The sequence below is a fragment of the Brassica rapa genome, chromosome A02, assembly GCF_000309985.2.
Source record: "Brassica rapa cultivar Chiifu-401-42 chromosome A02, CAAS_Brap_v3.01, whole genome shotgun sequence".
In the NCBI taxonomy this organism is placed as follows: Eukaryota; Viridiplantae; Streptophyta; class Magnoliopsida; order Brassicales; family Brassicaceae; genus Brassica; species Brassica rapa.
Genome location: NC_024796.2, coordinates 5,995,403 through 6,055,339, shown reverse-complemented (window position 1 = coordinate 6,055,339; position 59,937 = coordinate 5,995,403). Strand labels below are relative to the sequence as shown.

At 32.6% G+C, this 59,937-nt stretch overlaps 7 protein-coding genes and 2 long non-coding RNA genes across 10 annotated transcripts; 4 read left to right on the top strand and 5 right to left on the bottom strand.

Moving 5' to 3' along the window:
- The first annotated feature begins 2,395 nt into the window (after positions 1–2,395).
- On the top strand, positions 2,396–6,918 carry LOC103851717 (myb-like protein D). The gene is made up of 3 exons (XM_009128596.3): positions 2,396–3,672; positions 5,579–5,826; positions 6,283–6,918. The coding sequence occupies exons 2-3, from the start codon at positions 5,581–5,583 to the stop codon at positions 6,727–6,729; spliced, it is 693 nt and encodes a 230-aa protein (XP_009126844.2). The 5' UTR covers positions 2,396–3,672; positions 5,579–5,580; the 3' UTR covers positions 6,730–6,918.
- Positions 6,919–7,017: 99 nt separating this feature from the next.
- On the bottom strand, positions 7,018–8,405 carry LOC103851718. Its single transcript, XM_009128597.3, has 3 exons — positions 8,147–8,405; positions 7,889–8,059; positions 7,018–7,456 (listed from the first exon to the last, which is right to left on the bottom strand). Exons 1-3 carry the CDS (start codon positions 8,305–8,307, stop codon positions 7,216–7,218), a joined length of 573 nt encoding a protein of 190 aa, XP_009126845.1. The 5' UTR covers positions 8,308–8,405; the 3' UTR covers positions 7,018–7,215.
- Positions 8,406–8,799: 394 nt separating this feature from the next.
- Positions 8,800–14,180, bottom strand: LOC103851779 (ATPase 3, plasma membrane-type). The gene is made up of 14 exons (XM_033286013.1): positions 14,067–14,180; positions 13,855–13,923; positions 12,617–12,736; positions 12,304–12,540; positions 11,342–12,226; positions 11,020–11,269; positions 10,775–10,939; positions 10,450–10,688; positions 10,330–10,362; positions 10,000–10,242; positions 9,743–9,916; positions 9,486–9,668; positions 9,207–9,388; positions 8,800–9,103 (listed from the first exon to the last, which is right to left on the bottom strand). Exons 2-14 carry the CDS (start codon positions 13,903–13,905, stop codon positions 9,010–9,012), a joined length of 2,856 nt encoding a protein of 951 aa, XP_033141904.1. The 5' UTR covers positions 13,906–13,923; positions 14,067–14,180; the 3' UTR covers positions 8,800–9,009.
- A 2,819-nt stretch (positions 14,181–16,999) lies between these two features.
- Positions 17,000–18,448, top strand: LOC117132192 (U4/U6.U5 small nuclear ribonucleoprotein 27 kDa protein). Its single transcript, XM_033286017.1, has 2 exons — positions 17,000–17,667; positions 18,185–18,448. The coding sequence occupies exon 1, from the start codon at positions 17,047–17,049 to the stop codon at positions 17,653–17,655; it is 609 nt and encodes a 202-aa protein (XP_033141908.1). The 5' UTR covers positions 17,000–17,046; the 3' UTR covers positions 17,656–17,667; positions 18,185–18,448.
- LOC117125640 (protein VERNALIZATION INSENSITIVE 3-like) lies at positions 18,435–21,330 on the bottom strand. Of its 2 annotated transcripts, none has more exons than XM_033286015.1 (5): positions 21,077–21,330; positions 20,604–20,670; positions 19,722–20,286; positions 19,334–19,641; positions 18,435–19,264 (listed from the first exon to the last, which is right to left on the bottom strand). In XM_033286015.1, the coding sequence occupies exons 1-5, from the start codon at positions 21,089–21,091 to the stop codon at positions 18,540–18,542; spliced, it is 1,680 nt and encodes a 559-aa protein (XP_033141906.1). In that variant the 5' UTR covers positions 21,092–21,330; the 3' UTR covers positions 18,435–18,539. The 2 variants fall into 2 exon arrangements, with proteins under 2 accessions (XP_033141906.1, XP_033141905.1); XM_033286014.1 differs by having other exon boundaries at positions 21,028–21,144.
- Positions 21,331–22,209: 879 nt separating this feature from the next.
- On the top strand, positions 22,210–23,245 carry LOC103851713. The gene is made up of 3 exons (XR_629822.2): positions 22,210–22,584; positions 22,697–22,746; positions 22,865–23,245. It is a non-coding gene; the product is annotated as an uncharacterized LOC103851713 (long non-coding RNA).
- Positions 23,246–30,682: 7,437 nt separating this feature from the next.
- On the bottom strand, positions 30,683–34,181 carry LOC103851711 (AP2-like ethylene-responsive transcription factor AIL5). Its single transcript, XM_009128590.3, has 9 exons — positions 33,725–34,181; positions 32,938–33,337; positions 32,713–32,795; positions 32,499–32,507; positions 32,264–32,352; positions 32,091–32,164; positions 31,949–31,999; positions 31,760–31,836; positions 30,683–31,684 (listed from the first exon to the last, which is right to left on the bottom strand). The coding sequence occupies exons 1-9, from the start codon at positions 33,954–33,956 to the stop codon at positions 31,020–31,022; spliced, it is 1,680 nt and encodes a 559-aa protein (XP_009126838.1). The 5' UTR covers positions 33,957–34,181; the 3' UTR covers positions 30,683–31,019.
- Positions 34,182–36,828: 2,647 nt separating this feature from the next.
- On the bottom strand, positions 36,829–54,205 carry LOC103851710. Its single transcript, XR_004455416.1, has 3 exons — positions 54,128–54,205; positions 53,897–54,020; positions 36,829–53,788 (listed from the first exon to the last, which is right to left on the bottom strand). It is a non-coding gene; the product is annotated as an uncharacterized LOC103851710 (long non-coding RNA).
- Positions 54,206–58,160: 3,955 nt separating this feature from the next.
- On the top strand, positions 58,161–59,583 carry LOC103851709 (auxin-responsive protein IAA33). Its single transcript, XM_009128589.3, is given in 3 exon segments — positions 58,161–58,543; positions 58,545–58,663; positions 59,142–59,583. Coding segments are annotated over 3 exon segments (528 nt in total). The 5' UTR covers positions 58,161–58,213; the 3' UTR covers positions 59,221–59,583.
- Positions 59,584–59,937: the final 354 nt, after the last annotated feature.

Genomic DNA, 59,937 nt, shown 5'->3' with positions numbered 1-59,937 from the left:
AAATAATTTTATTTTAATACATAATTTATAAAAAATATTATATGTAGTACGTGTTTTAACTAATATGGACAAAATAAAAAGTTATCAAATTATTATGTTTGTGAAACAAATAGAAATTGTAAAACTATTATTTTCGTGGAAATTAAAGAAGAGCCATAAAAATAATAGGAGAAATCTGTAAAATAGCACATTTCTAAGTTTATATCACAAAAATAGTACTCAAAAACTAAAATCACCGAAATAGCATTTTATCTTTTGAAAAATTTAATTTTTTTTTGTTTTTCAAAATTTGAAATTTTATCCCCAAAACTTCACTTCTCAACTCTAAACCCTAAAACTTAAACTCTAAACTCTAAACCCTAAATTCTAAACCCTAAACTCTACCTCTTGAATGTTATTTTGTGACTTTTGACCTTGAGTGCTAATTTGGAAACAAAAACTTGATTTAGTGCTATTTTAGTCTTTTTCTCAAAATAAATTTGGTCCCAAGTTTTTAATAAAAGAAATTATTTAACCCTAGACAATTCATATGTCTTGAACACGTGTCCTGATCCAATAAGTACGGCTTGATAAATCAATGAACTAACGATAACTTTGCAAAATTTGGCCCCAAAATATTAATTAACGCTGCTGGCCCCAAAACATATGCTTCATCTGTTTCTGTTAAGAACCGGTTCTGATTACGCTTTATTTTCTACCGTGTGTACTCCCAGTTCGGCCGTCACCGTTTATCTCTTACAAATATAATATATCCACATCAAAAAACATTGTAAATATTGGTCTCTATATATATATTACGAAATTTAGATGTTGACTTGCAGATTCAAACTTTGGGAACGCTAAACAAGTCCGATTTTATTTAAGCCAATAAAAGCAAAGATCGTGTCTCTAATTACTCTTAAGTATTGTACTTGAGATCATGTTTTGTTTGGGTTTAGATTTCTATATAGTACGAGTTTGTTTCCTCCTTGCTTCTCGTCTCACATGGTTCCGCGAATCCAGCCAGCTCTTTTTCTCTACAATAATCACATTATTGAAATTATATTAGTTTAATAACATACGCATGCATCCGCGGAAGGAATCATTTTATTTTTCTATTACAAAATCCTGGAATTAAATATTAAACGCAGACCAATATAGTTTTTTTATTTGTTGAATTTTATATTTATTGAGATACAGTACTTATTTTGGGATCTGGATTTAAGGATAGTAATAGCAAAATACTATGAGATGGGAAGAACCACTTAGTTTATCAATTATTATTTTTTTCCTAAGCTAATGCCTCTACCTATTTTTCCAAATCCTCTCGTATTGTAAACATTTTTTTCTTTTGTTGACAAATAAATTTAACATTTCAACAAAAAAAAAATACTATGAGATGTGTTTCTTAATGCACCAGCAATTAGTTGAAACTTAAAAGATCAGCTAGATCTATGAACTCTAGAATAACTCATATACAATAGTATTTCTAAGTAATTAATGAACTAATGAGCAATAATCATTATTATTATGATATTGACCTATATTAATTCAAAAATAATTACCATAAGTCGGTGCTAATCAAAGCCCATGTTAGCAGTAGATTTCTTTTCTTTTTCTTGAACCGGAAACAAAAACCATGTTAGCAGTAGATTTGTTTGAGAGGAGAAAATGAAACAAGTTTTTTTTGTTAAAATGAAACAAGTTAAGACAAGCCATATTAAAATAACCACAGTATATCATTTATATATTATATTATAAATAATAAATTCCATTACATCATGTGCTGATAATTTTTCTTTTCTATTCTTTGATGGGTTGTTTAATTTGGAGTCTTATGAAGAAGCTTAAGTTCTATTTTTATGGTTTTAATTGTTATGGTTCATCTTTTTCATTTGGCATATTTAAAACAAAACACAATGAATCATTTTGTACAAGTTTATATATCACTCATATGTATATTCATTTACGTATAATCAGTTTTGATAAATAATTGATAATCTAAGACTTCATCGATTATTAATTGACCGGTTGACATTTTGCCAAATCATTTCCAATAAATCAAGAAATAATGTAATTACACTATTCAAAACAATTTTTGGATAAAATGAAGATTAATACTTTCGTTTATAAAGATGTTGCTAGCAACTTATTACACTATTTATAACATGTTTTATAGACTTTTTTTTTTTTTTTTTTTTTTGTAACACTCATGTTTTATAGACTTTGAAGCAAAGTTATCATTAGTTCTTTACGAATTTTATCCGGGCGGTAGGTCGGTCAGCCTATATGCACTCGTCCCCGACAAATTTGTGTGAATCTAGGGTTTGATAGAAGCTCCTAGCTAATTCAAACATCAACTATATATTTTAATTTCCATTATATATGTACAAAACGTATTCATATGCATTCAAAAAAAAAAATTTATAAAATCATCACAGGGAAACGAAAATGGAAAAGTTATTATCCCATTTATAAACAAGTGATTTAGTATAAGGGATATCTCTAACTTAACTTGGTGTCAGATCAAAAATGACAATCATGGGGTTTTGTATGGTTGGATAATACCCCGTACGGATGATGATGGTGGAGAATATATACATCTTTATTTGCATTAGTAAAGAATATATAGAACGTGGAATCATTTTAGTTTGTAAAAATACTACAAAAACGAGACGGCAGTTTTTTTTTTTTTTTGACAAAAGGGTTTGCACGGCAGGATTTTGTTACAAAGAAGATAGAAGCTTTGTCTTCAATTGGTTGTTATAAAATAATATCTTGATCATGTCCAGTGAGAACTTGTCAGGAATATATTGGCTAGAAAATCATTTTCTAGTTCATCGTTTGTATAGTTATTTCATACCGCCGCTTGCAAGAAAATTACACATAATTTACAGAATATACTTTCATAAGAATTAGGATTCTATATTTTATCATTAATATTTAATATATATATATATATATATATATGTAAATTCTTGAACATAACAATTTATCATCTTTGAGGTAAAACTACAACATGGTGAACATTTTCTTCCAATATATTTTTATATATTCTAAAAAAATCATTTTTTATATTGTGACATGTAAATCAATCAAACCAAAATCATCTTCGTGAAGAGAAAAAATGACTCTCAAGTTAGAGACCTTTTTTTTATTAAGAAAGTAGTCATTGCCTTGTGTCTTCTCTATCTGTTGATGAAAGCCAAGCAAGTAAGCATATGAAAATTCTCAGCTTGCTATAAGATAACTCTCAGCCTTTTCCTTGCCTCCTTCACAAATACCACAGCCTGTCAAAAATTAGCCTTTCAGAACTATTTAACTTCCATCACAATATATATATTAGTATGTGTTTTTTTATCCTTATTTCATTTAAAGCATTGCCTTAGCTGCCGGTTCCCATTATTCCATCTTCTCTCTCTACCCTCCTCTTTCTATATCTCTATTCCTCCTTCCACACTGCTTTATATTGTTGTAGACAAAATCTTAAAGTGATCTCTCAGATTCTGGATTACTTATTATGTTATGTTTTGGAGGAAATTGGTAAAGAAACATTTTCTTTAAGGTAAGTGCAGTGGAGTGCGTCTTGAAGGGCTTCTTAAAGTGAGTTTTGGGGCATGAGCTAATTAGAACATGCATGTTATCAATGACCTTCTTTGGAGAGAATCACAGCTTGGCCACTCTTCTTTCCAGGTAATTTTTTTTTTTTTACTTTTTTTTTTGGTGCTTTCATTGTCCAGGTAATTTTTTGGTAACTTTTATAGAGTATATATATTCATTTCGGTGGGTATTTTACGGATCGATGCAAGTGATGAACTATTTATAGAAAGGGTTGCTATACATGTATATGTGTGTGCGTTTGTACAATGGAACAGATCTGTATACAAGTGGCACTTTCTGTGCAAATATATAATACAAATATATGTATATGAAGAGAAAAAAGAAAGTCACAATTGGCTTAAGTTTGTTTTAAATTTCAAGACCTCTGTGAATAGTATAGTTAATAATATGTTTGTATGTAGTATTCTCCTCTCCTTCTTCCCTAACTGTTACGTTTTTCATTTGTTCTTGGTCGTTGTTTAGTCTTTTATTTTTTTCTGCTACCCGTTTTCATCGTAACTTCTGTAAATAACCAAAATTGGTAATATATTTTAACATGTTTACAAAAAAAAAAGTATAGTTAATAATCAAATGTTGATAGCGAAGCAGATATATTTATAGAAATATACATATATATCACAAACGTTATCGTTGAACTTATTAAACGTTATCTTTCAACCAAATTATTGCCCTTGTCTTATCCTATTGAGGTAATTTGGTTCCCTACAAATATTAGATGCATAGACATGATTTTCTCATGTCTTTTATGTACATGCGCGCGTGTGGATAGATAGATCACAGATGTAAGTACATGAGTCATAGATAAGTTATTGATATGATTTATGTGTAGACAACTTTTTCAAACATTGAAGGAAACAAGTATCAGTGGAAACTTAGGCGACACAGTCCCCTTTGCATAAATGCAAGAGCATTATGGACGATGTGACAGATATATATATATATATATACATAATATATTCGTTTTTATATATATATATATGATCATCAAGTTATACTAATAAGAAAATCTTATTTGATTTTAAACCGACTGCTCGAATAGTGTTTTTTGTTGTTTTGTAATCTTTTTTTTAACAACAATGTTTTGTATAGTCTATCTTTTTTTTTGCCATCTACTGTTTTCTCTTAACAATTCTTAATTTCTCATATTCTATATAAATTATGCTTATCCAAAAAGCAACTGAAAAAAATCAACAACTTGCTCTTTTTTTATCGTCATTTGCCAAACTTCACCAAACATTTTATACTTATTGCAAGTGACGAGTCGAATAATTCTATTTTAAACTTTAGTAGTCAAACTACCAACAAAAGAATAGTAGTGAAAATGATATTATGGTACTATTTTGCATCATTACTAAACCCATTTAGTTATAGAATCATATTTTTGAATCGTTTACTACATAAGATTAAGATATCTTATTTTCATAGCAATGCTTTTTCATGGATAGTATATATATAGTACTAAGAGAAATAATCTAGATATTTTGCATTGGTTATAAAAGTAAATAATTCAGTTTCCGTTGAAAATTATTTTGTAATGTTACCTTATTAGTGGGAGCAGTCGTATAATGTTGTCCAGAAGAAAAAAAATCGTGGAAGATCATTTTTGTCAGAAAAATAGCTTAGTCATTTTATTTTGAAATTTCTAATCTTCCATTTCTCTGATTACTAACAACTTTTTTATTTTAATTATAACCCAGTAATTTGTGGCTAACTTGTGTATCCATCGATTTGGTGGTGATCAGAAAGACATTTTGATTCGGTTACTAAAAAGCTTGGCTTTGAGAGAAAAGACCATGAGATAGAATCTAATCAAATTCAAAATTGTGACCCACTAGTCAACCTTCTTTTGTCTATTAACCCATCACTTCAAACTAGTAGTGGCTTCTGACGATTGCTCCATCAACATCATAATCACATGTATACACACACATACAATTTAAGTGATCAAATGTTTCTGAAGTGTGTGAATACGTTTCAGGCATGGGAACAAAGATTGTTGAGCCAATTACGACAAACTCATTTGGGTTAAAGAGTGTTAATCGTGGTGGATTTATCAGATTTAGTGTTAATGGTCAACGAAAATCTTCAAAGGATACGTTGACATACAACAAAGAGGAGGAAGAAAGAGATTTTGTTATAAGGCCAATGGATAGGTCTCTTGAAAAGCAAAAAGCTGAATCGATCAGACATACAATGCAAACCCAAGAAGATGTTTTCAAGCAACAGGTACGTATATATATACTAACGCATGCATATGTTGCGCATATATAAGGATCTGATTATTCAATTTTAATTTGTTTCGTGTTCAGTTCTGGTTCAGAACATCAGATTTTTCATTTTTGTTGAAGTAACCAAACTAAAAATAAAAGAGTATATATATATGGATCTGCTTGGAGTGATTCAAACTCGATTACCTGGTTTATATACTCATATTTACTGGATATTAATCAACTTTATAGCTCTTTGGATATTAATAGTTATAGTCTTTAGATACAAACGAATTACATTTCTCTATTACCTAGTTTATATACTCATATTGGGTTGGACAAGTTCAGTATATTTACTTCATTTATATATGTATTTTATGCTCAAAACTTCTGTTTGGTTTGGATTGGATTGATTGTTCTAATTTGGTTTGAGATAAACCATATATACAAGTATATAACAAAATGATTATTGCAGGTACGAGAGCTGCATAGAGTATATAATATACAGAAAATGATGATGGACCAGCTCAAACATAGAAGCCAATATTGTACTATTAACAACAAAGACCAAACCGGTCCAAGAGAGAGAACCGGAAGCTGGTCAGGCATAGACCTCGAAAGTGAGGTTAGAGCGAGGAACAAAGCTACGGATCATATTGAAGAGAGCGAACTAGAACTGACATTGAGCATTGGAATGTCTTCTTCATCTACGAACAAGGACATGGACTACTCATCGACAACGTCGTTTAGATCATCATCAGATAACTGTAATAATCAGAGCAATAATAACAATAACAGTAATAATCAAGAAAGTAGTGGACCAAACACGCCTATGAGCAGCCCAAGTACGACGTCGTTGGATCGAGAGAAGAAGAGACCTCATTGGCTCTTTCAAGGATTGAGTATTAACCGAACTTCTTGATTTTTGTTAATTCACTGACTCTTTATTTTTCCTTCGTCTTCTTCTTGATTTTTTTTTTCCTTTTGTGTCTGATTTATTACTACTGTATTATTGTTTACCAGATTTGCTGACTTTAGTATTAGCTCTTATTATGTTTCTGAATCACCGATCAACCATTGACAAAATAAACCCTTGAAGTATTTTGTTTTCTGTATACATTTTTGCTTTAATTCTTCTTACGTGCTTTTAGAAGCTCAATGAGAAATGATTATAAGAAGGATAGAACTTAAAATATAAAGTATCAACAAAAACAGAAAATATGCTAAATTTGAAATTTTGAGAATGTTTCAATTTGAGTTTGCTATAAGTTTTTGGATTGGTCTTAATTAGTTACTAATCTCAAGGTTTACAAACCGTCTGTTGTTTCATCATAACTTTTAACACAAATCGTATATTTGACTATGTTTGTAATAACACATGCCTCTTTGATTTCATTCTTTACCAGCCCTAATAGTCATCATCGTCGTCTTCTTCATTTCTTGATCGAAAAAAGTTCCTGGCCACGGCTGAAGCGGCCCCAAAAAACATGAAGAGAACTAGGAGGTCCAGGCCACCACCGCCACCAACTGCCACCGCAGGACCAGGGGCAAAATACGAAAACGGTGACCATCCCCAACCGCCGTAGCCATATGATCCATAGCCACCGATTAAAGGTGGTGCAACCTGAGGATTCACGTAGATGTTGGTCCTGTAAAGAGAAATCTACGTTAAGGATATAATTGAACTACGCCAATTTTATATTTGTGTTTGCATTCACATTAGAAAAAATTAACAAATAATACAATCCTCAGTACAGCATTTTCTGTTTTTGTGTATAATTTACGTATACATGTTTGATACATAAAGCTAAAGTTTGTGAGTTTATTTGGAGAAAAACTACACAACCATCAACCAAGTGATTACTCTTGGTCGTTAGGCTGTAATTTTGGGTTCAAACTGTCAGTGTACAAAATACAAGTGCCTTAAAGTTTAGTTATAATGGGCTATAATGTGGACATGAGATCGATTAGGCCCATTTATGAAGCCTCCTTTATGGAGATTTTATTTATTGATTATTATGCTTAACATGTAACCACATAATTAAAATCAAAATAAGATCTTGGTAAAAAAAGATAATTACCTCGATCGGTTGTTTATCCTAGGAGGAGGCCGAGGAGCTGAAGACCGAAACGCTTGACCACCGATTCTTCCGCCGCTCTTAGCCGCAGACGCATCTCCAACTGATCCCAAAGCCAAAACGCCAACCGCTAACGTCGCGATTGCCAATTTAGCCAGCTGATTCTCATTTTTCCTAACAGATAATTAACAAAAATATTAATTGAATAAGAGAAATTATCAAAATCAGAACGAAAAAGTCTTAAAAGATAAATAAAAGTACCGGGAAGAATCTGTTTCTTCGTCGTTGTGGTGTGGAGATTTACAACAGATTGACTTAGGACGAGTGAGTTTATTACTGTGTTTGAATTTGAAACTGTCTTGGAAACTGAAAGTGTTTGATAGAAAGCTTTGTCGTGAAGAAGCTATAGCTGCGAAATACATTTTTGCTGTCTCTCTGTTCTGTTTCGAAAAGATCTTTCTCGTCTTCTCGGTTTCTTTTCTTTTCTAGCTTTTGGCTTTGTGATAAAGAGATTGCCACGTGGGTTATAACTAGTGGTCTACTCAAGAACACATGTATCCACTATCTACAACGGATTATGATATCCGGTTATGTATATCTAACCGGTCTGAAGAAGTAATCGAACCGGACCCCGATATTCTCTTGGACCAAGATAAATATGAGAATGTTATTCTTTTTTTTTTTGATAAATTTGAGAATGTTATTCTATTCGTTTATTTTTCATTGATGCTTGTTCACTTTAGAGATTCCACATACAATCGTATATTAGGTTTTTGTATTCGTGTAAAAATTCAGACTAATTAGACAAATGAGGATAATAAACTTATAAGAAAAAAATATGGTTATATAAAAGAAAACAAAATTGTATAAACCTAAGAAATTATTATATTATCTTATCTTTTGTCTCCAACACAGAGCAAACTGAAACCACAATTATAATTAAGTCTAAAATCAAGGAAGAAGAAAAGAAAAAAAAAAAGCCCCAGGAGTTTAGAGGAACTTAACACAAAACACCTAAAACAACACTTTATTGCCTCTCATCTTATGATATTATCATCATTATCATCCGTTAAACAAACGATCTTCTTCTTCCTTGATCATCTTCTCTTGAGTCCATCTTGTTATTAAACGGTGTAGTGACCAGCTGTCTCAATGTCAAGTCCCTTAAGCTTCACCACTGACTCTACATGCCCTTTAAGCGTATGAAGTTCCCTAAGCCTTCAACCAACAATAACAACACACAAACCCCTAATGTTAACTTGCCTTACAAGAAACCTTAGGTTTTTGTTAATCGGTGATAATAAACTTATATTATTTTTACCTTGCGATCTCAGCTCGTCTCTTAGCTTGCTCAGCGATCTCAGACAGTTCTCTGTAGCCACCTTTCTCAGGGAAAACATTAGCCGTTTCTTGATTCTGAAGACCATGTAAAGTCCTCTGTGCGAGAGCCCATTGTGCCTCTCTCTCCTCTATCCCATAGTTTTGCTTAGTCGTAAACGCAGTCTTAACACAAAAAAAAGAGAGACAAATAGATTGTGTTGGTCTTAAGAACAAGAATAACGTGGTAAACAAGTAACTAAGAAACAAAAGAAAAACATACCTTGTTGTCAATGAGATTGTTCCATGCAGTTCCAGATAGTATGTAACGGATTGCAAACTTGAGCATGTCTAACGGAATGTAAAAGACAATACTGTAAAGCCAGATAACTCCAGCCCATCCAAGCCCTATTCCTTTGATTCTAGCAAACTCCCAATCAGCCAAAACCGCAACACCAGTTGCAATCTACAAACATCAAAGTATATGAATCAGTGAGGAGATAAGTTTATGAATCAAGAACCATGTTTAAATGCTTTTACCGCTTGTGCAATCCAGAAGGCAATAAGCAAGAGCCATCCAGGCCGTTCAAGAAAAGACCAGCCTCTTGAACGTGTGACGAAGATAAGAGCTTGGCTCACTATACTGACTTGTAAGTACAAAGCAGACATCATCTCATGTTCATTGCCTCTCAAGTCTCTCACATGGAATGTTCTCTACAGAAAAACAAGACAGAGTTATGCTTATGTGATTTGAGTGAGAGACATAAAGAGTGTTTATATGTTTAAGATATATATACCGGGAAGAAGTCGGTTCTGTAAGCAGCCCAGAAGAAAACAACGGTCACTATAGCCATGTAGCCTCCAAGGACAATGCCGGTTGCGAATATCTCTTTGAGTTTCCAGCTGTCTGGTGTAGGAGAAGGCACCACTTTGTCCTTTGAGATGGTCATGATTGTTCCATCGTTTAAGATAGCAATGATCAAAACCATGAACGGCGAAAAATCGAACTTCCATATCAAAGCAATGAGCATGAACCCAAACTGTTAAAAAAGATACAAAGAGAGACCATAAACATAAAGATTATTTGATATAACATTCAAGAATATATACAAATTTTAATTACTTACCACTATACGAATGGTGATAGAAACAGCATAAATCTGTTAGAAAACACAAAGTGACATTGGTGATTAGAAAAATGTATTATAAAATAAAGTTATAGCTTAAAGAGAGGAGAGCACACTCACAGTGTAATTCTTCATTCTTTGGAAGATGGCTCTACTGGTTAACACCGCGCTGATGATAACACTAAGACCAGGCTCGGTGAGAACAATGTCTGAAGCGCCACGTGCAGCGTCAGTAGCATCAGCAACAGCTATACCAATATCAGCTCTCTTCAAGGCAGGAGCATCGTTCACTCCATCACCAGTCATTCCACATATATGCTTCAAATCTTGCAACTTCTTCACAATCTCATACTTGTGCTCTGCCAGATTCAAATAGAAACATAAACAAACAAACAAGGGACATGTAAGAAAGAGATAGAGAGAGAAAGCAAGCTTCTACACCAACCTGGGAAGACACCAGCAAAGCCATCAGCCTTCTCAATCAGCTCTTCAACGGGAATAGCAGCTAGGTTTGCATCTTTGTGATTACCAAGAAGAGAAGCTGATGGATACATGTTTGATCCCATCCCTAGCCTACGTCCAGTCTCTTTGGCAATAGCAAGTTGATCACCTATTAAAAAAACAATACAGCCATAAGAAAGCATTATAAGATTATTATATAAGAATATATATATATAAAAAGATATTAACCAGTGATCATCTTGACGTTGACACCAAGGTCTAAAGCTCTTCTAATGGTATCTGCACTATCATGTCTTGGAGGATCAAACAAAGGCAACACACCAACAAACTCCCATGGACCACCAGAGCTTTCTTTAGTCTTCTCAGGTACAGTCTGTCTCGCAACAGCTAATGACCTAAGTCCACGCTCAGCGTACTTATCAATCGCTGAGTGGACTCTCTTCCTCAGATCAGCTCTTGCATTGCACAGATCAAGAATCTGAATATATCATCAAAAAGGTTAGAGATATTACTTGACTCGCAAGTAACACTTAAATGAGATTCTAGTTACCTGCTCTGGAGCTCCTTTGCTTACACGGTGCCAGTCTCCATTACCATCAATGTACGTAAGCGCTGTTCTCTTGTCGACTGGATTGAATGGGAAGAAGTGAATCTCTCTAATACCAGCTCTCGCCTCTTTAGGATCAGCAAGCATACCAACCATAGCAGCGTCAATAGCATCTTGATTCTCTGTTCTTGAAGCCCTAGCAGCTAAGAGCAGGACCTCTTCCTTCTCAACGCCTCTTGCACAAACCTCAATCAGATTCTTGTCAACACTCAGCTTGTTTAGCGTCAGAGTACCAGTCTTATCACTGCACAGAACATCCATACCAGCCATCTCCTCAATAGCTGTCATTCTTTTAGTGATAGCTCCTTGTTCAGACAACTTGTGGGAACCAATGGCCATAGTCACAGACAAAACAGTAGGCATCGCAATGGGGATCCCACCGATCAAAAGCACCAGGAGGTTATCGATGCCGTCTCTGTACTTCCTGCGCTGGATAGGGTACATGACTATGATCTCAATGACTATACCGACCGCGATTGAGATGATGCAGAAGTTTCCTATTGCGGTGAGGACTTGCTGGAAGTGTCCCACTTGGTTTGTGCTGTCAACGAGGTGAGCTGCCTTGCCGAAGAAGGTGTGGACACCAGTGGCTATCACAACCGCTTCTATCTCGCCTTGCTTGCAAGTAGAGCCGGAGAAGACTTCTTCTCCTGGACCTTTTGTGGCAGGGAGGGACTCACCGGTTAGAGCAGATTGGTCAACTTTTAAAGCGTCGCCTTCGAGGAGACGTGCGTCAGCAGGGATGATGTCACCTAGCTTGATGCTCACGATATCTCCGGGGACAAGAATAGAAGCTTCTTGCTCACTCCATTTGCCATCTCTTAGAACCTACACAAATATTGTTACTTGCGGAACAAGAAATCTAGTGGAATAGTGAGAGGAAACATGAGAGATTGAAAGTGAACCTTTGTTTTGGGAGCAAGACCAGCCATGAGAGCAGCAGCAGCGTTTCCGGCATTGTTTTCTTCCCAAAAGCTGATGGTTGAGTTAATAACCAAAAGACAAACAATACCAACAAAGTCTTGCCAATCAGGTGGACGTCCATCGCCATTAGCCAAGGCAATGGCCATGATTGCAGCTGCTTCCATGACCCAAGAGAGAGGGTTCCACATAAACCCCAAGAACTTAAGTATCTTGCTTTCCTGTTTTTGTTTTGTGATTAGTCACTTCACTTAATATTTGCTAAGCCAGAAACTAGATATACAAAGTTAGGTTTACCTTCTTCTCCTCGAGTTTGTTGGGGCCAAAGAGCTGGAGTCTGCTCTCTCCTTCTGCTCCAGATAGTCCATCTCTGCTGCATTTCAACTGCTGGAACACTTCTTCAATTGGTATTTTCTCCTGCAGTTAATTAATATTAAAACATGAACATGATCCAATGTTTTTATCAAAAGTGAGTAATATTATTAAACCTGTTATGCAAATAAAAATAAGTGTCTAACTCTTTTTATTCATAGCAATGGTCAGGAAAATAATAATAATAATAATAATAATAATAATAATAATAATAATAATAATAATAATAATAATAATAATAATAATAATGTTTATTCATAGCAAGTCCAATGGACACGATGATATTATATTCTATGTTGAACTGAAAACGCTATAATATATGGTAAATTTTCTACTAACAGTCAAAGTTTTTTTTTGGTAAAAAACAGTCAAAGTTTACCTGTGAGAACAAAACAAACTAGCATACTAAACTATCATAATTAAAACAAAACCAAAGAAAAAAAAGTAAAACTCTGTATTCAAATAAATTAAATAAGGAAAACTAGTAGTATTTGCAATTTTTAAATTAAATACAAATTTATCCTTAATATTATTGAGAGCATATTTTATAATGATAGGGGCAAATCGGTCAATATAACATAGGATCATTAACCGAGTCCAGAAAATCAGGTGAATATCGAAGGTTAGGTTCATCTAGGGAAGTAGTTAAACCATTGATGATACTGATGATGCGATTTCCCGTGAGTATGAACAATCCAAAACGTACTAATTATTTCCAACAATTTGACTAATAACCATTCTAAGAAAACAGTTTTCAAATTAAGTAACAATAAAACGAATCATGTGAAAGTAAAAGAGTCCTACTTAATAATACTACTGCTCTATTTGGTAAGCACTTAACATAATTGATTAATTGACTAACTAAATTCTCGTGATTCTGTGATTTCAATTGACTAAACTTCCAAAATCTAGTAGGAAAAAATAAGAAATACGTGAAAGACGCCAATAAATCAGAAGTAATATGAATTTTTCATGGATTTTTATTGATCAAGATCGAATCGATGTATAAGTGGAGGAGCTCAAGCTTTAAAACATAATCAAACTCAAGCGACATATTGTTGACAAATTTACGTTTTGAAAAATTAACCAAAAGATTAAACAAACGCATGTAAAATATAAGAATTTAAATAGATAGTTGTTTAAATACAAGAAAGAGTTCATACCAAATCAACATTCTCGTTCTTGATATCCTCAAGAGAACCACCACCCACCATGCTTTCCTAGCTCTGTGCCTTCGTTAAACCCAAAACACAAAGGAAAAGTCGTTAAAATTATTCAGAAAAACTGCTGAAAAGTTAAGCAGAGGAAAGTAGCGATGATAAAGATATATTCGAGAATACCAAAAAAAAGGAGAGAAAATAAAATTGAAACGAACCAGATTCTTTGGAGAAAGAGAGCAAGTGAATGTGAACTACGTTGGCTATTTGGTGGCTCTATTTATATCCCTTGCGTAGTTATACGACACCGTTTAGGTCTCCGAGTCGTATATTTCGGAAAAGGTTATTATTCTTAAGAATTATCATCTCTTTTTAAAAAAAAGTTGACCTAATTATAAATAGATTCTTGAAAAGATAAATATCATCACTTTGACAAGAAAAATAAATAAATCATATTATTATCACTTTGACGTGTGTTAAGTATGTCATTAATTAATATTAACTCGGTCAGATTTTACTATTTGACTATTTGAGAGACCAGGTCTAGTAGACTAGTTCTGTTCCTGAATTTCATCGAGGAGGACGTTATTGTCTTGTCATGTTCCTACCTGACACATAGATATCTCTCTCAGTTCTTACGCTTTAATTTGATGGTACATACTAAAAAAATTTCTTTCAGGAATATATTAACTGATCAATATCCTCCTCAATCTGTATAATAACACAATTTATGAATACTTTATTTTATTGACAATTTTCAGATCTTAATCGTCTTTGATTAACTTGAGATTTTAAACACCCCCCCCCCCCCCCCCCCCCCCCACATACTAAAAAAATGTACTCATATATTCAATTTTGTTGAATTCAGTTGCTTGTGTAATAAAAAAGTGCGATGAGTAGATAAATATGATCAGAATAGTATCAATTTATCAACCATCTACAAAAATATACATTAACCAATATATTTTCATATATACCTAACCTGGCTAACCAGACTATCCTCACCTCATTAAGTTAAGAACGGTTGGTACAAAACTACCAATATTTTTAAATCATATCCGTATTTATGTGACAGCACTTAACTAATCTAAACCGTCTTAGAAACAATCAAACTCTTTAGAATCTTTCAATTGATGATATGTTGGTACGTATTAAATATGGAAACCGAAATTATGCAAACCAAATACTTAAAGTTGACGGCAATTTAATCTCTGTATATGTTTAGCTCAAGAAATCTAAACCATGCACAACCAAAAGTTGTGACCTTTGGATTGGTTATTTCGGATGAGTATGAATATTGAATTTTCTAGAGTGACCACCCAAATCATAATAGAAAATTGGGTATCTTTTGGAATAAAAGTCTATACAGTAACCCAATTTCTTACTAATTTGACATTAATCTACATGATTTCCGATGTAACCAAGTTAAGTACCATTATTAGGTACTGGCTGCGTTTTACTTCGAATAGTTTGAAGATTTAAATCATTTATTATATGACATGTGGGAATGCATGGGATTAGTGTGATGGATGTATGGTTCGCACAGTACTTAGTGAAATCAGTAAGATATAAATCTGTATTCAAAGTATTAAACGGTACATTCAAATGGTACAGAAGTTACATGGCTTAGCATTTTTTTCATTAACAAAATAAATTCGTTAGGAACAATCATGCAAGCATATTTTTATAAAGAAACAATCGTGCATTTTTTACGTGTTAATAAAAGTTATATTTTCTTCAACAAAAAGTTAATAAAATTTATATTATTGTGGGTGTTTCATTTTTTAAGATACAAACGAAATTATGAAAAAAAGAATTAGAAATAAGTTGGATTGTAGGATAGATCAAGCAGGCTCGCAACACATGTGGAATTATGGTTCGTACACCTTCACGTACACATTCCACTAACAATAACGTAATTACTTTGGACTTTGCCTTTGATGCATCTCATGTTCTTCGGGTCCCACGATTCTATTTCTACCTCAAGTTTAGCTCACAAGATCATCCTAATTAACTAACTAGTGAAGGCTACTTCTGAACAAAAAGACTAGCGAAGGTTACTAGGATTTGAGAACAGCCAACACTAGAAATGTTAAAAGGGCAAAACATAACGCATGATGGATAATGATATAACTAAACGAGAGAAGGAGAAAAAAAGAAACAAATGTGAGGTGGTGAATACATACATGATGAAATCGAATCGTGCATTGTGCTTTGTTGGAAGATCGTTGGACCAACGCTGATTGGGATTTTCTTGTTCTTATTCTCAATAGTAACTATATAATATAAAGTAATTTTTAGTAAATTAGAATACGTAAATATCTGAACTTCCATGATTTTTATGGATTTTCTTATAAAATTTTATATTAAAGAAAAGGAATTTATATAGTGGGGAATTTGAGCATCTCGTGGAAGGAGATATGGATGAATAGAGAATGTTGCATAAGTGTAAAGAAACGACCGACCAAACCCACTTGTTCTCTCACGTCCCTTTTATAAATTTGAAACATCTTAAAAATGTAGACATTGTAACACCAAAAAAATATTCATCAAAATTATCGTTTAAAACATATAATTTTAGTTTCTAATTTTAATAGGAAAAACGTATTTCAGTGATATATAAAGGATATTAATTATAATTATTGTTTCTGTGTGAAGCTAAACTGCATTTTGTTTTTGCTTAAAGCTAAACTGCTTACCTTTAAAAAGTATTTTTATATTCTCCATGTGGGATAGTCTGTACTATAATGAATCAATTTCTCAAAACGAATATCAAACTTTAGCAGAAAAAGTATAAGTAATTTTGGTTGTACTTGATTTTAGGATTCATTTGGGTTATTATGGCCGAGACGTGCATGGAATCTTTAAAAGATATTGAATATCGTTAAATCTTATATTATAAAGTTCCAAAAAGTGATATTTTTCGTCCGATTAGATATAATTTTACATTCTTATGAAATCATTGTAGTAAATATAAGTCTAAACCAACGTTAAAACTTAGCTCAACTGAATTGGTTTGATGTTAGTTTAACGGTCAACTAAACCAAGTACCATACCGAACACCTTGACCGCGTCGTATGGGCTTTTATTGTACTAAGACCCAAGCCCATTATTTATTTAATGGGCTTTTACTTGAGTTGAGTCTCTCCCAGTCAAAACCCCTGCGCGCAACCACCGTCCTCAGTCGGCATCGCCACCATGTCACAGCGCAACCGACGCGAACGTGATAGTGACAGACGCCGAGATAGAGACGACCGCGATCGACGCCGAGAGAGAGACGACCGTGATCGGGACCGTGAAGATAGAGACCGTGACCACCGAGGGATAAGGAGCAAGAAGTCCCGATCTCGTACTCCAGACCACCACGCTCGTCCTCCTCGCCACGCGCGCTCTCCGGAGAAGTACCGATCTCGCTCCCGCTCGATCGACCGCGACCGTAACCGACACCACAGGCGCAGGACTCCCTCCCCCTCTCCGTCGCGGAAACGGCCTCGCGAGAGCTCAGTGGAGGACGAGAAGGAGAGGAACCGGAAAAAAGCTGCGTCTGGCTCCGTCGACGAGACTGCGAAAGAGAAGAACGATAAGCAACCAAGCGAAGCTGCGGAGGAGGAGGAGGGGATGGATGTGAATGAGATAGAGATGATGAAGATGTTAGGGATTCCAACTGGATTTGACTCGACGAAAGGGAAGCATGTTGAAGGTGCTGACGTCAGCGGGATCAGGGCTGTTACCAAGCGGCAGCCAAGGCAGTACATGAACCGTCGCGGTGGCTTTAACCGTCCTTTGCCTGCTGAGCGTAACCGCTAAGCTTTCCTCAATGTTAGTGATAGTCTCTATGATGGAATAAGATCCAGTTAGAAGATATCTTTAGCTAACAACATCCTGGTGGTCTAATAGTTTACATCTTGGTGTGGTCTAGTGGTTTCCGCTCGACTAGGAGTAAACAGGGATTGATTCCCGTCCAGTGCGAAATTATTAGCTCTTTCTAGGTGGTGTGGGTCTCTAACTCCCACCTAGAGCGACCTGCTTAGCTGTCACCGGTGGTTAAGTCTCCAGGGGATTAGTCGGTTGGGTCTCGGTCCGTCTGGTCCAGCTGGACACCCTTGGCTAATCAAAAAATAATAATAGTTAGCTACTTTTTGTAGGTTTTTTACTAGTATGATTCAGCTAGCTAGGACTTTAGTATTAGCTACTTGTGTGGCTGCGTTGAAGATGAATCATCCACATTGTTTCATATGTTAGCTAAACCTATCTTGTTGTGACTCTTTGCACTCTATGTTATCGTGTTAATCACTTTGCCTCACCATTTTGATTATATTTTAAACCTATCTTGCAGGTTCTTTGTCATTATGGATTAAACAATACTCAGATGATGAGAGTTCGAGCTGCGTTTCCAAGGTAGTCTTTACCGCAATTCTACCCCCAGGCTCTGTTCTAATGTCCTTTAGAGATCAAACATGTACTCTCAGAGCTTAGAAACGTCTATTGAGTTCTTTTTTATTTGGGGGATTTTAGAATTGTTAATGTCATGAGTGTAATCTCCCCGGCTATATCTTCAGACTATGGTTTAGTTGAAATTATGCATGTTCGTTTTGAGTTTTGCGCTATACATTAGAAGGAAGCAAAGTTACATTAAGATATCGTTATGGTTTTTAGAATATTAAGAAAATTGAGAGAGATTTCAAGAGATTTTAATGCCAGAGCTTGAGGCAGATTCCAGCAGGTACAACACCACTTGCTGATGATCTCTTGTTGAGTGTGCAATCTGAGAATGTATGCATAAGCTGTTGTCCCAAAGAGGGCAGATCATCCATGAATGTCTCGATAAAAAGCTTCACAACTCTAACTTCACGATGAGTAGCTCTTAAGCTATACCATGTCAAGAACCTTTTCCGGAAACTCTTGTCTATATGCCCTTCTTGCTCTAAGCATCTGATGGTCTTGACGACGTGAACCAAGTCATTATCTCCTCCAAATCCATTTGCTACATTGGTCTCAGGTTTCTCGTTCACGGTTGCTGTTCTTGATTTGGATCTTTTGTTCCCTTCTTGCTTGCCCTTATAAGCATCTCTTCGGCAGGGTGTTACAACAAGCAACTCTCTTCCCTCTGGCTCGTTAACTTTCCTTTTTATGAGCCTCTCGTCTTCAAGCTCAGATTCTACTTCAATGTTGTCATTGTCCCCATTTTCTTTGCAGCAGCGTATAAGGGCATTGTTAAATTCATCTTCCGGTAAAGATGGATTACTGCAAAGACCACTGCTAGAGTTAATCAATAGGCTTTGCATGTTCCCAGCTTCATCTTCATCACCCTCCACCCCAGTGGTCTGGTTTTGTGAGGAAGACGGCTCCTCGGAGTCTAATATCACAGTGACTGATCTTGCTTGAACCTCTTCCACTCTCACGCTCAACTTGTCACCTAACGAGAACTAAAGTCAACATCTTCTTACTCCAAAACATAAGTACAATGTGTGAACAGAAAACTAACCTTGTCCTGAAACAGATTCTGATGGTGGTGAGACCATTTTGTCCAAAGCTTCCATTGCCAGAGAACACAGCTTTTGAACTTGAGTTCCCGAAGATAGACTTTGGACGATACCACGAGCCATCTTCATCGCGCAACCCGATAACGGACCCACATCACCCTCCAGCTTCTTCACCGCCTCGTCCATGAGTTCCAATAGATATCGATACTTCCTTGTACCTCTCAGCAGCTTCTGACCTAAAGAAACACGGTAGCAAAGAACATCCACACGTTGAGTCTCTTTCGCCACCTTCACTTGTTCCCTCCAGCATCTGTAAGTACACACACATAATATTACATTACACATCCTCCAAACGATCTACGTTCATTGTGTATATCCATCGATTCTTACCCGAGTAAGTCATTATCTTTGCCGCAAAACACGCAATAAAACCTACCATCAAGCGCTCTTCCTACTTCATCATCATCACACCCAATCCCATACCTCTCTTGCTCCAAAGCGCATTCTAAATGACAAGACACTCCACAAGCCTCACAAGTAATCCATAGACTCGGATCTTTATCTTCATCATAGTTCTGACAAACGCAGCAAGAACACTTCCTGCAAAAGGTATCCTCGGTTCCAAGCGCAGCTCTACAAGCTACATTCTCGCAGCAAATGATGTAACTGGTCGTCTTCCGTTTCTTTTTCGAGTTTTTACGGTCAGGACGAGAGGTTTCTCCGAGAGGACGAGACACAAGTTTGAGTAGGGTTTCTATGAGTTTTGGTTTGGCTAGACCAGTGTACTTCCTCTCTTTCCCCATCTCTGCACATATGATCTTCATTATCTCATCTCGGCTCCATGAGTTTAAAAGCTCTGAAGCTTCTTCTGGCTGCTTGGACAATGCGTGGATCAGTTCCCTCCTCTCGCTTACACTCAAACCTTTCTTTTTGGGAAAGTCAGCGCACGTAACACCTGCAAAAGCCAAAAGCACAATCCTCTAACCCTAAAATCTCTTCAACATAATCGTATTGCCAAGTATAAATGAATAAGAATAACAAAAAAAAAGTTATTATGACATGTTTGGGTAAAATTTATTCACAATTTGTCAAGAACAACCAATATATTCACAATGGCGATGAATCAATAAGCGTATACGATCATGTTTCAACAGTTCTGATGAATTAAAACGACGTCGCGTTAATGACCTAAAAGCATATAAACGCGTCGAACTAGAACAATGAGAAGACAAAAAGACATTCACGTCGACAAGAAGAAAGAAGATGACGTACCTTGAAATGAAGAAGGATCTATGTCTTCTGGACCCACAGTACTATCAAAACGCCAATTCTTTGAGAGCTGCAGATCAGATTTCAGACAAACACGAAGACAAAAGTTAAAAAGATTCTATGGAAAAGAAGCATGTAAAACATGTACTCACGCTCCGCAAGAACAAAAGAGATCGATAAAGCTCAGATTTTATTTTCCAATTTTTTTTTTTTCAAAATTAGAAGTTTAAACAACCAAAAGGAAAACCCCATGAAGCTCTATTTGTCTTAATGTGTATGTATAAGACAAGGGATTCGAGGAGGACACGGTCGTTAAGCTCTAGGAAGAACAAAACATTGAGAATTTTTGTGAATTAAAAAATAAATACCAGAAAACTAAAAAACTAAAATAAAAGTAAATAAAATGAGGATTGGTTCGTTGTTTCACCGAATGAAAAACTTCCAACAACAACATCGAACAAAGAGAAGCTATTTACCGAAGCAGCTTGCATTTTTTTTTTCCTTTGTGTTCTTCGTTTTTTCTTTCTTTCTTGGTTATTTTTTTTTTGTAGTTTTGTGAAAGAAAAAGGAGAAATATATTTCCTTTGCTGGTTCTCTTGACCAACTCCTTTTGTAGGTGTTATACTAACACAAAACCCTCTGATGAAGCTTGTGCTCTGAAAGGTTGTCTTTTTTTCTTTTCTTTAGAGTTTGGTTTTTCTTTATTTAAATATAAAACGAAAAAATGATGTAAATATCCAATATCTTCACGTGGTTTCGAAGATATTATATTTACACGCACATGCTTTGAATTGACTGGCAAGTGGCATGCTTCCGAGTGGATATATATGTTAGTTAGTATCCTAAGATATTATTGTAACATATTATAAGAATATTTCTATGCATTCGATGAACTAACTGTAGAACGATTTGAGGTCGAAATAACATTAACATTTAGTTAGTAGACATTTATATCAGAGAAATTCCGTATTGACCTAAAAATGTTTTTATCATAAATATAAACTTTAAAAATAAAAATGACCAAAATAAACTTAAATGTTTTATTAAAATAAATAAATATACATTTATATTCTTAAAATTAATTAATTTAGACATTAGGGTTTAGAGTTAAGAAGTGGGGTCTAGGTTTAAAGTTTAGGATTTAGGTTTAAAGTTAAAGGTTTAGGGTTTAGAGTTGAGGAGTGGGTTTTAGGGATAGGATTTCAAATTTTTAAAAATAAAATAAAATTAAAAATTTTAAAATAAAAAATTCAATTTTAGTCATTTTAGTTTTTGAAATCAATTTTTGTGACAAAAATTTAAAAATGACTATTCGAGAAAATTGTCATTTATAATATTCAGTCTATAGCACTTCGTAAATAATTAATGAGGATCTATGTTCGTCGAACATCTACCAATATATATGCTCATATAACTCAATAATACTAAAATTTTAATAGAATTTAATTATTTAACTAAATATATTTGGAAAATCTTAAACCATTTATATACAAACCCTCTCTCCTGCTTTTATGTTCGTTGAGTATCTACCAATATATATATGCTCATAGTTTGAAAATCTAGTCACTATATTTCACTCATTCTGCAAATACTTTAGAAGTTTAATATTTAGATATATGTAAGGAGAATTGCATCCAACATCAATCAAACAAATTATAATTCATCCACTAACTAAAAACCCTGTTTTTTCAATATACACTGTACACATTATAGATTATTGCCATATTACCCTTGCAATCAACCGGTGAAACCTACTAACAAAAATAATTAAAAAAAATATAAAAAACTTTTAGCCACATCTTCTAATCCATCACAACCACCTCCACGTCTCTACTCCACCACCTCTTTCCAGTGTTTCTCTTTCTTCTTCAGATTATCAAAAAAATCATACATTTTCTACTGTCACATAATTCTTCTCTTTCAATACTTCACCAAAAGAACAATCAATTGTTCTAAAGAAGAGACAACAATGAAGTCATAGACGGTGAGCACACACAACAACTCTTTCATTTTTTTTCTTTTTTTAAAAATCAATTGATTCTCACAATCATACTTTTGTTTTCATACTCTGTTTTTTTTCTGTTTTTGTTTTAAAGATCCAGTGGTGAAGAACAGACAAGAACAGACAGCGATGAAAGCATAGACGGTAAGCACACACAAAAAAAAATTCTTTTTTTTCCTCTTTTTTTTCCTTAAATCAATTGATTCTCACAATTATGATTTTGTTTACATACTCTGTTCTCGTTTCTGATTTTGTTTTACAGATCTAGAGGTGAAGAACAACGACGGCGAATCGGTTAAAGCATCATCGTGTCGGGAAAAAAAGAAGAGATGAAGATGATCTCTATATGGTGGTGAACGAAATGAATGTGTATCAGCCTGTCTAAAAAAAGAAGAATTGAAGAAGATGAATTCGTCGTCTATACTATATTTGGTGAAATGAATAGTATAGTATATATTTTTAAGTACAGCTACTTATGTACGGTTACCATACTATTTGAGACATATTTCTATACTACTCCTTAAAAAAGTAATAATATGTCATGTTTTTAATTTTGATAGGTCTCTTCTTTGTTAATTTGTGTGATTGATTGTAATATGAAATTCATTTTTCGAGTGTTGGAAAAATTTGATTATTTGGAACATTCGTACTATACTACTTAGACTATATGGAATATAAGATATGCAATATGCTAACCAAGTAAATGTGATTTCAAGTGTTAAATATTGGAAAACAATGTATAGATTGTATTTGGGTTTATAGGTTCCTGCCTAGGGTTTAGATTTACTAAGTAAAGGTTTGTGTATAGTAAACCATATTATATACATTCTATTTGGGTTTATACTTCCTTGATTAGGGTTTAGCTTAATCTATTTATTTAGGTTTAGGGTATATTTGGATTAGGGTTTAGTGACTAGAATGTAAGGTTTAGTATTTAGAAGGTGAGGGGGTATGGTTGGGGTGAGCATTAACTTCTTTCATGCAATCATAGATATTTTATAGTTTCACCAATATGTACTATGTTATTTATTTTGTTCCATTCTATTTGGATTTTGCGTTTATATTTGGGTTTAGGGTTTATATTTGAATTAGGGTTTAGTGATTAGAGTTTAGGGTTTAGATTTACTAAGTAAAGGCTTGGGTATAGTAAACCATATTATATATATTCTATTTGGGTTTATATTTTCTTGATTAGGGTTTAGCTTAATCTATTTATTTCAAGTAAATGTGCTTTCAAGTGTTTAATATTGGAAAACAATTTATAGATTGTATTTGGATTTATAGGTTCCTGGCTAAGGTTTAGATTTACTAAGTAAAGATTTGGGTATAGTAAACCATACTATATAAATCTTAAACTCAAATAACTAATTATCTTTTCTTTATTTATCAGTGGTGTGTCTTGTATAGTTTTCAATAGAGGTTTGAGTGAGATATAATAGTACATGCGTAACCAAGATAGAATAGTATACACGCAATCTGGTAAACATTAAATTCTTCATGCATTAATCTTCTTTTATTTCTGTTTATTAATGTGGTAAAAAATTAAAGTGACGTGGTTCATTTTTCTTTTGTAAGTTATGCAAATGTCACATAAATTGTGGGCCACATAAGTTGGTGTCAACATCACTCTTTATCATTTGTCACCGATAAATACACATATTTCACATGGACGACGTGGACTTAATTTTTTCCCTTCACCTGCTACTTGTAAGACAGAGGGTTATAACCAGATGAAAGAAAACACATTTGTTACTTCCCTAATTATGTCAAAATCATTGACCTGCACTTAATTAAACTACCAAAACTTAGATATCTCGCAAATTCTCCCTATATGTAATACTAATAACAATGTTGCTATATATTAACATTTTTGTTGCTATCAAAAAATATAAACATCTTAATCTGCCCATAAAGACGGTCAGTCCAAACATCAGGGATGTTTTTGTTTTGGCCATACGACCGTGTTTTCTTGTAAGCATAGCACAAGTGATTTCTTCGACAAATACTATAAATGGATTTTCTTAGATAAACAGAGTAAGAGAATACATTCAATTAGATAGTTTATGTAAGGATATGCGAAAGCTTGATTTGAAATAGAATTTTTACTGCTAGAAGTTTAAAGAAATGAAAACGACAAGTCCCTAATATAAAAACCGACATAAACAAACTAAGAATGGTGGTTTGATGGTTTATGAATTTCACATTTTAGTTGATAGGTTATGGTTAAGGTTAATGTAATTGTTTGTGCAGTAATGACTGAGTTTTAGAAGCCGGAAAATTCAACTATTTCAAGTGTTCAAATACTAGTCGTGTATGTAGTATAAGAAGTGATACACAAAACGAAGCTTAGTTGCTGATTTGGAGACTAGAGTTGAACTAGAAGTTATTTGGAGGCTAAGAATCCAAAGATGTATCCTGGAGAAGGAACGCATAGTTGTTTTTCTGTTTCATTACCTAGATAAAAACCCCTCTTTCCATTTGTGTAGATTAAGAAATTTGTGTATTCTTGGTGAGAAAAAAAATTCCAAAGAACTTTGTATAAGATTAGAGACTATTTCTTCCTTGAGAAATTGGTTAGAGCAAACTATGAAATGTACTGAGTAGAAGTAGGTTGTGGAGTGCTTTGTATTCAGCATCACTGTAAGAATAAAAAGAGATTTAGCATAAGTGTTTTTGGGTTCCTTGTATGGGAAAACAAAATATAAAGGAAAAAGGAACATGATGGGTTCTTGGATCTAATATTAGATCACTGAACGTATTTCTTCCGTTCCCAAAAATAAGATTTTCAAGAGTGTTCACACTTATTAAGAATATAATAAATATTTACCATTTCTACGCAGGAAGCTGAAATTTCTCAAAGATGATTAACAATTGATGTATCTGTATATTGTTATTCTATTTTATATGTATATTTTGGTTTAATGGGAAATCATAACTAAATGTCTAAAAACAATACACTTTTTCTTTGTAGAAAAAAATCTCATTGTTATGTGGTGTAGTACTTCTTCACGTAGTACTACTCCTCTATAAGACTCTTCTTACACTTTTAGACATTTAGTTATGATTTCCCATTCAACAAAAATATACATATAAAATAGAATAACAATATACAAATACATCAATTGTTAATCAGCTTTGAGAAAGAATTTCACAAACGCGTAGAGCCTAAGATCAATCCAAGTTTGTAAGCTGTATTGTCGATCAAAAGAAATATTAATTTAAGGGTTTATAGTATGAGCCGTTAATTTGATGAAACATTTTCAAATTTTATGTCGAAATTGTAATTTAGAATTTTAAAATGTGAATTAATGTACAAATGGGATAAGATATGTAGTAAATACAGAGGCATATGTATTAGATAATATGGGTAAGTAACTCGTAAAATCAAGAGTCTTTATCATGATTCTTTCCTAGCAAGATCAATATTCCCAACACAGCACTCGAATCCTTATATACGTAACTATTGAAACAACGCTATGATGACAGCCAATGACTCCTCCTCTCTCTATTTCCGGATCCGAGATTGCTTTGCTTTGTTTCTCCTTAGCTATGCTCTGCATACTGTCGGTGAGACTTCCTCAGTCGTTATTTCCATCTAACTGGAAGGTGTAATCTGGTATGGGTTAGGCTCATGTTTATGGGTCTCGGGGTCTATTGCTGGAGCACGTAGACGTGTGGTCCTCTCCCTCAATGTCGAGCTTTCTCGAAATCACTTTCGGATAGCTCAAGTCTCATCTTTTCGAATTTGGTGTTTCTTGTTGGTTTCTGAGTTTGAGTAGAAGATCTAGAAGTTTTGGTCAAGGAGTCTCTTCGTTTAATTCTGTTTCATGGCTCCTTGAATTTCAAGAGGAAGGAGTGAGGCCTCGAAGTGGTGATACTGGCAGTATCATACTGCCCCTTCCATTCAACCGACTTGGAGGGTGACTACGGTGTTGGAAGTCGAGCGCTATTAAGCTTTGGTGGTTACTGTTATTTTGTCTAGGACTGGATCGTGGCATCGAACGAGTGTCCCAGCTCAAACTTAGAGGACGGTCTTTGAGCGGGCCTATGTGTTGCTTCTGAGGAATGGTCTTTGTTCAGATCACATGTTGAATTAGATTCTTGCTCGCGTAGTTCGTCGTTGTTACACTTTTGTCCTTGGATCTCTCATTCAGATACGTCAATATTGTATTGATGCTTCTACTCATGTTCGCGCTACCAAGCTAATAGATAAAGTTTTCGACTGTCTTTTGCTTCTACGTTATTAACATAATTTTCATGGAACCAATTCCATAGGTTCTACATTCTATTAATCATTCTTCGTAAACTTCGACATTCATTTCCATGAAATAATATTTACCTTCTTAGAAAAAAATATATTCAAATCCTTCAGAAGTATTATGTAATATGCAAGTATTATGTAAAATGTATGCATGAGGCTTACTACAATTAGGGTTGCAAAAACCACTGGGCCGGGATACAGTACTAATGTTTAAAGTAATCCTTAGATCCCTATGGTTCTGAGAAAATATATATTTTCTCGAAATGTTCATTTTTGGATAAAAAGAGTGGAACACATTCAAAAGAATTTTCACTAATCATGGGGATTAAATAAAGCTGGATAATATACGAATGATAAGTGGTGGGACTCTACACCGCATTAGGACAATAATTTGATGGGACCAAACCAGTAAATTGGCTCACCATTGAATATGATTGGCGCTGGTCTCTACTTTTGATTCAGAAAATTGATGATTGGATCCCGTTTTTAATCTTAAAAAAAGAAAATTTAAGTTCAACGATTTTAGCCTATTAAAAGAACAAAAAGAGAAAATATTAGAGAAAAGTGAGAGACTTTAATTATACATTAGGTTGTGTAGTTTTGTTTTTACTATGGATACTAGGTTAAGATCTGCGCATGAACATTATATATATAAATTATTTTATATATTATATGCTTATAATATATTATGAGATAATAATTTTATATTGAATAACTAAAAAGTCTTTATCTACTACTTATATAATTAAATTGGTGCGAACATATAAATAAATTTTATAAATCGAAAAATATGTTTTCTATTTGATATGATATATAATTAAATTTAAATGATAGTAACATATATATGGTATATTTTAATATTAATATTTATTAGATGATGTTTTTTGCTCATATTTATTTTTTTATCATTTGTATCTATTATAGCAAAAAGTCTAAATTAGTGATAACAAAATTTTCACTGTGAGATTAATGGTTTAAGTAATTTATAATATTTTAAGAAATTAAGTTGTCAATATTTTTTCAAAATTTTTATCAAAAAAATGTTCAAAATAAATTTCAAAATTAAGATATTTATGTATTTTATATGGCATATAGTTTAATTTAAAATGATAAATATATTTATATATCTTTTATTTTTGATACTTATTAAATGAGACTTTCAACTTATATTATTTTTTAATTATTTGTATCATGTCATAACAAAAAATTTAAATCATAGATCACAAAATTTGAATGTGAAACTTTTAACAGTTTTAGTAATTTATACTCGTTTTAAAAAAATCAAAATATAATATATAAATAATTTTTTTAATTTTTATTATATGGTTACTATGATTTTTTAATTTATTTTAATAGCTTAAAATTAAACAAATATAATTATAATACACACTTACTTTTATCAAATCTTTATTATTCAAAATCATTAATTGTCATATATACTTTAGCAACATTAGACAATTCCGTAATCTTATTTAAGGAAATAATGAAGCACATTAATAATGTATTTATTGTGGTTTAACAAAAAGCTTATTATATATTTAGATGGACCAACCTATTTCTTTAAAAATTCTAAGAATCATTCTAGTGATGACACGTAGCTATAAAAAATGTTGCAATGCTTCGCAAATAATATATAGGGGATATGGTCAACCTCTTTAAGCGTAATCAAATTACATCACAATTCATGAGCGTGTTTTTTTTCCTTTGAAATAAAGGCTTACTAGATTTTGATCCGCGCTTAAAAGCGCGGGATTTTTTTATTAATTAACTTATTGTTTGTTAGTTCACTGATATGTTTAAAGCTACGTGTTCGGTTTCGATTCAGTTCTTTTTAGGGTTTTAGTTCGGTTTTGATTCGATTTTTGATTTTTGATTTTTTTTATTCAAGAAATATAGAAACTGTTTTGTTATTCATGTCACAAAATTTTAAAATATTTTATTTAAGGTAAATCTTAGAAAATTTAGGAAATCTAGTTATATCACCTATTAAATTGATTAAATCATTGTTAAAGAAATATATAGTAATATATTGTTAATATAAATCTAAGATAAGACCAAAATATTAATAATCAAGTGAAAGGATCTAACAACCTTTTATAAATAGATTTTTCAAGATTGCTTCCCTTTTAATAGTATAGATGTTAATTTCTGTATAGTCTTCAAATTTATCAACAGAGGCGACGTTATGATTTTGAATTTATATTCTCCAGTACTCCTCGTCAGCTTCTAAAAAAATAATATTTTAAAATAAAACTAGATTTTGATTCGCGTTTTGAAAGTATAGAATATTTTTTTGTTGATAAACTTGTTTATTATTTTGGATGTTGATCATATTTTTAGATATATTTTACATTTTATGCAATATTTAGTAGTTAATATGGTAAACTATAAAAAATAGTCAATTAATGGAAATAGATACGAAGAAAATGATGTATTTATATTTAGTTTTAATATGTGTAAAACACAAAAATGCATCTAGGAGAAGAGGTAGTATATTTTCTTTTGAGTGTCTTGCAAAGTTTTGCTAGATTATAAATTTTCTAATGTATTCGACTACAATTAACATTGATTAAACTTTTCTCAGAGAGTGAGACGCTCACTTTTTTGAGTTTTTTTTTTGACCGGATAACTGTTCACTTATTGTGAAGCTATGATCGTATATATCGCAGTATATTGTTTCTTATAATATATTTTGAAATTTATTTTCAGTTTGCACTTGACATTTACAAATTACAATTATAACATAACTTACATGTGTTAAAAAAACATAACTTACTATTAAATTTTGTTTAATATTCTAAAAATCGTGGGTCATTGGGTAATATACACGTTAATATAAAATAGATACAAACGTTAACGCAATAGAAGCCTAAATGAAATGGAAGCGTACGTTGAAAAGTATCCTACAACATTTATAGGATGAGCGATGATGAAATATCTTGAGCTGTGGTGATGAATCTTCGGATGTGATATAAACCTCGCTTTAACCTGAGCTCATCCTTTCTAGTAAAATTTAACATTTACACCAAAAAAAGAAAAGTATCCTACAACATCTTATTATCTTAATATAATCCAAAAGGTTAATTTAGTTGTTATTAGTTCTAACTACTAAAATACAAGAAATTGGTCTTCCGACCACAATGACAACATTAAGTGAATCAACCGTATGTATATTATAGTAACAAACATTTCAATTACCACAACCATCTAAAAACTTTTATCAGACAAATGCTTTACCCTCAACTATGTGACTGTCATTGCATAGGAAAAAACCCAATGATAATGGCCCAACTAACTCTGGCATATATATATATATATACGTGTATGCAGTGACTTGCAAATTGTTAAGATGACAATAGTGACGTACAAAAGGATGGCAAATTCAAGTAAATTCTGACACGTCTTTCAAAGAGAAACTTTAGGCTCACATACGGTCTGCAAACTTTACAACGAAAAGAAACTATTTGTAAAACGAAGGTGTGTGTTAAAACAAAATGGAGTGGTGTAAGTGTAGCATCAAATGAAAATACCAATTCGCTTACAAGCTATGTTCTGTTTTGAGAGAGGGCAACAATTTGCTATGGATCAAATTTCCAAGCCTTTTACTGTCATTATTTGGATGAGTAATTGAATTTGGAGAATGAATTAAGAACATAGAGGTATACCGACTTCACGTTAAACAGAGACATATATAAGATAACAAAGTTACTAGTTACCAAATGTATATATTTTACATTTATATAATATGTTGCGCATTCTCAGAGACATTATAATGACACAGAAATATGGCGAAACAATGCCATGCAGACTAGATTTAAGTTACTTGAAGATCGATTTTTTTTCATTTATATACACATCGTTCCACCTTCAATAATTCATGTTGTCCACACAAAAAAAAAGTGAAAAAAAAAAAAGTAAATAGAAGCTCTGAAAAGAGAAAAAGGAACCCATAAAGCCATTAAACACAAAGAGTTAGTACTGTCAGATCCCCGCAAAATTCTTGGTCAATAGACAAGCATAAAAGTGAAAAAACTTGAAAATATCTTTAAGAAAACTACTTAAATAATCTAACAAGAGAATATCCCATTTCAAACAACGCCGTTCTTTATTATCCTACAACCTTTTCTTTGGTACTCACTAAGATAAGTTTGAGAGCTCATTCCAATCCAAAAACCGGAGTCTGCAAGACGGAGAGATTTGACTTGGCAGTTTGGTACGAATTTGAAGTGTTGTTACTTATCCAATTTATGTTCCCACCATATCCTTCGTTACTGTTATCTACCGTTGAGGGCAGAGGAATTGCTGAGACAGGACTTGATGCAGCTGAATGATTGTTATTATACCCTTCTGACTCAACAAACCCACCACCAAAGTTGTTTCCTCCGTCTTGCATTACCGGCATAACAGTAAACCCCGGAGAGGTGCTGTGAAGGTCCGAACCAAAGGTTGCTATTGGTCGGGTCTCGGTTTTCAGGTTTGGCGGGAATCCAAAAACGTTGGACCAGTAATGGGCAGCTGGGTCTTGTTTGATAGGTATTCCGGTGTGGAAAAAGGCTCCTTCATGGTCATGAACCGGTGTTGCCGCGTTGAAGGTGAGTGATGGTGTGGTCAGAGATGGAGGATCAGATGGAGATATATCAACTTGTTTGTCAGGTGCTGGGGTTACTGGAGATGGTTTAGGGTTTAGTCCACCCACGGGGAGGTTACAGCTAGCGATCGACTTGACATCATAGCGGCTGATATCAAAGTTGGTTACTGCATTTAGCCCTCGGAACTTAATAGCCGCTATATCATAAGCCTCTGCAGCCTCCTCTTGAGTGCCTGAAGATGCGAGTTAGATGCTACAACAACCTTTTTTTTTTATCAGACTCATGAATATACTGAAATGGGACTCACTGAATGTGCCAAGGTAAAGGTCTTTGTTTCCCGCAACCCTTCCAATTCGTGCCTGCCATCGACCATGCTGATGATGTCTGCATTATTGTTATAATAAAATCAAATTATTTTATGAATATATCAATTAAATTGATAGAACTAAATATATATGAAGAACGAAAAAATCAACAGATTATAATTTAAACGGACCTAGTAACACCTCTGTACATGGAGGCACCCCTAGAGAACCCACTGCTTTTCCTATAATAAATAAAAATGTAATTTGGTTAGAAAATATATCTGATTTTCTTTCAACAATAATAAGAAAAACATATCTCAAATGAATTGTTACCGTCTCAGAGAAGCAACGAACTCTTGTCGAGTCATGTGTTTCATCTCTTCAAGTTCAGGCTCATAATTCGATATCTAATTACAAGTATTTCTTGAGAAACATAGCAAAACATATAATACTATATCGAAAATCCTATAAATCTATAAAAAAAAGAGAGAGAGAGAGAGATTTACCGAGAAATTCATAGTAGTTGTAGGACCCCAATACTTAAGAGCTGCAAGATCATAAGCTCTAGCAGCTTTGTCTTCCTTGTCATAACCACCTGAACATAACAAAATATGTTTTCAAATTTATATAAACTTGAATGAGAATGATAACATTTCAGAAGAGAATTTAATCGAAAAGGGTGAACAGCAGTATATATATGATGACGAAATAAATTAGTCATGAGAATTTAATGAAACTCACCTAAATAAACTGCAGAACATTTAAGAATCATTACAAATTTCAGATCGCCCACGGTTGGGTAATGATTCCAAGTCAAAGATGCAATGCAAACACACAAAATTAAAAACGACGTTAGATTCTGGCCGTGCCATCATAGGTAAAAAGTAAAAGTACATATTAAAAAAAAACGCATTATAGTAAACATCAACTTAGCGCATTATAGACGAAAGTGTACCTTGTCTTCCTTTTCTGCTTTGGCCTTCTCTTCGGCAACTGTTATCCCATAGATGAGCTTCGTATCTTCCAGTCCATCTATGCCTGTTGCATTACTTCACTAGTTAGTTAAATATCATCATTGCAATAAAGACATGCATTTACGTATTTAAGCACATACTTAGTACGAAGAATGTTAGACTATCGTCTCATTATTTAAAGACCAGAAATAATTGGTCAAACGCACCTTGTGACCCCTCTATAAATCGAAGTACGTTGTCCGAAACTCTCTACATTCTTCTTTGGCGTCGGGGAAGCCTCTGTGGCAGTTGGAGGGTTATGTTGTTGTTTTTGTCCGCTAGATACTTCCGATGAATGTCCACCTGAATAGTTCCCGAGGAAGCTAGCAGCTATGGATTTGAGCTCGTAGTCATAGATCTCGGCGGCCGACGGAGGATGACGTGGCTGCTCTACGTTAGAAGAGAAGACAACGCCGCCAAGAGATTGACCTTGTTGCATTTCTCCTGTCGTCGTCGTTGTGGCTCCACCGCCGAGGAAATTCTCGAGTTTTGGACCGCCGGGGTACATGGAAAGAACCGCTGTGGCATCGCTGCTGGAAGCTCCCGGTGACTCATCGTGCCGGTGAACTGAAAATTGATTTCATTTACGAGAGGGTATTGTCGTAAATAATGTTTTACTTTGAAGGGGACAATATCTAGTGAAAGATTCTATACAAAATAAAATAGGTATTAATATTTTTTCTTTTGTGAGGTAGATCTAATAGACTGGAGGAATTATCAGATTTGATTTGACTAATCCACACATAACAAAAAGGTAAAACAGATAAATATAAGGAGTAGGTTAGATATGAAACGTCTAAATAAGTAAAAAGAGTTCTATTTAATCAAAAAGGGTGGTAAGAAACTGGTCTAAGTGCAATCGAACACAAAGTTGGTATGTCCTAATTCATACAAACTTGTAAAAGACAATAAACACAAAACAAAACCCTACTTAGATCGAGATAGAGGGAGGACCTGGAGTTGTGGAGAAAGCTTGAAAGAGAGAAACGTGAGAAGGGTGAGGATGATGATGATGATGATGATGATGATCAGATGTGGAGGTGGCGAGATTAGGGTTTGAGGAAGAGTTGAAGTTATTGTTGTTAGAGAGAGAAAATGAGAGCCAGTTCTGGTGGGAAGAAGATGAAGAAGAAGGAGACAAAGAAGAATCATAGCTAGAAGAAGATTTGTTGTTATTGTTCTTCATCTTTGGAAATAGAGTTTTTTTTCTTTCCTTGGGGACTCGTGAAGTTTTTTGGATGGGTGAGAGAGAGAAATAAAGAGATTATCTCTGCTGATTTCACGACTTTGGGAATAGTGGAAGGTTTCTCGTCTTTTTAACTCTTCCCTCTAGGGTTTTGAGACTCGAGAGATAGATAGAGAAAGAGAGAGGACAAGACACAGATATAGAGGTCAAGATGAGAGAGACGAGTGAGGAAATGTAAGAGAGAGAAAGCACGAGCGTCGAGACTATGTGCTCTATATTCGGAAGCTAAAACTAATTATTTTGATAAATCTTTTGGTAAGGAATCACATGCAGAGACCACGTATCATATAAAGTCTAATTAGAATGTCGCATGTATGAGCATTTACATAAAAAACACATACTTTATATTTACGCATCTTACAATTAAAAGGAAAAAGATTACGATCTTCATTACATAACGTTTCCAATAAAAGGATTATTGGTACATATTTTTAGGCTGATAAAACATTAGAAAATGAGTCCCCAGTGTTGTCACCGTATGCTGCAGAAGAGTCAGCGAGTCACATTTCTGTAAAATGTTTATAAGAAAAAAAACAGTAAAGAGGAAAGAAAATAGTAATCAGACAAAGAGAGAGAGGAAGACAGCAAAAGGGCAAGTGGAAGCTTTTGATGGGATGAACTGGGCGGCGACTGATCTCACGTCACTTTCCATCTTTTAAATTTCAATTTTAGTCGTTTTCATTTATTTTATTTCTCTTTTGTGTTTCTTTAAAATTTGTGTCGTGGAAGGACGAACGATCTACGTATTAACATACACATACGGTGAATGTTTGAGAAAATATATAATTAATTATTACATATATATTAAATGTATGCAAGTTGGGAAGCACTTCCAAAATAAATTCAGATGTTATTTTATTTTCAAAACCGAGCATTATCAATAGAATTTGATCTTTATCAAGATCAAGTATTCATCATATACGCATAGAAAAACCAAATAATTTAAAATAAGAAGATAATTATTTGTGATTTTATCAACTTATTTGTGATTTTATCAACATAATTCAAAACTAGAAATCTTATGAAAAAATTGATAGATTAATGAGGTTTAGTAATCTCAGCTAAATATTTTAATCATTTTGAGTTAGTTTATTTAATCCAAAATTAGTGTAATGATATTTTCTCATGCGATTTGGAATACCTTCTTATTACATGAACACATAGACTACATGATTAATCGAGAATAACACGACTAAAACACTAATATTAAATTTGAATTATACAACACAAATATATATATATATATATATTTTATAAAAATGGTATTGTGATAGGATCGAAACATTTAAAATATAGATCTTATATAAAATTAAAATTTTATTATTTAATTAAATTTTGTAAATTTTACTAAATAATAAATTTTTATAAAGTTTTACATTTTTCTACAAAATTAGTTTTTAATAAGAAAAATTAATTAAATAATTATATTATTTATTTTTTTATAAGAAAATTAATTAACAATAATTTTGTAGAAAATATTTTTTGTATAAAAATATTTTTTTAAAATATCGTGTACGTAAAATTCTCTTTAGTAAAAATAGTTGATGTCAGTCGATATGATGGTTAGTGTATATTTTCGCCTAAATAAACAACATATATGTTATTTGAAATTTTAAAAAGTATATATGTTTTTCATGGTCACATAAGTTGGATATAAATTGGACATATCGTGATATTTTAGATATAAAATTAACATTTTTTCATTTGTTCTCATCACTAATAATATTGATTTATTGATAACAAATGAAGGATATAAATTGGACATATCGTCATATTTTTAGAAAGTCTACATATAAGTATACTAATATATTTTTATTATTATGTTGTTTTGGTTAATTCGGTTGGATTGCGGCTTTTAAAAAAATTACACATATTCTTCTTGTTCAGATTACCAAATTCAAATCTATTTTCTATTTTGATTTGGTTTAATTTTAATTGGTTTGATTTTACTAGATTGAACACTATATGTATTTTATCTGTATTTAATCTGTATTTCGGGTTGATCTGTATGAACTCTGATTTGTCTGTTACTTGTTATTGTTACATTAACTTTGTAAGTTCGTTTTAGTATTGAGATCATTAGGGCATCTCCAACCCCACTCTATTTTTCACTCTAAAATAGTAGAGTTTAGAGTAAAAAATATTCTAATGGTACTCTATTTCTCACTCTATAATAGAGTGAAAAATAGGTTTACTCCAAATATAGAGTAATTTTTTTTTTTTGTTCAACACTCTATTTTCTACTCTAAAATAGAGTATTATTGGAGTAAACTCAAATTCTATTATAGAGTTACTCTATTTTAAAATAAAAAATAGAGTAAGCCATTGGAGATGGTGTTAAGATTGGGTTGACAAAAAAAACCCATCAAGTTAATGCAAGGAAGGTGGAATAATTGGTGATGGTCCAAAAAGATGACGCGTGTCCCCTGTGTTCTGTATCCAATTATTACAAACTTTGGCTGAGTTCCTAATCTTTTCGTCATTCTTTGACCACTCCAATACCATTTCATTTTTTTTTTCCTCTGATTATTTTATTTACTTAAAACGAAAAGAAAGACACAACTCGCGCTAAGATGGCTCTTCTCTCTCTATTCTCACTCCTCTATCTTTCACAGAGAGAGAAAGCTATCATCACCGGATCTTTTCCGGTGATCCCGTGTATCGGGTTTGTCTCCGGCAAGGGTGGCTATCATAGCACCGTCTTGGCCGGCCTTTGTCTCCCGCGTGTCGGGCTCCCCTTCCGGTGAACGGCGGCTTTCATAGCGTTGCTTCTGCTGGCTTTTTACGATTCATCAGTTGTCTGATGTTTCTGTGTAGTTTCTTCTACTGGATCTTGTCCGGTTTCGTTTTTTTATTCTCTTTTCTTAGTTTCTCTGAATCATCCTCGCTTCTCTAATCGTAAGTTTTCAATCGAATCAAAAATTTTAAATCGATTTATTTCATCCTCCCCTCTTTGTTAGGGTTTAATTATCTTCAAGCTTACTTATATTTTAAAAGATGATTTGGTTTGTTTGTAAGGATTTGAGACTTTTGTTTGGTTTTAATTTCTTTTTATTCGATTGGTCCTGGGTTTATAGATCGAAGCGTTGTTTTGGTTCCATCTATGCTGAATCGAAATCTTGTCGTGGCCGGCTCGTGGCCGGCTTCTCTTTCCCGTGCTTCCTGTCTCCGGTATGTCTCCGGTGGAACGCCGGCTTGTCCGTCCGGCAACGACTTACCTCTGGGTGAAGTTGGTGACGTCTCTGCTCAAAAACACGTACGTGTTCCTCCCGAGTTTGGAGCTCTACACGTGTGAGCTATCTTGGCAAAATCACGATCTTCCATTTGCCTTCTTTTGTTATTGGGCTTTGACCCTCTTTGTAATCTTTATGTTTGCCTTTTTAAGTCTTTATTGTACTTTGTCTTTGTTTAATAATACCAGTTGATAAAAAAAAAAAAGAAAGACACAACTCGCGCGTCTTGTGGACTCACTGTTCATGTCAATGCTTTGGCCTTTGGCGCCATTTCCATCCTTTTCATTACAATTTGCTAGTGTTAAAAAAAAAAAAAGATTACAATTTGCTTTGTTCTTTTTGTTTGTAATGATGCTGTATTCTTCCTTTTGATGATATTGTATTCCCAGCGTAATACGTATATCGAATTGAGGAGATTACATTAGTTTAAAAGTAATATACTTCGGGAATACTTTGATCACACCAACTTTTGGAGTGATGATCTACAAACACTATGCTCATAGAGTAGTATAAGCATATTAAAACGAGAGGTCTAGTCGGCACACAACGCATATGTTTTAGACATTAATGTGTATGTGATTATTAAAGGAAAACGGTCATAATCTACTGAAATATAATGATATATTCAATATATATCCGGCTTGTACGACGGTGAAAAAACATATTCCACATGTTCTAAAATTTAAAATTTATATATAATTTATTAGTTTTGTGCAAATACGTTATTTCCGTTAAATTTAAAAACGTTTGTTACTGTTCTGTCAAAATTTTTATATACATTGATAACATGCATGTGTCAGTCGAATTTATCTTCAAATTTTATAGACATTGATTATATCTTCAAATTATACGCTTAGCTATTCCAATATAATTTGCATTTGGAGAGAATTTAACATATGATGATGACCTATTCCAAATCATAACATTTCCATCCACTAATCTACTTACATTTTTTATTTTTTATTTACAGCACAATAATAATTATAACAAAATTAACATGTATATCTGATTCGTTTAAGAGAAATATAAACTTTTTTGCACATCCACTCATCATCATTGCTCTCCGGTAAGAGAGGAAGCAACTGACAAAAACTAAACACTTCACACGTCTCTCTACCAGAGCTTCGCACTTAAACTCTCTTTCCACCATCACCACTTTCGCTTCATTCATCCAATATCCGTCCATCCCTCTCACTCATCTCTGCTCTCCCGTATCTCATCGGATCTCCACCTTCACCCATCTCTCTCCCTTCTCTCTCCATTCTCTCCGATTTCACTTCGTTCAATCTATCGCCTTTCCTCTCCTCTAACTTTGCGATGTTGATCTTAACTACACATTTAGGCTAGAGAAGATCATTGACCTAAAAAATACAATCATATTAGCTTAAGAGCAATGTCAACATAAAAAATATATATAATTTTTATTATAATAATTATTGTGCTGTAAACAGTACGTTACAAGTGGAGGAGATATGTGATTTGGAATAGATCATAGTTTCAACTCTCTGCAATCACAATTTATATATATTGTTTTTAACTAAGCATCAAAATGGTGTTTAAAAAAGAACTAAGCATCAAAATGACATTGTTTCAATATAATCAATTTATACATAAATTCGTCTGACATGTATTATCTACATATAAAATTTTAACGGAATAGTAACATAATTTTAATTTAACGTTAAGGTTATGATTTTTTTTTCCGGTTTTTATCATCAAAAGCGAGCTCAGATTTTAAACCCACGTTAGAATAGCCATGGCACCGACTACATCATTAGATATTTGGCATTATTATTCCTTATATATTGTTCTATTTTACCTCTAAAATATAATAACTCTAAAATATAAATCTGATTCTTTTCAATGCATTAAGTTATCTTTGTCTCTAAAAAATATTTTCACGTTATATTTTTAACAAAAAGTAATTTATATTTAGGAAATTTGAAAATGATTTTTTTTACTTTTAACTTTTACAAATGTTTTATAAAATTATAAATTTTCAAATTTGAAATTTGTTTAAAATATTATTATGTATATAAAAAGTGTGATTTTATATTCTTATTAAAACTATATTTCTCTAAATAATATCTGTTTCAGTTATAATTATGAAAATTTAAAGGTAAAAGGTTATTTTGAAAAAAAACTTTAAACATAATAGAGATATATTATTTTGCTTCTATATTTAAAAAATAAAATAACAATCTCTGTTTTATAAGAATAAACAAATTAAAAATATATATATTATTTAAAAAGTATATTTTTTTTTTGACATCGGTATAATTTTTCGTTATTGCAGCATTTAAATCTAAAAATAGTAAAAATAGTAATAGAATGAAAATGCTTAGAACCAAAACGACTGTGCTAAAGAGCGTTAGATTCCCTAGTGATACTACAAAAGGGAAGTTTGAGATTTGCTAAACCTTTTAAGTTAAATTATATAAATGTTTTGGTGGCTGCACTTGCATGTTAACTGCCCACACGTGTCAGCCACTATCCACACGTGTCTTCTGCATGCTGCATTATCCCATTGTCTATCTCTTCACCCTGCACCACTATCGTGTTTTCAACAATTATATGTTCCTTCAATTATTGTTCTACGCATCAACATTATTTTACCAATTAACCTTCTTTTTTTTCTAGCCTATGGTTGTTCCGAGGTCATCTCCAATCCAATTCTAACACACTATTTTAGTATAATTTTTACACTAAATCTTTTTCAATATAATTGTAAAAATCACATCATTTTAGTGAAACACTAAAATTTGACACCAAATTTAATGTGATATTATTCACCGTATTAAAATACTATTCATCCCAGTAAAACACTATTCACTTATTTTATTACTAAAACATACAATTAAATAAATAATGAATAAAAAATTTAATACTAATAATAGTATAAAATAGTTTTAGTGTGAAATTTAGTGTTATGATTAAAAAAAATATTAGTTTTAATGTTGAAATTACACTAAAATGATATGGTTTTGATACTAAAATAGTATTAATGGTTGGAAATGTTCTGAATCCAAAACCCAAACTAATCTCTACGTATAAATTTTTTCAGAATATTCAAATAAAATCTAAAACATAGTTCATATCTGCAGATCAACACATATATATAATCTGAGTTAGCAAAAATTTGAATCCATATCTTTTAAGAATACTGAGATGATATCCGTCACCCAGCTACATGCACATGGTTTACCGATTAACCTATATATTGTATAACTTTTGAGAAATATTTAATATTTAATTTTATGTTGAGTACTATATTATTAAACTGCATGTGTAAGATTATGACATCATAATTTGTTCGAGGATACGATTTCATTTTGACGTTTTTTTTTGAACAGGACATTATGACAGGTGCAAATACATAAGACGCATTTCATATATATCTTCTTCTTTTTTTGAACTTATTTCATATATATCTGTGATATAATAAAACCCATTATATATGTTTTAGCTTTTATATATGTTTATCTAATTACAACAATTCAACTCGTTGATCAAATAGTTTGAAATTTAAAGATATGCCTGCTTTTGATGAAGCACGTATTGGTCTCCAGGGTCACGTCATGAATTCGGTGCATCACGTGTTCAATTATCATAGCATTTTTCCTTATTAGTAATATACAATACGAATCCTTTTTAAAAAAATAAAAAAATTAAACACTCTATTATTTTGTTCTATTATCTCATAGTAGTATATGCCACCTTCTCCACTGAAAGCGGTCGCGGCCTGTAGTTTATCAAAAAGGAAGAAATATCTAATACAACGTGCGGTCAAAGAATGTGAAACCACAAGTTTATTTTATAATTTTAGAGCAACATAAATATAATATAACATATTATTTAGGGCAATATTCCAACAAAGCAGATCACGGTGTCGTTTACTTTCCCACTAAACGACTCACACTATACGATTAACTCAGATGTTAAGCTCCCAAATAAAAAAAATATTATGTCACCTTCCTAGTTTTAACTTTTAACTCAGATGTTATAAAGAGAAACGTAGTAAAAAGATTTTCTACGTGTATGTAAATTTTATCAGTGAGTTTGAGAATCTTTTTTCATTAACGTAATATCAGTTTACTCTTCTTTTGAACAATGTTATACCCGCTCAACACTGTTAAGAATCCTAGGGCAAGAAATTTTTTTTACCCTCTAAAATTTATATACAGATAATGTTTAAAATATTTTTAAATTTAATCAGTAATATTTTGTATATTTTGTACATATCAAATAATTTTGGACCCTTTTCAATTTTATTTATTATATTTATAATTTTTTTATATATAAAAATATAGATTTATAAAAAATTGGACCTCTTAATTAGTATTATATAGGGGGACACGGATTTGCGTCCGGGGCGGTCGCACCGCTTGTCCCCCCATGAGCCCATTAACGTAATATCAATTTTATGGTAAATATTACGCCGATCTTTCAGACATTGGATTTCATGATATCATGTGTGATATGTTGAAGAATGAAGGTATCAAACAACATAACGTACTTTATGAAGATGTGCATTTCATCTTTTTCTTATAGTTTTAGGCTTTTAGTTATCTAATAAAACAAAAAATCTGATCAGTTTTCAGTTCCAACTTGCGATAGATGTAGGAAGGGAAAAGGAATATACGAGGTGTGATAAAAGCAAATTAAAAAGTTATATAAAAGATATAAGAAAAAGAAAAAGAAAAAGAAAAAGGTGGACAAGAAAAAAGAAAATTTTGCCGAAGTTCGGCGCCGAAACATTTAGTTATTTTATATAAAATACGTATTTTAAAATGTTGTAAAAAATACATGTTTTTAAATTTTATTTCTCTCATGACTATTTTCTGAAGAAGATATCTGCAGCCAATTTATTCAACCGAGCCATTAAAACACACCTTACTGCCGGTTCCAGAATCATAGCTAGCGGGTTTCGTATCGTGGAAATTAATTTTCCGAAAAAAAATGTAATCTCAATTATTTTCTTTGAGATATAACGAAATAAAAAGTGGAGGATATAAAATGGGTCGGATTTCGAGAAGCTACATCAAATCATTCCCCACGTTCGCTTTGTTATCCTACTATTTCGTTATAATTGCAAATAATCGCATGATACGTTCAGTTTTGTCTTTTTTGACTTGGAAACATTTCTATAATGCATTCGCTTTTGCCTTTTGCTGCTTATTGGACACTAAAATAGGCGTTTGTTTTATTCTGTTCATTTCGTTTGGAGTACTCTCATCAAATATGATGAGTCTCTTGTTGGCCGTCTATCCGACGGCTCCAGGCTCCTGTATGTATGGTCTGCCATACCATAGTAGTCATGAGCTAATAGAAGCAGAGCCCAACGACATTTAGTCGTTATTGCGTTGTTACATTGCATCATCTATTCCTAATTCAAACCCGTTTATTATAAGCTTATCTGATTAGAGGCACTACATTATATTTTATAATCTCTGACCTCTCCATCTCTTATGGGCCTAAATAAAAAGTGGCCCATCGTCACAGTGCCAATAGATTTGCTCTCTCCAGTACTGATACAAATTACTCTAATCATCTTCATGTATATTCGTTGTTTCTCGTGATATGAATGAATAAGAGTATTTTCAATCCAAACCTATTTTTTACTCTATTATACAAGAGAAAATAGAGGAATTTTATTTTTTTAATTCTAAATATAAAGTAAAAAAGTGTCATCGCTCTATTTTCTAGATTAGCTATATTATAAAATAAACTATTGAAGCAAAATTTATTTTATAATATAGTTACTCTATTTTAGTAGAAATTATAGAAAAAAATAGGTTTGAATTGCGGATGTTCTTATTCAGATCACCAGAAACAATAAATTACTCTATTTTAGTGAAAATTATAGAGGAAAAATAAGTTTAGGTTGAAGATGCCCTAAAGCAGTTCCATGGTTAGATATATTCTCATGGGTATCTTATCAGTTTAGTTTTGATAGAACCAATATAAATTGATTAATTAAATGAGAAAATTTGAAAACACTCATGACATATCAAATATAGGCAACTATTGGTTTTTTAAAACTTCGTCAAATAAATAACGATTGTCACTTTTACCAAAAAAATAAAATAATGATTGTCATTCTTTCTTATTTCTTTTGTTTTCATTACTTTCTACCCATTGCAGGATTATAATAATTTTTATTTTAATCGATATTAAATATAAGTAACTTTAGACTTTAATTTTATTGGTTTAAAAAATAAAACTATAAAACTTTTTTTTTGACCATCTGAAATTTTTTTGTTTAAAGGTCAAGGCCCAACTGGACCAAACTCGAAAAACTATATATTACAACCCAAGGAAAAGTCCACACCTACATTAAAACACCATTGGCCACAAAAACCCAAAAACCTAAGCCCAATACCCACCGAACCAAACCCTAGACATCAAAAGCACGTGTTTAATCCTCAACAATGAGAATAAGACATGTCGTCATATCCCTTCATCTTCCCCGCGGTGGAAAAACCAAACAGTGTTTCTCCGGAATCACTTTGGAACCCCACATGCATCCTCCACGGCCGAGCTCCATCCTACGAAAAACTTCCTATCGAAATCTTCGAGATCTCATCCTGAGCCAGCAAGTCACCAAACACCAGATAAAACCAAACCTCCATCCCGATTGTCTTCTTCACCATAGCTTCGTCTTCGGAGAGCTTCGATTGATCTATTAGAGATCTCATCAAAAAACCGAAGCAGACAAATCGGTAACACATATAACTAAACTTCACCATGATTAGATGTGTTGATAACCTAAAGCTGGCGACACAAGACTTATTAAAGACTTCACCCCGGAACTGACTAAACTCCCACTTCCCGGAGTCAAAAGAGTTGATCAGATGGAAACAAAAGTTGGGAGGAAACAACGGTCCCTCTCCCTCCCTCAAGAACATGCAAATCGAAAGAAACAAAAGCAAAAACCGGACCGACGGTAGCTGTGGAAGCCCACTCCATCGACCGAAATACACTATTCACGTCGGAGATCAGAAACTAGTGAGAAGGCAGGACAAATAAAACTATAAAACAATTATTTGTAGTTTTAATTTGTATTTCCTAAAAAATAACCATTATAGTACATTTAATGGCTATATTTATTTTGATATCTATATATAGTAAATATGAATTTTTGCTTTATATAAGATACATTAAAATGATACAAAAATCAATCTATTAATTAATATCGTAAATTACCAGTCAATTTTTCAACTTAGATACTTTATCATGATTAAATGTGAATAAATTGATAGAAACTTAAATTAATTTTTACACCATTAATTGATTTTGGTTAAAATTTCAAAATTTAACTATCTAAATATTTTGACTTAATTAATAATGATATATGCCATTATTATCATATTTTAGAAATTTTCCCAAAAATATGAGTTTACATCGATGAAATTGTTTGTTACATTAATCTTGATGACATGTCATATCTTATAGCAGCTATGTCATTTTTGTGAGAATGAATGTGATAATGATATATAAGAAACATTTATCAAATAATATTTTTGATTTTATTTATTTATTTTTAAGTTGTGGAAATATTGTTGTATTTATAAATATAATATTAGTTTACTTTTATTAATGTTAATATGAATTATTACCAAATTATATAAAATTTACCAAAACATAAATTTATATAAATGAAATTATTCATGTTACAACTAGCTTGATACTATATAGCTTTTTAGAAGTCATGTTGTTTTAAAAAAATGAATATAGTGATTACACATAAATAAATTACTTCTTGAATAATTTATTTGTATAGGGGAGAGGATAATAAAGAGATGCTAACTTAAGAACCAACAAATAGATCCTGCTCTTAAGATCCCATACTCCTGCAATAATTATCTTTAGTTTTACAATACTTTTAAACCGGGATTTTTCAAAAGATCAATGACAAACATAAAATATCATTTTTCATCTCGTCATATAAATACTAAAATCAGAATGCACACCCAATGTTCACCGGTTCATCTAGTCGCAGTCATAGGATCACAATGTCCTTAAATAGATCTGCACACCGCATTATTTTTCGAATTTTTCATCCTTATAAAAGAAACAATGCAATAACGATAAGATAAACTCACAAACGTTAACATTCACAGGTAACGATTAAAACATAAAAGTGGCATTTATATCAGAAAGAAAATTAAAAGTATAACACTGAACAAAGTGTATACTAACTGACTTGCATACAAAATTACACCGTTTTTAAAACCTTTTCTATCACTTACTTATTAATCAAGAAGCATTTTTAAAATCTAACCTTTACTTTGTAAATTATTTACAAACATGCCATTTTGTTTAGGTGTCACCACCATAGACTCTCTCACAATACTTAACTATCAAACCATCAATCACTAGACTAATTACAAAAAATACCATTAGTCATACCAATTATTAACAATAACTATATGAATCATTTATTTTCATAAAAAGACCATATAACTATACGTATCATTCATTTTTGTTTATAGTCATATGCTTGATATTTAACAATACGATATATATATATATGAATAACAAACATGTTTCATCGATTATTTGTATCCAAAATATACTATTATAATCCATATTAACATTTCTAAAAAACAATATTTTTAGTGTTACTATAACGTATTTACTCATAAACTTCATTTAGAAAAAAATTATGTGCAATATATGAAATGATTATATAGATTAAGTTTTAGAGATCAAATGAAGCGCGTATGAGGAGACCCACATGATTGTATGAACATGTCATGTAAATTGACAGATTTACATGAAAAAAAAATCAAAATGCCTACGGTTCATCTTATTTACTTAACTGATAAAAAAAAAAAATGTGTGGTAAGAACATTTAGTTGACCGTAATCAATATCCATTAGCGAGAGTGTACATTACAAACATGATTTAGAAGGCCAAATTATAATCATTCGTAGATATGGAAATTTCTAATAAATTACAATTATTAGTGATTGGGATGTTAGTAACGTTCCTAAATGGAAATGATATGTTACTTTCATTTACATCTATAAAATTATACAAGACCTTAATTATTGGTCAAAATTTGATTGTTTATATAGTTGTACCCATATTTGGTAATAATAATATAATAATTATCATGCTTCAAAGGATACGTGAATTTAGGATGAAAAATCATATGGAGAACTGATTTACAAAATATTCATAGTGGTGATATCTAAACTCTTAGTCACTCACACTATATATTAGCCTTTATACTAATTTGTACTCCAAGAATACCAACCTAATAACATTAGATGAGATTATAAATGCAGGTGTGAGTGCATGTTTGGTTTGTTGATAAACTAATGATAATGAACTATTTTTTGTAGATAATATGAGTTTCATTTATATTTTTTTAATCCTGCGCAAGGCGCATGTCTCCACCTAGTGTGTATATTATAAAGTATCACAGATGAATAACAGCTTGACTACGTGGAAACTTAAATATTCATCACTTTATCCGTAAAATAAACCTTAATAATTTTAACATTTACACCCAAACAGCTCTATTAATAAATAGTAATTCTGTTCAGGTAGATTACTTTATCTATTCTATTAAAATTGAAGTAGAAAATAATATTTACCTATTTTTAGATGTTTTTTTTACAGATTCAAGCATTTTTAACTAAGTCCGACCCCTTTATTTATTGTTTAAAAAAAAAATTAATTTAACAGCATTTATTACAAAGTATAAAACAAAACTTATATTTAAAATTATTTTATTACATTTTTCTTTTTCACTCTTCCTAACTAATTTCATTAACTGTATTTAATATAATAATTCCACAACATTTATATTACTTGTTAACCATAATAATTTCACAGATTTGAATAAAATTATTTCATTGGTAACAACACTTCAAATCAGATAACAAATAATTTTTTATTTATTTACAAAATCAATTAGACATGGACATCTAAATACCCACTCGAATATGAATCATTTTTTGGAACTACAATTTGTTGAGTTTTTAAACTGCACTCCATTCGGATATTACAAATTTCCGGAGATGATTCGAATCATATCCTTCCAAATCCAAATAAATTCGTAGAAACCTAAAAATATCCAAATAACCTATGTATTTGAAAATGTCATTAAATTGTTTATTGAAAAACTGCTTGCGGTGATAAAACTCTAGTCTCGCCTTTAATAGCTGAGACTTAGCAATTAAATCGGATCCTCTAACAACAACAGATTTTGACATACTCAACTTCAAAATATACTTTTTAACGTTCATCGGAGTAATCAAACAAACTCCAAATCATGGAAATTTTTGGTATCATCACTGAAATTAAATAGACCTCTTCGGCATTTGACTTTTTCATTTTCTCTCATATCTTTCGTTCTTGAAATTCAAGAACCGATTTTCTAGCAAAACGGGTTTTAAAACTTAATATATCTTCTGTAATGGATTCGGGGCCAATTATAGGCCCAATCTTTTTTTTAATTCTAAAATAATGGTTGCACAAAAAAATGATAACAATTATTTAATATTTGAGAAAAAAACTAATGTTGAAAAATAAGAATGTTTATACAATAGTCTGATCATTTCCGACGTAATCTATATAATTTTTCATTTTTATCCTTGTAATCTAACTTCTAATTTGGTACAATACGATAATTCAAGAGAAGAATTCTAACGAAAACCGGTACTACTCTTTAGATTTCGAGGTGGACACCCGCTAAACCATTGACGTGGTGATGCCTTCACCAATTTTCGATCTTTTGAGGAAGATGACGATGAAGAAGAAGAAGAAGAGCTCGACCTGTAATCCTCAGACTCCTCAACTCTCTCTGATTCACCACACGAGCTTGAATCACCGTGACGAGCATTCTTATAGTCTGATATATGGATAATACATGCAAACGTTTATCTATAATATAATTTACATATATATAGATGATAAAAACATTATTTTACATGAATTTTAAAAAGACAAAAGGGTCACATTGAGTATCTAGTAACAATATATAAGTTATGATTTACAGAATAGATTCAATAGGAAAATGATTAACTTAAGATTTTTACCAATTACACAATTTTTTTTGTATTACTTGATTCTGCAAGATTAGTTGACAAAGATACATAACATTCCACAATTAATATGTGATTCCGCTTTTTAACAGGATTATTTTGTTTGGCACATTTCTTTCATATATATTGCTATCAATCAAAACTTAATTTCAAAGATATAACTATTTGGCTTGCACTTAATTATAAAAGCAATATACTATTTACTTTGCGAAGTAGTCATGTAATAACATATAAAAGTTGTGATAAACATAACGATTAATTACCTCGACTAAGCATGCTTTGGCTTGGCCATTTAGAGAAATATCTATGACGAAGATTCTTCCATTTCCAAAGCTTAAGATTCGCCGGAAAAATAGAATGTTTATTAGATTCTCCGAAGGAGGGTTTAGTGAGGCTACGGCTGAGAAGCGCCGGAGGAGGAGTAAGCGGAGGAACTATTTCTTCCGGCTGGGGATTGATGGGCGTTCCAGGCTGCATCTCCCACTTGAATGGAACACCACCGTCGAGCCCCCGATGATGATAATAATAAAAGATTCTAGAAGAGACTCCGACCGAGGAGTTTCTTGAAATGACTGATCCTCTCTTGCATAGATTATCTTCCATCAATAATAACGAAGCTTTTGGTGTTGGAGCTGTGTTATTGTGTTCTTGATTCATGATGAATGCTAGTTTGTATAGATAGAGAGAAAAGCTATGAGATACGTGAGAAGTTTATTATTATATGATCGATGAATCACAGAAGATATGAGACGTGAGATATACGGAGATGATATAGAATGAAAATAAATGTATATACAATTAAGGAAAGAATATATTTAAATTGATATTAAGGTTGGCCGAGTTGACTATGTGAATCTTAGACGCATATTACATGTAATGAGTTTGAGGATTATGTCTTTTTTTTTTATCAATTTAATAATTAAGGGATTGACTTTATAAGCTCTATTGCTTATTTCTTTGGTGACTTGGTTGCTTGTGCACATGAAAATGTAAATACACGATGAATTTAATTTCTTATCATTAACATCAAAGTTAATAAAAATAGGTGTGGTTTAGTGGTTTCATCGATTGAGTTGGAGGATTAGATTCATAAGAATATCGATGTTCATACATATTTTGTTATTTCAGCATTTATGTAGCAAAACCCAATATTTATTCTAAACAAACAATTTAAGAAACTGAGGCAGCTCCGGCGATGTTTCCAAGCGGTGACGGTTGAGTGGAGACGGAAGTGATGCGTGTCGCTCCGACGGTCCTGATCATTCCACGTATCCGGTCTCCTCGACGCGTGGACCAGCCGAAGTCGTCGGGTGTCTCGTGGTTTGGGTGTTGGGTCGCTGGCCCATTAACTCTTCTTGGTTGGCCTGTGGGCTTGTTGTCTTTTTCGGAATTGTAGTGTATGCGGTTTTCAGTTTTGTAATTGGGCTTGGCCCATTCTCCATTAATATCAAAACTTTGACGGAAAAAAAAAAGAAACTCAATTAGCCAAAAGAAGAAACAACCATTACTATCGAAAACATTTATTGTGTATATTTTTCAGCCCGGGAAATACTGCGGTAAGTCGTTTAACAAGGAAAGCAGTTAATGTTTTATAATTGGTAAACGTATCATCCAAATAAATATTTGAGTTCCTTATATGTTATACTAGTTTTTTGTGTGCGTGTGTATGTGTTTTTTTTGGGTAAGAAATTGGGAGAAAGCCTCCCAATATTTATTAAAGAAACAGAATCAAACTACAAACGAATCTGTCGTGACCGTAGAGGTCCATCAACATCCTCACTCAATAACGTAACAATCTCTAAAAGTGCAATGTCAAACCTATGAAAACCAAACGGTAATGAAAAAGCCAGGTTAACCAAACCATCAGCTAAGTGGTTTGCTTCCCTGTACACATGAACTATTCAGTTAAGTGGTTTGCGTGTGTATGTGTTAAACTCTTTATATGCACGTATATGGTTGTTTAAAGAAAAAAAGCTATTCCTTTATTCCTCATTTCCAATCTATAGCTAGACTACATTTATAATATGAAGGGCACGTTAGTGCAGTCTAAGGACGGTGTCATTTCATATGCGCTTGTGAGGCAAATAAACATCCCTTAAGAGACGCCAAACTTTGCGTGCTCCTCAATTTCATAGAAAAAAAAAGATTATTTTCTCGTAAAGCGTTTGACCCATTTGGATTCATTTCACTAATCACGCAATTACTATAACAGAATCCGTTTATTACGGAAAATATAAGAATTAATTATGCCTAATCCAACAGAAGTTATAATCACGTAACCACGCAGCCGAGTAGGTAATTTAACGTAACATAAGTACATAACTTATGTTACAAACATGAAATTGTTATGGTTGGCAGGAGAATAAAAGTACTATTCTCTCTAATTCGATTAGTTGTTGTTTACGGTTGTTGCACGGCTATTAAGAAGTTTTCAATTGCCGCCAGAAAAAGATGTTTTCAATTTTCATCAGTTTTTTTTTAAACCGGACCGACCCAATGGTTGAACCGGATTTGACCGTAAACCGATCACATAGCCGGATTGGATCTCAAAGTTATTAAACTGATAAAAACTACAAAAAACTATCAAAAATCTATAAACCATCCATATGAACATAAAATTAGATTATATTTGAATTTTTTTACTAGTCGTTTTGTCCGCAAATGCGGAGTATCTTATGATTTGTGGATATTTATTAATACAAAAGTATGAATTCAAATATCAACATAATAAATTACTATATATGTTATCAAAAAATTAAAATGAACATCAAACCTATTTAATATTTATATATGACAATTTCTTTTTATAAAAATATATATGATTTTATTGCATTTAGAATAAATAGAAACCCAAACATAATACTTTTTAAAAAAAATTTATGTATACACTATATTCATTTTGTTTTTTGCTTTTTATTCATCGGTTATCAAAATTTTCAATTTCTTATTTGTTTTGGGGGAAAAATCCTTTTTGTAACATGTGACATTAAATTTCACTAATATTCATCAGAAAACATACACAACAAACAACATGGAATTGTAATGCATTGTTCTGGCCAATGAGGAGACCGAACCAAGCGATAGTGCCACAGTTTTCATACCATGGAACCCTCCAGACCTACCCACATTTACTTGCCGAGTAGATGGATCATGGAAGAATGACGGAAACACGAGTGGAGTAGGATGAATCAATAGATATCCTCAGCCTTCAAGTTTGCCATAAGTTAATTTGGCCCTACATACCAAGCTAAAGAGTTTAGTATGAGCATTGAAATGTTTATCTCACCATCAGCGGTTCTGCGATTACTTTGTTAGTGATTCCCAAGAGTTAGTCAAAATGATCACAAATTCAGAAGAACATCTAGCTTTGCAGCTGAACTTACTGAGTTTAAATCCCTTTGGGCGTCTTATCAGGGCGGAAAAGTGGTTTATCAACCTAGATCCAGTAACACTCAAGCGGACTTCCTTGCAAAGCACACTCGAACAAGAAACCGTGTTTTCTCGTATATTAATACGTCGGTGCCTTATTGGCTAGACACTAGAAGCTCGTCCCTCGCCGATTGGTACTAAGATCTTTCTTTGTACTCTTATTGTGATAAAAAAAAACAATAAACAACATGAAATTACCTATAACTCATCTTGAATAATGAAAAGATAAATTTTGGTTGCAAAACAAAAAAATATGAGAATAACAAAACGTTTGCCCATTTTTCCGGTAGTAAATCTAAATATATAAAAATTAATTATTTAAACACTGCAACTATTTTCAAAGAATTTTAGTAACATTTTTAAAGTTGAAAATTTTACTGATTTGGGATGTATAAAAATACATATATCTAGGATATTTTAAACGTATAACTAAAGCGGGTGAAATCGATAATCAACAGTGTTTTACAAGGTGAACTTTAAAATAAGTTCTATTGATTTTGATAATTAATAATAGTAAAAAATTTATGGTCTTTCCGTGGACTCGATGGTAATATGTGTGCAACCGATGTGGTCTTTCCGTGGCTCCCTGCTCAATGTGGTCTTTCAGTGGACTCGATGGTAATATATGTGCAATCATATTTACTAATATCACTTTTAAATTAATATACTAAAATTTATTATACCAGATTATTGAACCATGTTTGACCAGATCAAACCATATCGAACCATGATCAAAATAACTATCCGGTTCAGCTTTTCGTCTAGTTTTAAAAATTATTTGTTTGCCTCCCTTTATATGAAATTGCATTAATTAAAAAAATCAAAGGAATAAAGAATCATACTATATAATACAAATGGTCAAAAACACCAAATAAAAAAATATTTTTTTCATAGAGAGAGTAGTTATAAGCTTTTGTACATTCTACATTGATTTTTTTTTAAAATTATACATGGGTATCCTGACCCCACAGAAGTGGTCCATACTAGTCATGTGTTACTATGTGTGTCGGTCCTCTGTCCCTCCATGGCGATGCCGAAATATTAATTCTCCAGTGGCCGAGACTCGAATCCGGGTGGTTTCACCGGTTTTAGTGAGATATCAGTCCAGACAATCACACTTGCGACAAACAGTCACAACTGATGACAACCAAGATTGCCTTGTTTAATTGAGTAATTTCTATAGTTTAAGGAACTCCATCAAAGTATATAAATATCGATGTTTTGGTATGATAAAAATCAATCAATCAACACAGAGAATGACATGATCTTTTGTGTTCTATAAAACCTTAAGTTCTTAACACTAAGCTAACGTTTAAGCTAGAGTATCGGCATTGAAAAGAAATTTCGTATGTCAAGTTAAGCATGTCTTCATTTCTACTAATCCTCCTAGAGCTTTGATTCATTTGTACAAATTACTGGAGTGGATCATACAATATGATGATAATAAGATTTGATATCCAAAAAGGAGAAAGGATCGCTATTACTGATACAACTAAAAGCTGTACATATTTAGATATCCAAGAAGATGGCTTGGTGACGGTGAATAAAATACACATGTTGTGGCAATCTCTTCAGCAAAGTTCCTTCACTTGGATCCATCGTTTTTGAGTTACAACATTTTCATACTCCACCTGTAGATTCACTATATCAATAGACCAAAAAGAAGAAAGGGTGTAAAAGCCAGGTTGTAAGGTGTGGGGGCAAGTGCACCCACAATTATCTTAAAGTTCAAAATTTTGTATACAGAAACATCAAAATTATCTTAGTTCATATGGTAAAAAGCACCTTGTGCACCCATACTTCCCATGGTTCGATCTTTTTCATATGCATCTATGGTTTTTTAATAGCAATAGTGCACCCACCCATCAAACAGTCTAGATTCGCCCATGGGTGTTACAAAGATATGCAATAGAGATAAGTCTATAAGTATACCTCAGCTGTCAATGGAACTAAGGATTATCTGCAACAAGTTTGTCAATCGTTATTTGTTTCAAAGACACAAATACCTTCGCTTCTCTGATTTTAGGAGATGTTTACACATTATGGACTCCTGCAATAACACATTTATTGTCACTTAATTATAGGAAAACGAAAATAAATGGCTGAGGAAAATAAAGTATAAATCACTAGTTAAGATTTTTTTTGCTGTAAAAAGGACCTTGTTCTTGGATTATGCTTCTTGCCTCGACAAGCTGAGCTTCAAGTTCAAGCTTTCTCTCTCGGTTCCTTCAGAAGTAACATATGCTCCTTTAGGCACATCTTGTAACTGAACCATGTGTTCCCTTTAGTTTATGTTCCAAGGGAAATAAGAAGAAATTGAGCTAACAAGTTAGTGCGCACTCATAAAAGATCGATATTACGTTACTAGAAATGTCGATAACAAAAAAACCTTTATGGAAGCCATCTTAGTGCGCAAACTCTCTTCTATTTGACCCCTAGCCATCCGGAGAGGTAGATCAAAGACATCCTGTGTAATGACTAGTTAGATATTGTTTGCAATCACGTTTCCAACATAACAGACAAAGAAACATTCAATCATCTAAGATTTATGCATACCGTCTTTTCACCTAGTGGAGATTGTGAAGGATCAGCCTCACTTTTCTCATTGCCAGCCAATGAAGGATTAGCTGACCCGTTTGGAGCGTTTAAAAAAATCACGCATATCTATCTGAAACATAACCAAAAAAGAAACTTTGATTTATGAATAAACATGTTAATGCACTGAAGTTAAGCCTAGTGTGAAGAAAGAGCTTACCTGCATGGATCGAAGTAATGCTCTTAATTAGGCTAGTGTTCTCAGCCACTAGATTAGTTTTTCGCTTCATATGCATCCACCTGCAGGAAACGATATTAGTAAAGAAAATGCCTTAAATCTCTGCGTAAAACATGATACACAACAGTTACTTCTATGAGTGAAGATACACGACCTGCAGGTAATCCTTTACCTTTTTTCTTCATTTCATGTGTATGTTGAGCTTTGACTTGCTATTCAGATACTGGAGAAACGAAAGGTAGACAATCTATCAGCACCAGTTCCTCAACGTGAAGTAGTTTATTGTGGTGATTATCATCCAGTGCGGACACACTCAGCGCCTTATTGTGCTCCTAGACAAGATTTGACGCGCTAGCGGTTAGTCACGGGATTTAAACAAAACCCTTGTTCGGAAAGTCGTTAGGCGCAACGCGTGCGGATGATCAGCACCTAGCGATTTATCAAAAAATCGGAAATAAATTGGGGAGTAATCGGAAATTTTTTTTATGGTTATAGTACTCACTAGTACATATCTTCATTTGTGGATTCCAAATATTATTAAAACGTTGGTCAATTGTTTTGTTTAAACTTTTTGGACCTACTAAGATGTGGTTCAACCCGTGAATTGTGGTGTTTTATAGTTTTTTATTATTTACTTTGTTTTAATAAATATAAAAAGATACATGTATGTCTTCATCTTCTTCTTCTTTCTTTGGTTTTGCGATTAAACTTATGGCCATCCATGGTTCTTTCTTTAATCCTTTTTTTTTTGTTTTCACTTGATTTTCTTGATTTGTACACTATAATTACATCAGATCTACAAATAGAAACATCTTCAGAGATTTTTGAGGTCTCCAGAAACAAAATTACGTGGCAGTAGTTAAAAGAAAAAAACATTACGCAGCCGTGTAACCTTAAACCACGTTAGTTAGCGTGGAATGCATCCGAACTGGCCAAACTCGCTACGGTGACCCAACGCTTCACGATTTTGCGGAGGATTCGGCAAGTCGGCCACTTTTTAGAACAAGTAACAAAACTCACCAGCTCTAAGTAAGGAGAAACATGGGCCCACATCATTTTAGTTGGGCTTTTTTTGGCTTATGTATAAAATCCAAGTGGTTTGTGTTTTGAGATTAATGTAGATCTAAGACATTAACAAAATGATCATCATTGTTTGGTTAGAAACAGAACAAAACAGCGGGAAATTGTTTGATTGTTACTCTATATGTTCCTAAATATAAGATATTTCTTATATTTAAGTAGAAATACATATATTAAAAAAACTATTTTTTTGTTTAAAAAGTACCATTAAAACTATAAATTAATAGTATTCAACTAATTACAAAATAGACTATTAAAATATGATTAGTTACACAATTTTTAATAAAATAAAAATTATCTAGAAAATGAAAATATTTTATACATTAGAACATCAAATATTTGTAAAACATCATACTTTTAGAAACAGAAGAAATATTAAAAAACTTTTACTTATTATCGGGGAGCGAAATAAGCAAACATTAACGTATGTCTGTAGAATCAAACAAAACAAAGATCGAGACAAATTAATTACAAGATTAAAATAATCTGAAGTTTGGTACAAATAAGCTTCAACTATTTCTGTGACCAAGGTCAGTTTACAACATTTTCCATACCTCCCATGTCGGATCTTCTAATTTTCTTCGAATCCCAAGTTAAAAATAAATGTATTTCATCTACATCTATCACTATGATTATTACAAAATTAATTATTGGTTGCTTTAAAGCTAAGAAAATATACTTCTTGTGCTTCGTTTTTATGTCTTCTTGGGGTTGCTTAATTAGCTCATTCACCTCTGGCTTGTTAGATCCACTTACCAAAACAATAAACACTTCAGCATTAATCACACTGTCAATTGTTATGACTCTTATAAACATATGCTCCTTTTGTTTCAGAATGATCCATGTTTAAAAAAAAAAATTGTTTATACAGATCTATATTTTATTTTCTCAATGTATATAATAATGGTAAATTGTAAATTTCAAAAACATTAATTATGTTTGCTAAATTTTGATTGATTAAAAATCATGAGAAATACTTAAACACAGAAAAAATGCATTTATTGTCAAAAATTTTCATTTTTTTTAATAAGTGTAAAAATACTGAATATACATTATTTTGAAACAGAGAGAATATCAATCAAGCAAACGTCAAAACTGCAGCAACTACACTTCATTATCTGAACTAGATTACAGTGACTTTTTTTGTTATAAACTTGAATCCTTGACTCAAACCTGAGAGTGTACGTATGCGATAAATGTGAAAGAAAAGGGTAGTTGGATATGTATATGTGCCCAGACTATGGATGTATGAATTGGTGTGTATATGCATGTATGAGATATATGACTTTTGATGTGTGTGTATGCGTACCTTTTCTTCTACATACGTTCTTTGTCTACTGGAGCTCCCGACCAGGCGCGAGTCAAGGAAGCGAGGTGTTCGGCGACGGAAGCGCGGTCGTTTACAATTTACAAGATCTCTCTTTCTTTTCTGATTTTTATCATCATTTTCTAGTCTTGAGTTTGGAGTTTTATAGTTCATATTCATTACATTATTATTGTATTGCCTCTTTGAAGAATGCTTTCAAGATCTCAACTTATGTTTTCTCGTCAGCTTGCTTATTGTCCACGTAAGTGAAGCTGAAAACTAGTTTATAAGATTTAATTTAAAATAGTGTAACCTTACCCCATACACAAATATACATAGGATTTCCAGTAAGAGGTGTCTTGTCCCAACAGTGATACATTAACAATGCAATCTAATTGTAATAATAATACTCCCTATTGTTTCTTTTTATTTCACGCTTTGAAATTATACACACAGATTAAAAAGAAAACATTTAATTTTATTTATTTTCTAAACAAAAAATCATTAACTATCTAATTTACCATAATTCAAGTAATATAAAAACAATTTACAGACTATAAAAGATCATATAGCATAAAATTAATAAATTTACATAAGAACTTGAAAATGTCATGTAACTTAAAACAAGAAAAAATCTTCAAAACGTCTTCTAAAAAAACGAAGAGAATATCTTTTAATACAATTCACAAGTGATAACATTTATACCTGAATCAAATTGTTCATTCAATTATTAAATATTCCTTTTGTTTCAGAATAATTCATGTTTTTTGAGTTTCACACATATTAAAACATATTAAATTTTGATTATATATGCATCATTTTTTCTGATTAAATACTTTTCACAATTTTTAACCAATAGAAATTTAATTACCTCAATTTTTTTTCAAAGTTTACAATCATCATAATTACCTAATAAAGATACATTTAAAATGTAAAAAAAAATGTTTCTTAACTCTTTCTATTTTCTAAAATATGGATTATTTTTGAAGAGTGAGTATTAAATCGACTGTTAATTACAGATCCATTGTTTAATGGGAAACCTAAATAGCAGATGTACTTTAAAGTTTAAACTCTTGGAAAATGTAAGACATCAATGAAAAAAAACAAAACAAAACAAAAGAAAAGGCACTTTTGCCGCACAACTTACGCCTTCTCTGTTTATTTGACTATTTATATGTATATACATTTCCTTTCACCAGAATCCCAGCAACACCAAATCAAGAGAATCTCTCTCTTTCTCAACACAAAAACACTTCGAGTTCCTTAAATCCGTTGTCTTCTCAAAGTTACAAATACCCTAAAACCCTAATCTCAATATGGACAATTTCGAGCCACACAGCCAAGAATCCTTGAAAAGAAGGTTTCATCAAGACAACACGACCACGCATCAACCTCGTGAAACCACAAAAAGAACAACATCCTTCCTGCCAAAATCTATTTCAACAAACCCTAATATTAGCTCAAGCTCCGGAGCCGCGGGGAGATTCTCAGCGTTTGGACTCAACGTCGACGATGATCTAGTTTCATCTGTGGTTTCTCCCGTTACCGTTGTTCTTGAGGGACGTTCTATCTGCCAACGCATTAGGCTAGACAAGCATGAGAGTTATCTAACCTTGGCTTTGGCTCTGAGGCAAATGTTTGTCGATGGGGGCTGATTCGACTTCGGAGACGAAATATCTTGATCTGTCCAACGCCATCCCTGGCCATATTATTGCTTATGAAGACATGGAGAACGATCTACTTCTCGCTGGTGATCTTACTTGGAAGTAATATTCATCTCTTACCTTATACTACTAATTTACTTATATTTATTAGAGTTTTGTAGACCCTCTTAAACTATTTTAAAGCCATGTAAAATTTTTACTAAACGTATATTTGATGTGCTTATTTTTGTTTTAAACAATTAGTTGTTCCGATACATACACATACATATATATCTACACCATTTATGCATGCTAAAAGATGCTCAGGCTCGTACATAATATATACATACATGTATTTATAAATATATATACATGTGTACGTGTGAGCTTTCATGCAAGGCAATCACATCCTCCTTTTTTTATGAATACACATACTCTTTCCTTTTAAAAACTAAGATCTTTCAATGTTTGGTTTAGTTTTACTTTTACGGTTCTCTGATTTTTAAACAACTTAATTTGTTCTCGTGTATTTGAAGTTATATAACTGACTATAGATATAAATATTGGAAGTTATTGAGAAACTTGGTTTGTGAGGATACAGGGATTTTGTTCGTGTAGCTAAGAGAATTCGAATCTTGCCGGTGAAAGGGAACACAAGAAAGGTTAGAAGGAACGAGTAAGTAGAGAGATAACGTTTTGCCAACGAAGTCTGTAGCAGCCTAGCTATGTCGGTGATTCCCAAAGGCGATATTATATAAAACTTTCATAAATGTGTTTGCTTCTTTTTATTCACTGCTTATCTTCCCATGAAACGAAAGAACAAAATGGAACAACAAAATTGTTACGATCACAAATCGTGTGGATATAATCGCAAATACAATAGAGATAACCTATCTTCATTTTTTATTCATACATAACAACTCACATCGCATATGTGAAAAAAAATACTCAAGTGAATTTGAAGAAACGAATAGAGGATTAGATGTAGGTTGTAAACGACACATGTTAGTGATGCGTAGAGAAGGGAGATAAGATTCCAACCATAAACTAAGAAGAAATCAATTGAGCAACCGACAATAAAACAAGAGCAGATAAGCACATGTTTGGAGTTGGGAGTGAGAGTTTGTTCCCTTTTTTTAAAACGTTAAGGCAGTTTTTTTGTTTGGTCTCTTGTCATGTCACCAACTAAGTTTCTTTTTCGGCTTCTATAACCAAAAATCATAACCTTTGACGACATAAAACCTCATGGCTTTGTCATGTAAACGCCAAAACAAATATAATAAGACCATCGATAAGCTTTCTCACCGATTCATGATTATGACTTGTTATCATTACATTGAAGAAGCTTTTGTTATATATATCACTTAGTTTGAAGCCTCAAATGGAGGCAGATCCCA

What these genes read in the sequence shown, in the direction of transcription:
- LOC103851711 (XM_009128590.3), bottom strand. Translation starts at nt 33,956, where the DNA reads ATGAAGAACAATAACAACAAATCTTCTTCTAGCTATGATTCTTCTTTG. An exon ending in AGCTTTCTCCACAACTCCAG is followed by an intron (nt 33,338 to 33,724) that starts GTCCTCCCTCTA and finishes ATCAATTTTCAG; the next exon opens with TTCACCGGCACGATGAGTCA. An exon ending in TTCGTTGCTTCTCTGAGACG is followed by an intron (nt 32,000 to 32,090) that starts GTAACAATTCAT and finishes TATTTATTATAG; the next exon opens with GAAAAGCAGTGGGTTCTCTA.
- LOC103851718 (XM_009128597.3), bottom strand. Translation starts at nt 8,307, where the DNA reads ATGTATTTCGCAGCTATAGCTTCTTCACGACAAAGCTTTCTATCAAAC. An exon ending in GAAGAAACAGATTCTTCCCG is followed by an intron (nt 8,060 to 8,146) that starts GTACTTTTATTT and finishes ATTATCTGTTAG; the next exon opens with GAAAAATGAGAATCAGCTGG. An exon ending in AGGATAAACAACCGATCGAG is followed by an intron (nt 7,457 to 7,888) that starts GTAATTATCTTT and finishes TTCTCTTTACAG; the next exon opens with GACCAACATCTACGTGAATC.
- LOC103851779 (XM_033286013.1), bottom strand. Translation starts at nt 13,905, where the DNA reads ATGGTGGGTGGTGGTTCTCTTGAGGATATCAAGAACGAGAATGTTGAT. An exon ending in ACAAACTCGAGGAGAAGAAG is followed by an intron (nt 12,541 to 12,616) that starts GTAAACCTAACT and finishes AAACAAAAACAG; the next exon opens with GAAAGCAAGATACTTAAGTT. An exon ending in CTATCACCATTCGTATAGTG is followed by an intron (nt 10,243 to 10,329) that starts GTAAGTAATTAA and finishes CTTTTTTAACAG; the next exon opens with TTTGGGTTCATGCTCATTGC.
- LOC103851717 (XM_009128596.3), top strand. Translation starts at nt 5,581, where the DNA reads ATGGGAACAAAGATTGTTGAGCCAATTACGACAAACTCATTTGGGTTA. An exon ending in AAGATGTTTTCAAGCAACAG is followed by an intron (nt 5,827 to 6,282) that starts GTACGTATATAT and finishes TGATTATTGCAG; the next exon opens with GTACGAGAGCTGCATAGAGT.
- LOC117125640 (XM_033286014.1), bottom strand. Translation starts at nt 21,054, where the DNA reads ATGTTGTTGTTGGAAGTTTTTCATTCG. An exon ending in TGTTGGAAGTTTTTCATTCG is followed by an intron (nt 20,671 to 21,027) that starts GTGAAACAACGA and finishes TCTGATCTGCAG; the next exon opens with CTCTCAAAGAATTGGCGTTT. An exon ending in AAAGATAATGACTTACTCGG is followed by an intron (nt 19,642 to 19,721) that starts GTAAGAATCGAT and finishes GTGTACTTACAG; the next exon opens with ATGCTGGAGGGAACAAGTGA.
- LOC117132192 (XM_033286017.1), top strand. Translation starts at nt 17,047, where the DNA reads ATGTCACAGCGCAACCGACGCGAACGTGATAGTGACAGACGCCGAGAT.